General features: G+C 34.3%; 2 protein-coding genes and 1 non-coding gene across 26 annotated transcripts in view; all 3 read left to right on the forward strand.

Moving 5' to 3' along the window:
- Window positions 1-8,784: 8,784 nt before the first annotated feature.
- Window positions 8,785-30,636, forward strand: LOC135146777 (uncharacterized). 23 transcript variants are annotated; one of them, XM_064088940.1, is made up of 11 exons: window positions 8,788-9,001; window positions 10,047-10,408; window positions 11,045-11,503; window positions 12,153-12,557; window positions 15,769-15,981; window positions 16,838-16,906; window positions 19,954-20,111; window positions 20,525-20,666; window positions 23,277-23,523; window positions 24,136-24,306; window positions 30,332-30,636. In XM_064088940.1, the coding sequence occupies exons 9-11, from the start codon at window positions 23,304-23,306 to the stop codon at window positions 30,385-30,387; spliced, it is 447 nt and encodes a 148-aa protein (XP_063945010.1). In that variant the 5' UTR covers window positions 8,788-9,001; window positions 10,047-10,408; window positions 11,045-11,503; window positions 12,153-12,557; window positions 15,769-15,981; window positions 16,838-16,906; window positions 19,954-20,111; window positions 20,525-20,666; window positions 23,277-23,303; the 3' UTR covers window positions 30,388-30,636. The 23 variants fall into 23 exon arrangements, with proteins under 23 accessions (XP_063945019.1, XP_063945020.1, XP_063945010.1 ...); XM_064088935.1 differs by lacking the exon at window positions 19,954-20,111 and having other exon boundaries at window positions 12,153-12,237; window positions 12,387-12,557; XM_064088939.1 differs by lacking the exon at window positions 19,954-20,111 and having other exon boundaries at window positions 12,153-12,237; window positions 12,451-12,557.
- A 36,860-nt stretch (window positions 30,637-67,496) lies between these two features.
- Window positions 67,497-67,603, forward strand: LOC135151843 (small nucleolar RNA R71). Its single transcript, XR_010290754.1, has one exon. It is a non-coding gene; the product is annotated as a small nucleolar RNA R71 (small nucleolar RNA).
- Window positions 67,604-69,750: 2,147 nt separating this feature from the next.
- The window catches only part of LOC108215443 (uncharacterized), a 4,983-nt gene continuing 2,644 nt past the window's right edge, over window positions 69,751-72,089 (forward strand). The window contains exons 1-2 of one of the 2 annotated variants that reach the window (XM_017387948.2): window positions 69,751-70,137; window positions 71,089-71,694. In XM_017387948.2, the coding sequence (XP_017243437.1) occupies window positions 71,113-71,694 (582 nt within the window). In that variant the 5' untranslated portion in view covers window positions 69,751-70,137; window positions 71,089-71,112. The remainder of the gene's footprint in view (window positions 70,138-71,088; window positions 71,695-72,089) is intronic. The other variant, XM_017387949.2, reaches the window with a different exon arrangement.

Below are 72,089 nucleotides of genomic sequence, written 5' to 3' on the forward strand. Positions count from 1 at the left end.
TAGCCTGCAATGCATCACATTCTTTCTTGATTCCTTTCATGTATCGATTGTAGCGAGCATCAGAAAATGAGATACCCAGCCGACGAAGTCTGTCAAAATAAAGTTGCTCAACTTCAGGATAACGAATCGACTCGTCATCAACCTCTTGCTCCGTCAGCATCCAATCTTTGCCCTTTTTGACTCTCCTAGCAGTAAACTTGCGTAAACGATAGTAGAAATCATTCCACTTGATCTCTTGAGCGTGCTCTTGAGCCTGACGACGTTTCCCCTATAAGATCTCCTCTTTCAGGCTCATTGGAGCCCCCTTAATGGTTTACAGAAAATCAATAACTCAGCAATAAAGTAAATCTTTGAGCAATATCCACAGGCTGGCTGATTGAATTATTGCATGATTTGAATGAAGCTTGCAGAAAATCCAGTGTTCAATGAATGCTTCGTTCAAACATTATGCTGCATAAATTGATATAGCATGGTTTGTAAGAAAAAAGCTGATGCGGGGAGCTGATGTGACCATACGTTTTAAATTAATTATTTGCACACCCTTCAAAAAATAGTTCTCAGCATCACATTTCAATAATTACTTAAAAAAATTATATATATATATCAAATTTTGATTTCAAAAATTAATATAACCCTTAATATAAGTTTCAATATTAGCTTAAATATTAAGTTCATAAGAAATATTTATTGAAAAATAAATTTCAAGTTTGGTCGCCCATAATAGGGGCGACCTTGGCTGGGGAGAGATCCCACAACAAAGGTCGCCCGTGGAAGGGCGACCAGTGTCAAGGGTTGGGGTCGCCAGATGCAGGGGCGACCCTTGCCCCTCCACCCCACAGTAGGGCTGCTCATGGGTTGTCCAACCCGTTAAAACCAACCCAACCCAACCTTAAACTAGGCCGACTAACCCGACCCATTCCAAACCGTGGGTTAATTGGGTTGATTTTTGGTTGAGCCGTTTATAATGGGTTGGGTCGAAATATAACTTTTAAGAAACCTTAAACCAACCCAACCCGGTCAAAATACATCTTTAACACTTTGATAAAATATTTTTGGTTCCTCAAGGAACTATATTTACTTATTTGATGATAGAATGTGCAGTGAGTGTAGTGCAATGTGCAGAAACAATTAGAAATAAAGCTTTGTAGTTCAAATCAAACGACTCACATTGCTAGTTCTTATGATTATATATCATGGCAGAAACATTATTTTTAATAGTTATTACTTTATTAAGATTCAGTTGTCCACCTTAGTATGGAAAGAATATCTGCACTCTAAAAGCACATGATATTTTGTATCGGTGCATGTCCTATGTTATTGCTAATTGTACAAAAGAAAATGGTGCAAAACATATTTTGGATTATGCTTATCTTGCAAATTTTTCAACCCGATTAACCCTACCCTAACCAACCCAACCCGTCATACAATTAGTAGGGTTGGGTTTCTAATTATTTTTATGGTTAATGGGTTAAATTTTTGTAACCCGTACTAAATGGGTTGGGTCGCTTGAATGGCTGAAACCGGCCCAACCCAGCCCATGTGCAGCCCTACCCCACAGCACAGGTCGCCCGTACAAGGGGCGACCCCTTCTCCAAATTTTCTTGAGTTTGGGTCGTCCGAGTTCCAATTAATTAGAATGATTAGTTTTGAAAAGTCGAAACGAAACTGTTTGTTTTTGAAAAGAACGCGTTCAAACTACTTAGTTTTGTAAGGGAGCCCACATATGAACCCACACTTTTCTTGTGATTTTTGGAACATGATAACTAGGCGAAGTGTGCTCCTAAACTCTTTAATGGTTTGATGAATAATAGGAGTTTAGCCTTCAATGATTCGGTAAATAGTGGGAGTTAACGGTGTCAATCACTCAATAATATTATAAATAAATTAATATTATATTTAAAAATTATAAATATATGCTAAAATCTAAGTTAAAAAAAGGCTAATTGAAATTAAATTTTATAAAATGGTAATTTTTATTTAAAAATTTACACATAATATCATTATTATATAAATAATATTTAAAATTTAGTTTAGGTTTTAGTTATTATATATATTTCATTATCATGCATAATATATTATTAATATCAAATTTTATTAGTCGCTTATTTATATTATACTATTTTAGCTTAATATTATTTATTTTTTTCTTATTTATTCATTATTTAAACTAAAAATATGTTAATAATATATTAATATTTATCTCCACTTAATATTATTTATTTTTTAAAAATATCGTTATTTTTAAATTTGAATTTTCCATAAATTTTAATTTACTTTATAAGATTATTTAACTTATTTTATTCTTCTTTAAAAATAAATAATAATTCAATACTGAAAAGTGACACGACATCTACACATATAAGCGAAACTGAGTAATGCATAATTATATCGCTTTCTACTTAGATTGACAATTAATTGATTTTTCTAATAGATACGTAAATGTTTAAATACTTTCAGTGTTGGCAATAAATGTATCATCATAAAAAGCCTTTTTCACTAAATCAACATCATGATAATCCTGTAAATATGTAATCATGAACATGATGAACAATAGAAAAATAAAAACCAAACTCTCACAACAAAAGATTAAACAAAACCCAAATAAAAAAAATAGGACATGAATTAAGAGGTAATAAAAAATTAAGAAAAGATTGGGGATTTTCATCCACGAAAGGTGATGGAAGCCCCTTGGATAATAACACATAACAGCAATGACTACATCAAGACATAATTTAAAGATATTTCAGACATAGACAATTATTCAATATTCTCTTAAACATAACTTGTTTTATTCTATAAACAGATTATGTTTATTTTGATATAAATAATTAACTAAAAATTTCATATTACATTTTTAGAAAGCAAACAAAGAACTCAACATAATTATTTTTAATAGTGATAATTGCATATCGCACCCCATTATTTTTGTTCAAGAAATAATTTTATATCATAATTATAAATTATTCAAATCGGAATCCATTATTTCAACCCGCTAAATCAGCTTCATCCCTAGAGTTATATGTGCATAAATGCGTGTCGTTAACATTCAAAATCAAGAACCGGCTTAACAATAAAGCAAAATAAGCGGTCACTTAGCGCACCACACATATAAGAAGCTTATAATTATTAAACACACACATAAATATTAATATTTTCTTCATGAAAATAAATAAATAAATGGATTTAAAAATTTTTGAGCTCTTGTATGTATGAGGGTCCTAAAGCCCTGCTCTCGAATTATAATTAGGGAGGAAAGCAGGTGAAAAAAAAGAGTAAAGTCATATACCTTTCACTTCTGTTTGTGCTCCCGAATTTTTCAAAAGGAGGAAAGCAAGTGAAAATAAATGCAAATATAACATACTTTCACTCCAAAACTTTCACTCCTAAAATGGGATGAAAGTAAAAGCACATTTGCTTTCACTTGCTTTCTCTCATGAAAAAACTTAGGAGCAGGGCCTAAGTGACCGCTTTTTTTGTTTAATTATTGAGCCGATTCTCGATTTTTAATGTTAACGATACGTATTTATGCATATTTAATAGAAGATGTGCAAATTGATCTAGCGGATTGAAGTAAAGAAATACAATTTAAATTATTCATAATCATAATATAAAATTGTTTTTTTAATAAAAGGATATAAAATTGTTTCTGATAAAAATAGTAGGGTGTGAATCCTGTTTTGGTAATTACCGTGTAGGGGGAAATTAAATGTACACAATTGTACAGCCCACTTTTACAACCAACAAATCGTGATCGTTGGTTGGGTGAGATTTTCGATGCTGGGTGCGTACATCAGTGACTTAAAGTCACTGATCAGTGACTTTATATCACTGATGTCCCCTCCATAATTCTTTTTCCTATCATACCCTTACCGCATTAATAACAACAGTGAATTCAAGTTCCTGATGGTGTATACATTAATAACAACAGTGAGTTTAAGTCCCTGATGTGTACAATGTTATTTACATTTTTACTAAATGATCCATACTTACGGATGTTAAGGTCTAAATATATCAGTGATATTATATGAATTTCAGAAGAAAAAAAATAACTCTATTTGTATTGAGATTTTAGCAGTCAAGTAGTGGTTTGTTTGACTTGTACTATTATCGTGTACTTTATCATGTATTGCTCTTTATATTTTTTAAAAAATATTGATCAATGATCTAACCGTACGGATGTGAAGATGTATATATTTTGATGCTAATTAAGAAGAAGTTTCAGGAAAAAATAACTATATTTGGATTGAGATTTTAGCAGTCAACTACTGTTTTGATTTGTACTAGTATCTAGTGTTTTATCATGTATTACTGCTTACATTTTTTTAAAAATATTTCTGGATGATCCAACCGTACGGATGTGGAGATTTATATATTTTGATGATATTAAAAATGTTTCATAAAAAAATAATTTTATTTGGTTGGAGAGTAGCAGTCAACTAGTGGTTTGACTTGTACTAAGATCTAGTGTTTTATCATGTATTACTGCTTACATTTTTAAAAAAATATTTCTGGATAATCCAACCTTACGGATGTGAAGATTTATATATTTTGATGATACTAAAAAAGTTTCAGAAAAAAATAATTTTATTTGGATGGAGAGATTTGTCTCAACTAGTGGTTTGACTGGGAGTAGCATCTAGTGTTTTATCATGTATTACTGCTTACATTTTTTTAAAAATATTTCTGGATGATCCAACCGTACAGATGAGAAGATTTATATATTTTGATGATATTATAAAAGTTTCAGAAAAAAATAATTTTATTTGGATGGAGAGTTTAGCAGTCAATTAGTGGTTTGACTTGTACAAGCATCTAGTGTTTTATCATGTATTACTGCTTACATTTTTTTAAAAATATTTTTGGATGATCCAACCGTACGGATGTAAAGATTTATATATTTTGATGATATAAAAAAAAGTTTCAGAAAAAAATAGTTTTATTTGGATGGAAAGTTTAGCAGTCAACTAGTGGTTTGACTTGTACTTGCATCTAGTGTTTTATCATGTATTACAACTTACATTTCTTTAAAAATATTTCTGGATGATCCAACCGTACAGATGTGAAGATTTATATATTTTGATGATATTAAAAAAGTTTTAGAAAAAATTTTTTTTATGTGGATGGAGAGTTTAGCGGTCAACTAGTGGTTTGACTTGTAGAAGCATCTAGTGTTTTATCATGTATTACTGGTTACATTTTTTTAAAAATATTTTTGGATGATCCAACCGTACGGATGTAAAGATTTATATATTTTGATGATATAAAAAAAAGTTTCAGAAAAAAATAATTTTATTTGAATGAATAGTTTAGCAGTCAACAAGTGGTTTGACTTGTACTAGCATCGAGTGTTTTATCATGTATTACTGCTTACATTTATTAAAAAAAAAATATTTCAGGATGATCCAACTGTACGGATGTGAAGATTTATAGATTTTGATGATATAAAAAAGGTTTCATTTAAATTTTTTTTTTTAGGTGTAGAGTTTAGCAGTCAGCTAGTGATTTGAGTTATACTAGCATCTATTGTTTTATCATGTATTACTGCTTACATTTTTTTAAAAATATTTCTGGATGATTCAACCGTACAGATGTGGAGATTTATATATTTTGATGATATAAAAAACAATTCATAAAACAATAATTTTATTTGGATGGAGAGTTTAGCAGTCAACTAGTGGTTTGAATTGTACTAGCATCTAGTTTTTTATCATGTATTCCAGCTTATATTTTTAAAAAAATATTTCTGGATGATTAAACCGTACGGACGTGAAGATTTATATATTTTGATGATATTAAAAAAGTTTCAGAAAAAAATAATTTTATTTGGATGGAGAGTTTTGTAGTCAACTAGTGGTTTGACTTGTAGAAGCATCTATTGTTTTATCATGTATTACTGCTTACATTTTTTTAAAAATATTTTTGGATGATAAAACCGTACGTATGTGAAGATTTATATATTTTGATGATATTAAAGAAGTTTCAGAAAAAAATAATTTTATTTGGATGGAGAGTTTAGCAGTCAACTAGTGGTTTGACTTGTACTAACATCTAGTGTTTTATCATGTATTACAGCTTATATTTTTTAAAAAATATTTCTGGATAATCCAACCCTACGGATGTGAAGATTTATATATTTTGATGATATTAAAAAAGTTTTAGAAAAAAAAAATTTATTTGGATGGAGAGTTTAGCGGTCAACTAGTGGTTTGACTTGTAGAAGCATCTAGTGTTTTATCATGTATCACTGCTTACATTTTTTTAAAAATATTTTTGGAAGATCAAACCGTACGGTTGCGAAGATTTATATATTTTGATGATATTAAAAAAGTTTCAGAAAAAAATAATTTTATTTGGATGGAGAGTTTAGCAGTCAACTAGTGGTTTGACTTGTACTAGCATCCAGTGTTTTATCATGTATTACAGCGTATATTTTTTTAAAAATATTTCTGGATGATCCAACCGTACGGATGTGAAGATTTATATATTTTGATGATATTATAAAAGTTTCAAAAAAAATAATTTTATTTTAATGGAGAGTTTATCAGTCTACTAGTGGTTTAATTTGTACTAGCATCCAGTGTTTTATCATGTATTATTGCTTACATTTTTTAAAAAATATATCTGGATGATCCAACCGTACGGATGTGAAGATTTATATATTTTGATGATATTAAAAGAGTTTTAGAAAAAAATAATTTTATTTGGATGTAGAGTTTAGCAGTCAATTATTGGTTTGACTTGTACTAGCATTTAGCGTTTTATCATGTATTACTACTTACATTTTTTTAAAATTATTTCTGGATGATCCAACCGTACGGATGTGGAGATTTATATATTTTAATGATATAAAAAAAATTCATAAAAAAATAATTTTATTTGGATGGAGAATTTAGCAATTAACTAGTGGTTTGACTTGTACTTGCATCTAGTGTTTTATCATGTATTACAGCTTAGATTTTTTAAAAACTATTTTTGGATGATCCAACCGTACGAATGTGAAGATTTATATATTTTGATGATATTAAAAAAGGTTCAGGAAAAAATAATTTTATTTGGATGGAGAGTTTAGCTGTCAACTGTCAACTAGTGGTTTGACTTGTGGAAGCATCTAGTGTTTTATCATGTATTACTGCTTACATTTTTTAAAAATATTTTTGGATGATCCAACCGTACGGATGTCAAGATTTATATATTTTGATGATATTAAAAAAATTTCAAAAAAAATTAATTTTATTTGGATGTAGAGTTTAGCAGTCAACTAGTGGTTTGACTTGTACTAGTAAATTGACATTTATCATGTATTTGTGTTTCTATTTTTTTGAAAATATTTCTCGACGATCCAACCGTACGGATGTCAAAGTCTATATATTTTGATGATATTAAAAAAGTTTCAGAAAAAAATAACTATTTTCCGTTTGAAATCTTAACAGTCAACTAGTGGTTTGACTTGTATATGTAAGTAGTATTTTATCATGTATTGTCGTTTCAATTTTTTTGAAAATATATCTCGATGATCCAACCGTACGGATGTCAAAGTTTATATATTTTGATGGTATAAAAAATATTTTAGAAAAAAATAATTTTTTTCCGTTTGATATTCTAACAGTCAACTAGTGGTTTGACTTGTATTTTGATTATTTGTAAGTAAAATTATTTTTCAAAAATATGTCTGGATGATTATAAAAATTATAAATTATATTATTAGTTATAAGTGATGAGTTTTTATGTTAAGCAATATAATCATCTAAATTGAAAAGATAATATGTGTTGTGTTGAACTTGTGCAAAATTCCATCCTTTTCATTTTATTATTGTTCTTAAAAAATCACGAACTTAGTTTTTTTCGTTAATTATAGATATAACGAAGCTCCTATACCTTATGTTAATCAAATGCTAAACAAAAATCAACATTTTTTGGAGTTTTACTTAAAATCATGTCAGTGACTTGAAGTCACTAGTATTGACTTGGAATTTTTTTTTCCCGTGTCGCTTATTTGTTACTTAGGATTCTTTTCAAACCTCTAAATCAATCTCCAAAATTACAACAGTGACTTGAAGTTACTGATTTTCTTTACTTAGAATTTTTTCCAAGATTACGCATTAGTGACTTCAGCTCACTAATGTTCTTTACTTAAATTTTCCAGCCCTCTAGTTTTGGGGAGCTATTTTAACGATTTCATCAGTGACTCAAGGTTACGAATATCCCCAGAATTACATTAGTGACTTCAAGTCACTGATTACGAATATCCCCAGAATTACATTAGTGACTTCAAGTCACTGATGTTTTTGACTTAGAATTTTTTCCAGCCCTCTAGTTTTGGGGAGCTACTGTAACGTTTTCATCAGTGACTTAAGGTCACGGATATCCCCAGAACTATAACAGTGACTTGAAATCACTGATGTTCTTTACTTAAAAAATTTTCCACCGCTATAGTCTTGGGAGCTAATATAACGATTTCATTTCATTAGTGACCTTATTTATGATTTTTTTTACTAGGTAGTTGGGGTGTTGGTACATTGTTGGTTGATGTAAATTAAATGCAACATCACTGATCTCATGTCACTGAAGGTGAGAGGGATAATACCGACATTTTAGATTTTTCGCTCAAAATCAGTGACTTCCGGTCACTGATTAGTGACTTGAAGTCACTAACGTAGCTATTTAATATTTTTTTCATGCGTCCGAAAGATCATGTCACTGATGTACTTTATTTAATGCACACCATTAGTAACTTCAAGTCACTGATGGTGTACACCTACATTTCCTGCAGGATTGTGTACATGTAACCGGCCCCCTACGGTGTAACTATGCACGCACTTCCAAAATCCTATCTACTCATTTGTTTATACTTTATTATAAGTTGATGCATCAAAACAAAATTTGGTCAAATTATTGAAACGACAATTGGGCTTCACTTGATCGCGAAAAGATAGGATGTTCTTCCGCAGTTGTTTTTTTTCGCAGGAACAGTTATACTCATGTCTACCTAGATCGCTCAGTGGTATGTCCAATTATTATCTCTGCTTTGTCTGTATCTATATATTTTCTTAATTCATCATTGTAATAACATGTTTGTATCCATCTATTTTGATTCCACGCCAAATCCACGTCTTATACTTGCCAATTTTCGTACCTGTCTTTATTTGCTCCAGTAGATTTAATTTTATAATATATGCATGTATAGTGTTTGTGTATATGTATGTGAAGGCATATTCTTTGTGTGTGTGGTTGTATGGTTTGTTTTTGTTGGATGTCCCAGAGTTGATTTAATTGTACTACTTGTTCGGTCCCATCCATTTGTTTGAGCACGGAGGTTAAGAAAAGTTGCGAGGAAGTACAAGAAAACTGGGTCTGTAAAGATGATCAGGCATGCAGAGATAACCAACATAGTTTTATGCCGTTTACTTTTGATACATTTGGGTTCCTAGCTTCTGATACTGTTGAGTTTCTTAGGAGAGTTGTGAACAGGAACGTGATGGCTGCAGGTTCGGCTGAATATGTTTTTCGAAGAATTAGATTTTCTATTCAACGAGGACTTGCAGCGCAAGTTGTTACCCGTATACCTTGTACACTTGTATTGTTGTATACATATTTTACTGCTTATAATAAAACATATAATAAATGGGGGGGGGGGGGGGGGGGCAAAAACCCTTTTCTTATGTTCTACTATAATCTATAATATTTGTCATAAACTAATGTATAATTCAACTTTATAGTGAATTCCATTTTTATCTATTCCTAAATAATAACATTAAAAAAACATCAAGCAGGAATAGATAGTATCTGTATATGCGATTTTTTTTATTGTGGCAGTGGACCATAGTAGAAGTTTGCACTGGGTAACCAGTGACCGGTGTAGGGGAAAAGTTGCAAAGCAACAAAACAAGTGTATCTTCTAGTTTAGAATTGTACTTGTGGTTGCTAACTGAAGAACCTGGTCTAAATAAAGTGAGATGTCAGTAGAATCCTAGAAGGGAATGTGAAGAACCGTACTGAATGTCTAATTTTAGTCTTTAGACCTTGGGTCACAGTTTCCATTTTGACAGGTAAAGGCTTGCTAGAAATTTTAGGAAGTTTTCAATCACTTGACGTGCACAATGATTATTTCCGTGTTTACTGGAAGTAAAGATGGATCCTTCTGAGAAGTGATGAGTCAAAACTGAAGTTCCTTTACTGGATGAGATGAAGGATTCTTGAAGAACAAGTAAGAGTGATAATGAAGCCCTTGATGCTGATGATTACATTGAAGCAGAGCTATAAAAAATAAACAATATGACCCTAAAGGAAGCTGATGCAGCTGAAGATGAAGCAAATGAAAATTCTCATGTGGCAGTGCGCAAGGCACAAGGAAAAGCAGCAAGTCACAGTCGAGCCATAGAAGAAGCCCACAACAAGTATCCCAAGACTGGTAAATTATCATTTTGTTATAGGATTTAATAAATTTTTACCATATTTCCTATATTTTATGAAAATGGCTGAAACATTACATGGACTGTAGTTTATTATATTCTTGGAACAAATAATGGAATAAAACTTGTTAAGATAGGAAGTTCTTTGTGGATGTTATATAATGTGTATATAGGTTTACCTGTAGAATTCAAACTGAAAAAGAATGTTATTACCTGTAAGTCACTCCCTCTGTCCCGGTGAAAAGTATACACTTGGAAGTTGGAACAGAGGGCTAGGCACGCATTTTAAGGCTCTTGTAAAAAACAATCCAATAAATTATATTAATTGTTTTTCTTCAGAATAAAACTTTAATGTCTAAACTTTTATTCAGAAACAAAAAATTTAAAAATGAGTTATAAAATTATATTTTATAAAAACCTTAAAATGTGTGCCAAATAGTGGGAAAAAAAAACTGTATAAAAATGAGTGGGACGGAGGGAGTAATAGTTCCATATTAAAGGTAAACATTTTTTTTTGAATATATATGTATACAACATACTATCAAGTGAAATTATTAGTGTTTTCACAAATTGATCTAGAAAATAACTTTTTGGATGATATTTAGAGACGAATATAAGATAATTACTGGGTACAGATGTGCAGATACAAATTTTGCTAGGATGAACCGTTTGATGAAAGGCAACTTTACCTAGCCTCACATGGCCTTTTTCTTGGTAATGGTTAGTAGGTTGTTTAGAAGGATAGTTGCTAGCAGGCTTGTCTCTTCGCTAACCTTCTAAACAACCCTTTAGCAAAGATGGAAATTGAAATACTGGCATATGAATAATGGGTATATATATCTGTGATTCTCCTTTGTTTCTGTGTTAAAAGTTGCTTCCTGCGCTTGCTCTTACTCTCTGCACTGCAACCCTTGATGCTGATGATTACATTGAAGCAGAGCCATAAAAAATAAACAATATGACCCTAAAGGAAGCTGATGCAGCTGAAGATGAAGCAGATGAAAATTCTCATGTGGCAGTGCGCAAGGCACAAGGAAAAGCAGCAAGTCACAGTCAAGCCATAGAAGATGCCCACAAGAAGTATCCCAAGACTGGTAAATCTTCATTTTCTTATAGGATTTAATATTTTTTTTACCATATTTCCTATACTTTCTGAAAATGGCTGAAAGCAAATATGACATGGAATGCATTCTATTATATTCTTGGAACCAATAATGGAATAAAACTTGTTAAGATAGGGAGTTCTCAGTGGATGTTATATAATGTGTATATAGGTTTTCTTTCAGAATTCAAACTGAAAAAGAATGTTATTACCTGTAAGTTACTCCCTCTGTCCCGGTAAAAAGTATACACTTGGAAGTTGGAACAGATGGCTAGGCACGCATTTTAAGGCTCTTGTAAAATACAATCCGATAAATTATTATTATTTTTCCTTCAGAATAAAACTTTAATATCTAAACTTTTATCCAAAAACAAAAAATTTTAAAAATGAGTTATAAAACTATATTTTATAAAAACTTTAAAATGCGTGCCAAATAGTGCCAAAAAAATCTGTATAGAAATGAGTGGGACGGAGGGAGTAATATTTTCATATTAAAGGTAAACATTTTTTTTAAATATATATGTATACAACATACTATCAAGTGAAATTATCAGTGTTTTCACAACTTGATTTAGAAAATAGCTTTTTGGATGATATTTAGAGCATCAGTACTGAAGAACATAAGATAATACTGGGTACAGATGTGCAGATGCAAATTTTGCTAGGATGAACCGTTTGATGAAAGGCAACTTTACCTAGCTGCACATGGCCATTTTCTGGGTTATGGTTAGTAGGTTGTTTAGAAGGATAGTTGCTAGCAGGCTTGTCTCTTTGCTAACCTTCTAAACAACCCTTTAGCAAAGATAGAAATTGAATTACTGGCATATGAATAGTGGGTATATATATGTGATTCTCCTTTGTTTCTGTGTTAAAAGTTGCTTCCTGCGCTTGCTCTTATTCTCTGCACTGCAACCTCTCATTTTACATGAAAAATTGAAGCGGAAACAAAGATATGTAGTCACCAAACTCCAGAGGAAGCTGCTAAGGACGCATTTTAAGGCTTATTGGAGCTATATCCAAGACTTTTAAAAATTGTCCCATGACCGGTAAAACGTTATTTATTTGTTGTGCTTGAGCTTGTTTCTCATGTTTTCTATTGCCTCTGCAAATATTTGACAACTGATGTGATGTGGACTGCAGTTTATTAATGTGGATATATTTTAAATAACTCTAACCCTTAGCGCAAAGGCATATAGATCGTACTACTTTGGTCTTAATATAGACAGAAGTGCAAATAGTCTGCTAGGATAAAATATTATAAATTCGCCAACTTTAGTGCAGAATTAAAAGTAAATGATCTCCGTGTGTTGTGCTGTTGTAAGTTCTCGTTCAACTTGTCCTTATTATCACTACAACAACCTCCTAGTTGCATAACAGATTACATACTTTATAAGATATTGGTTTGGGCGAATCATTAGCCGAAATGAAGTAATATAAAAGAGCATATGCCGGAGGGTAATTAAAGTTTGGATACTTATAAGACGTATTTTAAGCTAGGAAGCACGGACTCGGATACGACGACATAAGACACGGGGGTTCGCCAACTATCAAAGACACCCGGATACGGGACTCGGCACAAAAAATTAATAATAGTAATAAAATAGGATTCATATATGTCAAACTTCATTCATAATATAATATAATGTCTTTACGATAAGTGGTAATCTAATATAAGATTCATTTGATGCATTTTCATTCCTAGAAGAATCTATCTCAGATAATATTCAAGACTTTGTCGTTCCAAGTTTGTTTAATTGGTATCAAACATTTCTAAATATGAACCCTCTCTTTTTGTATAAGTGTAGTCCTAAAGCATTATTTGCGGATAAAAGAAAAGAAAAAGATGTGGAGATGAGAGAAAAGAGAGGCTGTAAAAGAGATATAGAGAACAGAGATGAGAGAGGTGTAATTTTAGGTTAAAAGAAGGTTATTAGGCTTTAGCAAGTTATTGGGCCATTTTTAAGGTGGGTCGTGTCCATGGACGTCACCCCCGTGTCAAAGGGCCGTCCCCCGTATGCGTGTTGACACGCCACATGGGTAGTCGGACCGACCTCAGCCGATTCGCTGAGTAGGACATGCACACCACACCCATTTTGATCAGTATGGGCTTCCTAGGTCTTAAGTATGTGACACATACACATGACATTAATGCTTTGGTATTTATGTCAAATATAATGAATGTATATGATGTGTTGTGATGTCATGTGTGTTGGGGATAAAAATACGAGATTCAACTTCTAATGCAAAACACACACACAAAAATATATGACGCGGAAAATCCACGTCCCAGCTTGTATTATTAATCAAAACTGTAGTCAATAATACAATCCACCAAACTTGGATACTCAAGGCTCACAGTACTCAAGCATCCGCCTTCGAGCAATACCTAAGTCTACATCTTGAACACGCCTATCAAACACAATATGACTATGTATATATAGCCATCTGAAACTTATACAAATTATAATCTAATTCTGAAATACCTAACTCGAGTTAGAATCCAATTCTGAAATCTAACTCAAATTTTCTATGGATCAATGCATTTTGTTGATTTAGAATGTTTTGTAAATATGTTTTGAACTAGAACGGAGGGAAAATAAAGGGAATTTCGAAGTTTGTCTGTAGAAACATTTCTTAGGTTGCACGATATATTCACATCAAATCGTGTTTATAGTAGATACCCTGTAAAGTGATCACCTCCAGGTCATATCTTCCTTATTTTAAATTAGGATAAACCCCTCATGATATCCGTCTGTAATGATACTTCCGCTCAGTTACCCGGACTCTTCGATTTTGGCTTGACCGGACAAGACATGGGTGTGGGTACCGGATCTGAGTCTGGTTTTTCATATTGAAACCGGACACTTCATCTTATAACAATTTAAGTGCAAAATGATGATATAAAATGCCTTATAACAACTTGTTCTAAGATGTAAAATGGATTAAATGAGCTAGTTGTAGTTGTGAATTTTGTAGGTTGCAAATTCCCTTTGTATTTATAAGAGGTGTTTATAAACTTTGAAGATGTACAATTCATGATAATTTTATTGGATGGAAGTGTTACATGAGTAAATCTTTTGGAAATCCCACAAACTATGGATATTGTATGTATTCATTGGCTAAAACACATATTAAATTATTTCAGAGCAATATAATTGTGAATCCGTCTGTAATGATACTTTCGCTCGGTTACCCGGACTCTTCGATTTTGGCTTGACCGGACAAGACATGGGTGTGGGTACCGGATCTGAGTCTGGTTTTTCATATTGAAACCGGACACTTCATCTTATAACAACTTAAGTGCAAAATGATGATATAAAATGCCTTATAACAACTTGTTCGTAAACCATATATGACTCTTTTTTTTTATGTTATCCTTGACTTTATGACACAAATATGATGCATGTAATCACGTGCATACCCTTAATTGGTAGAAGACATTAGTCATACATACCTTCTAAGATGTAAAATGGATTAAATGAGCTACTTAACTTTTGGGCACACATGTTAAAGTGCTTTGACCAAGAAAATGAAATAAATAATTTACGGAGCTACGTGGTCAATGCACTTTAAACTGTGTGCTGAAATTCAACTGCCTCATATAATTAGATCTAATTTGGGATGGAGCTGTGGAGGGAGTATTTTTGTAGGCCCTAATAATATTATTTTAGAGGGGCTTTATTGTATCCATAAATTTAAGGTCTTGTGACATATGAGTGTACATCTTGATGTTTGGATTGAAGTGGAATAATAACATGACATGTTCTATAAAGTTTTACTGAGCATGTTTATATTTGCGTGGTGGGATTCAAGGAAGTTAAGATTTAAATAGGAGTTCGTCAAGCTAAATTATTCGTATAAATATTCTGTTTAAGATTTTCAACGTGAGACTACTTCGAGTTACAACTTACAATCTTTCCCTTTGTAAAGTTTATGATTTTTACTTTGAACTAAAGCAATTGGTAATGGGACTTCCAAAACTTTAGTGGACAATGGGAGAGAATATGCCTATATATATAGATGCACAGTAATGAGAGACCCAGAAACTTTTCTTTTAAATTTGAGATAAACGTGAACCTCCTTATATGGGATCACGACACAGTAGTGTGTAAGCATTTACTTTTGTGGTTTACAAAGCACAACATTGTGCTAAAGTATAAAATATTCCAAAAAAAATTATCTAGCTGACTCGTCTCTTATGGTTGTGTCATGCAAAAAATTTGTCACTACTTTTGTCATGTAACCTTTACCACGCAGGTTGATTAAAAACCTTGAAGAGTGTTCTATCCACCTATCCAAGATGTTGGATCTGCTGATTTTTGGCAACTTTTACAAAATTAATGCAGTATTGTTAAAATTGTGGTGCCAAGCCTCGAACAGTTCTTGGCAGTGTTTTTGACTGGGATGTTGAAATTGTGGCGCCAAGTTTCAAACAAGTCCCACCAACGGTTCAGAAATACAAGTGTCAAGGTTAGATATGCTTATAATTTTCTTAGCTTTGATTTATTCACTTACGATGGGGTTTGTCTGAAATGGAATTAGACATTTTAGTTGTGATAAATTGGGTCAGCTTAGTCCCTCCTGCGTTGTAATAAGCTAAAGTGTAAACAAGGCCTAAGTCATAAATCTCGTTGTTGTGGTATCTAGGTGCTTAACAAAATGACTTTAGGTTGTGTATTATTGAAGGCTATAGACAAGATAAAGACGTCTCGTGGTACTACTTTGAAGTGTTCTTGCGAATTTCTATCTGAAACACGTTTTTTAGACTACCTTATCTTTGTTTCTTAGCAGCCTTTTTTGATTGACATTCTTAGCTTCTGTTTCGAATTGGAGGTCCTCGAAGTATTTGGTTTTATTTATTCAGCCCCCCTTGATACAATGTTAAATCTTCAAATTTCCATTTGTGTTCTGAATCCTAGAAACAATGGTAGTAACTTATGTTTTATTGTGATGATCATGATTAGTGACCAAGTTAAATTTTTTAGGAGAGAACAAACTAGTATTCTGTTTATGCATTTCGTAAAAATAGTACTAAATCTGATTGTGTCAATTGAACTTGTTTTGCCTTCTTGACGATTAAGTAAAACTTTCAAAACTAAAGCCACATCAATATAGTATCAAAATTCAAAAGTATATTGGATATTGGCGGTTTATTTTATCTTTGCTATACAGGTTTTGATATAAGGCTTGAATATTTTAATTAAGGATTGACAATTCCCTTTAATATTAATACCTATATAATTTTATACAATATTAGGGATACATTCTGTAAAACATATTGAAAAAGGAACTGTGCAAGGCCGCTGAACAAAAGTAATGTTTTCAGGGATTTCACTTGGATACATTGTAATTTTATGTTATTCACTCTCAGGCGACAGAGTCAATTCTGAATAAGGTTAGCCATTCTCTAATACTCTTTTGACTCTTTTGAGAAATAATGCTCAATAAAGATTGCTGAAGGCTTATACTCTTTAGCGATATGCTTTTGTTATATAGCTCATATTACATTACTTCTAATCTTTTGTGAAAGGTTATCTGGTAATTCTATGTTTGAGAAGTTGATTAGACTAAAGCTATATCGTCAATTAATATAGTCTGCTACCTACATGTCAGTCAAATTATGTAATTGTTGGTGTGCCCAAGGCAATGTGTTCTCTTAATTAATATTACTAATATAATGTTAGAGAAAAAGTCAATTTAACTACATTTTTCTCAATATTACTAAGAAAATGTATGGGACTAACCTGTTGTGAGCTATAATATATAATTGTACATTGTGTCATGAGAAATTTTCGTGAGAATGGCGTAATGACTCTCTGACATTAAAATCATTATCTCTCTGGAGGATATGGATGTTGTTATTTGATTTCATCAATTTTACTTTAACCGGGTTGATGACAAAGTTGGTTGAGGGAAATTTTATAATTTGGAAAAGGAGAAGTAAGGTCGCTGAAGAAGGATAAGTTGGGAAAGAGGAAGATCGGGATTGGGCGGCGGCGGGGGTTGGTGGCGATGGTAGGGTAGGTGGTGGGTGGGAGGGCGGGCTGGTATGTGGTGTAAAATAAGGGGTAAAAATAATATTTCTAATTTAGTGGTTATATTCAAATAATTTGTGATTGTTTCCAGTTTTTATTTTAACATTTGTTTCTAATGAAGCATATCTCTATCTATCATGCTTATTAAGTCGACAAGTCGACATTGGGCGCCCGGATACCTTGGAATCGACTAGTCGACAAGTCGTCCGACTAGTCGAAACAAGTCGTCAAGTCGTGATATACATAAATATATATATATAAATATATATATATTTACTATATATATATATATATATAGTAAAGATTATAATATATATAATTTTTAATATAAATATTATGAAAAAAAATAATTAATAAAATAATTTTAGTTAAAAAAACAGGATTGATAAAATCAATATCAAAATATTTTAAGTAAAATAAAATTATAATGGTATTTTTAAATATAAAAGATGGAAAAAATAATTCTAAATATGATTTAAAATTAATTAATATTTAAAAATAATTATTAAAACGTTTTTAATTAAATAAAACTGAATAAAATAAATAATTATCAAAATTTTTAAGTAAAATAAAAGTAGAATCTAATTTCTAAAAATAAAAGTAAATAATTAAAATAAAACTGGATAAAAAGTAAATATTAAAATGTTTTCAATAAAAGTTTTCAAATAAAACTAGAATTTAGAATTGAGTTTTAAAAACAAAACATAAAACAATCAAAGCAGTAGTACACTAATGCCCACCCACGTGCGCACAACCCAGCCCAAAACCCCCGGTATATACACACACAACGAGTGTGTATATACATATGAGTCGTGAAATAAAGATGAAAAGGAGAGGAAGAAGAGAGAAAGAGAGGAGAGGAGAGATGAAGGAGTAGAGAAAGAGAGAGAGAGAGAGGAGAGATGAAGGAAACTGACGAGAGAACTGGAATCCAGTGTAAGTATTGCTTAAAAACCCTATTTGGGTCGGGTAAAATCCTATTGGGCCGGGTCATCACTAGGTCGGGTCGGGTTTTACCCGTAGACGACTTTTTTACCTAGTCGCTGCTCGAGTAATCAGATCCACCGACTTTCCGAATAGTTGGCAACCATTCGGCGACTAGTCGTCGACTCAATAAGCATGCTATCTATACTATACTATAAAAGTGAAACATTAGAAATTTTGTCGGACACGAAAAGTTTTGCTTTGGTTTTCAATATTCGGTACATGAACACGAAAATACAAGTTGAATTTAGTGTCGGGGTTGGGTTTTTATTTTATATACACGAAATTACACGATATAAATATATTTTTAAGAAAATAAGTACATGTTCATGTAAAAATATATATATTTATATATATAACATATATACATGTACGAATTTGTATACAAATATAGAAATTTAATATATATTTCATTATAATACATAAAAAATGTATTTTTAAAATATATTTTAATTAATTTTTTTATTATATTTATATTAAATGTACGCAAAAAGTACATGACACGATTCAAAACGGGTATGGTTTGAGATTAGGTACACGAATTCGAATATAGGTTTCACCTTTAAGTACACGAATCGTGAAAGTACACTACACAACACGATTGACAAGTCTAATTTATACTCCCTTGGTGGCACTAATCTTGTTCATCAATCGAATTCCATGTTTTATTCAATCATCTTAAATACACTAATAGTTACCAAAAAAATATATTGTTTTTAATTAACTTGAGATAATTATATTGTAATAAGCGTGAGGAGAATAATTTGGTTGTTTAGTTAGTACCATGAGAAGGATAATTTGGTTGTTTAATGAGGAGGATGGGCCTAGATGGGTTGGGTTGAGAGTTTGGCCTAGTAGGCGTGGCCTGGGCAGGGCCTAGTTTTGGCTCTTAGAGCTGTCTGGAGCCTGTCCGGAGTCTTGGCAAGGCTCTAGTGAGCCCAGGATAGAGTGAGTGGGGCAAGTCCTAGGTGGGTGATAACATATAGTGCGGTGGGTGATGTTTCCGGTGGTCTCTCTTAGTTTATTTTTTAATGGTTTGTATTTGAGCAATTGTGTGTGTATGTATACATATATATATATGTATATATTTGTTATATTTTTTGTGAAATATAATTACAAATCTTAATTAGTAGATTGAAAACAAAATTATTCAACTTTTTTATTCTAGAACTTGTTGAAAATTATGCAATATTCCAGCATGATTCTACAACAGAATAATAATCATCCAGAATTTTTTTTATTTTAGAACTTGTTTTGGAAGTTAACTTTTTTGTTCATATTTTAAGTGTTGAATTATTTATATTATATATATATATATATATATATATATGTCTTGGTATTCTATATTAAAATCACATTTTATATGTATTCTATAATAGAATATATAATAAAAATAATGATTTATAATGACATATATAATAAGATTAGGGTTTCGGAGCCTCCATCTTGCCATTGTATGCACAGGACTAGTCGCTTACAAAAGTGAGGCGGAGGAAAGAGAGAAAGCAACGACCAAGCATTTCGGATTCATAGGAACTTTTTTTTATGTTCTTTATCGCCGATCGTCACTTGTATCAACCGGTAAGACTCCGAGCATTTAATCAATTGTTTTCAGATAGATCTTCGGTTAGGATTTCAGAATTTCGGGTTTAACATATGTTTCCTGTTTATGTGACCGAAAGCAAACACTAATTTCCGAGATTTAGGGTATTACAGAGCCATCAAATCTTTGCTTTCATGATAATCTTTTATGAATTTTTTTTGATATTTTAATTCCCCGATTGGTTTGTTTCCCCTTTTGGTTGAGAATCACTCACTTCCTTCTCCATAGTAATAAATGTTTTTCTTGTTTAAAGAGCTTCCATATCTTGTTAATTAGCATTTAATATATAGTTGTTAATCAACATATAATATATAGTTCAAGATCCCTGCCCCTTTATAGCAGAATTGGAGTTTCACGAGAATTTGATGCTCAATTTTTATCTTTGTAATAGTTGGATAAGTGACCAGAGAAAGATCACCAAAGTGAGATCGGAGAGAGGGAGAGAAAAAGACGAACAAGCGTTCTTGAGCGGGATACGTTGTGATTCGAGCTTTTTTCAGTTTCTGTGTCACTGTTCTTCACTTCATTAGCTGGTAAGACTCCGAGCATTTAATTAATAGTATTTACATAAATCTTTGGTTAAGGTTTCAGAAATTTGGTTTTAACATATGTTTTTTATATGTGATCAAAAGCCAACACTAATTGGGGAGCTTTAGGCATTCTAGAGCCATCAAATTAAATCTTTGCTTTCATTTCATGATTATCCCTTATAATTTGTTTTTTTTATATATATTTTTATTCGTTGGTTTGTTTCTCCCCTTGGTTGAGAATCACTAAGTTCCGTATTTTTATTAATAAATTAGTTTTTGTCTTTAAGAGATTTCATATCTACTTAATCAACGTCTAGTATGTGGTTCAACATCCCTCCCGCTTGTAGCAAAAATGGAGTCTGATGTGAATTTTAAATTTTAGTTTTTTTGTCTTTTTAATAGTTGTATGATCGTTCATATTCTCAATCATGTAAACATGTAATTGTTCATGTTTTTTTTAATATTTGTGCATAAAGTACATTTCGTTATTCTTCTCTTGGTTAAACATCATTGGGACCCAATCGGGAGAAAAAAAACCCACGACCCATATAAAAGAGACAAACCTAGCTAACTGAGCTACTCCTCGGAAACATCTTTGAGTGCATCTTTTGACGAATATATTGAAATTACGGGTCAATCTATTCGCATGTCCATGATTTATCTGCATAGGAACTTTTCTATGTGAGTTGGACCAGGTCACTTAATTTATTTTTCTTTTTTTTGAATTCTAGTGGTTGATAAGTATCTAATCAATAATTAAAAAGTACTAGGTAGTATTTGCTTGGTACTCTTAAATCCAACAAATTTTAAAGAATTGTGTGATATGATAGATTGTTGAGGAATTTAATTGGTTTTTATGTATATAACATAACATGTTGAAATCTTGAAATCCCACTAGGGCTTCCATGGATTTAGGTAATGGTTTTAACATTTTTATGTATGTACATATTTATGTCATGTTACTTATTTACATTGTTACATTATTTTTGTATATAGTATATATTTATTTTGTGCCCGGGATAGCTTGAGCATGCTTCTTGACTGATCTCAAAGGATGACTAGCATAGCGTTTGGGTAACTCAATCCAAATTCATGCACCTACCAGTACCTACACAATCTCACGTTCGCATTTATCACTTTAGCCCAAGGTGGGTTATATATATCACTTGCGTCATATATGTTATCTTTTCATGCTCAACATGTGCAATTATACATCTATTTTAATTTCACATTTTTTTAGAATTTTATATCTTTTTCTTGTCGAGTAAAATTTCATATCTTTATTTATGTATACATATATAAACATATTGTGGTGTAGTAATATATTATGAAGAATAACATAACAAAATCATATTAATATCGTTACTTATCTTCATGTGGTTGATTTTAAGAAGTGAAAATAGTTTGCTATTTTATTTTATTGTGATATCTTTTTCAAACACCTCTTCATGTGTTTTAATCGGATATTTAAATATTGTCAGGCCCGTTAAAGTTTTTGAATTTAATAAGCTTGGACCGGCCCAAATACCGATCGATTGTCCCACCATGACTTTTGATGTTTCTATTTTAATAGTATTGTATTGTGTTGATATTACTTTTATTGTATAATATATCATTTGGTTTTGCATAATGATAAAAGGTATCATATCAAATCTAATTTTAAAATTAATACATGGAAGCCTATTAGTTATATTTGATTAGGGTCTGAAATTCATTTGAGACGCCCTGATACCAAGTTAGGGCTGAGCTTGGTTTGGCCGGTTTTGAAGGGCCGAACCAAAACAAAGTTTTCCGTTTCTATTGTAACAGCTTAAGGGCCAAATCTTGTTTAAGTTAAATGGTCATAGAAATAAGATATACAAATATTATATAACATAAATAATTACCTCTTCTAAAGCTTTTAGATTTTTTTACTTTTGATAATTAGATAGTAGTTGCAGAAGTTGCCAAACCATCTGTGACCTGTGTATGTCTCTAGCAGCACACGTAATCTTCAACACAAGTGATCAAAGCAGCCACTGTTTGTCTTTGGATATCAGATGTCTTTATTGTGGTTGTGAATCACAATAGATGTTTACCATCTGGTAAAGCGATGTAAGAGCAAAGTTTTGAAACAACTGAACCATCGTTCTATTAAAAAGATCACTTATCACTTATCTTTAACTAGCCCTCCTAAAGCCCAGATAGATCTTTGTTGATTATTTTCATTATTGTTTAGCAGTTGCAATCTTAACATAGATATTCATTAGTTAATAGTATCTGAATATGTGATGTTCGTTGTGGTAATGGATTACATTAGATGTTTTGCATAGGGTAAATGTTGTAAGAGAAATGTTGCAAAGCAACTAAACGAACGTGTATTCGAATTTTGAATTGGCTTTAAACCATATTTCACCCTATATGTGGTTTATTGAGAAGGTAACTTTTTGTTCCTTACTGAATAATATGGTCCAAGTGAAGTGGGATATGGGTAAAACATTAGGTGAAGAGATGTAACATACAGTATTGAATAATTAATTTAAGTATTAGGCCTTAGGTGACCAGATAAATCTTTTTAGAGGAAAGGGATTGCTACTGGATTGCAGCAAGTTCACAGTTACTTGATTTTGACAGATTATTTTTCCATCATCACCAGAAATTATGAATCAAAATGAAGTTCTCGCTGCTGAGGACAACATCGAAGCAGTTTTGGAGAATGTGAGGAATATGACCTCACAGGAGGCTGATGCAGCTGTGCACAAAGCACTTGAAAAGTGCTGTGTGGCAGTGCGGGCGGCGCAGGACGCAAGTAGCATGGAAAAAATGGCTGTAAGGCATTACCAAGCCTTGATGGAGTCTCTCAGAAACAATACAATGACTGGTAAAATGTCATTTAATTATACTTCTTATGCTAATTTATCATGTTTTCTCTTGGTCCTGAAAATGGCTTGACAAATGTTACATGACTGCAGTTTATTAACTTTATGGAACCGATAACAGAATAAACCTTGTTAAGAAAGAGACCTCAAACTGGATGTTATGTAGTGTATCACTTTCTTGATGTTTATGTAGGTTTCCAAGTTTTTGAACAGAAAATTAAAATGCACTAAATATGAATTCTTAATTGTTTAAATATTTGTATATAAGGTAATCATTTTTTATTTTATATGTGTGCAAAATGTTAACTTTTGATAATTAAATATCAAGTTAAAGATGCAGATTGCTAGAAAGAACCTTTTCTCTTAAGGCAACTCTAGTACAGAGTCAGACATGGCCTTTTTTCTGGGATATAGTTAATTTTTGTTTAGAGCATAGTTACTAGCAGGGTCCTGGAATGAGAACAACCCTTTAGCAACGAGATAATATTATTATTGACATATTTCTACTGGGGTATATGAATGATTTTCCTTTATTATCTTGTTGAAAGTTGCTTCCTGCACTTCTTCTTGCTTTGAACATTATAACCTTTCTCATTTTACACGAAAAATTGAAGCAGAGTCAGAGAACATGTACAGTAATCAAACTTTGTTGGAAGCTGCTGACGAAGCAACTGCAAAGTGTAATGCTGCAGCGCAGGTGCTACAAGCTTCATTAACTGTGGCAGTCAATGCAAAAAGGCTTGTTGAAGCCATAGATAAGGCTCGTGAAAAACGTCCGATGACTGGTAAATCATCATTCCATTGTTATACTTAGGCTTGTTTCCTCATTTTTTCTGTTACCTATGAAAGTTATTGGCAATAAAAAGTTATCTTTTAAAAGGTTTTTTATATGATTTTGAAAAAATACTATAAAAATTTCATTGCTTAATATTCAAATACTAAGTTAAAATATCCACAATTTCACAACTTCTTATACAAATCAACTTTGTTGCTATATTCTATTTAAATAGGACCTCTTATTTATGTGGATAAAAGTGCAAATACACAGTCTGCTATGAAGAACCTGTTATAATTAGGCAACTTTAGTGGTGACTGAAAGCTTAGCAATTTCACTGTGTTGTGCTTTGGAAAATTGCTCCCTCCACTCGCCCTTACTCTCACCTCAATAACCTTCCTCATTTTACATGATAAATTGCAAATTTTATGCAAGTTACATCAAGTTTCGGCCGATTATAAGCTGACATGCAGCAAGATAAAAGAGCTTGTCCCTTACTGGATAAGGTAGGACGCACAAAAGATGTCTCGAGTATGCAATCGATACAGTTGACATCAATGCATTGGTAAAGTCAAACTACAATGTGTATGTATCCCGTGTCATGATGCCATGTGTCATTTGGAACATCTTCTGTGAGTCCCCTATCACGAGATTCTATGTGTAGCATACAGGTTTTATATATCTTAGCAGAGGAAGACTGGTTTACGGAGACATAATATTTTCACTTTATTTTGATACGAATTTCCCCTGATGTACTATTGGAAACTTTAACAAAATCCATATGTAAAGGTAATCTTATCGCCCAACGATGCCAACTGTTGGGTTTGTGGAGTCAGATTCGGAATAGGACTTGGTTAGAAATATTTGGACTCCTATTAGAGTTAGATTTTTCAAAGTTAGACTCCTATTTTGGTTAGGCCAATTTCTTCTCTTATAAATACTCCCATGTAATTGTAAAATCACAACACAACAAATTGTGAGAGATCAATAAAATTAGTGTGGCTTGTGGAGTAGGATTTTCCGAACCACGTAAAATCTTTGTCTTGTGTGATTGTCGTTTATTTTTCTTGTTCTTGTTTATTCGCTTTTGGGTTTTGCTTTCGTTGTTGTATACTCAACAACTGGTATCAAGAGCCGAGGTTTTTCAGGCGAGTGGGAGCGATGGCAGAAGATGGGAAAATAAAGATCGACAAATTTGATGGAAGAGATTTTGGGTTTTGGAAGATGCAAATAGAAGATTATCTATATCAGAAAAAGCTACATGAACCGCTAGAAGAGAAGAAGCCAGCTTCAATGGATGAGACAGCATGGAAGTTATTGGACAGGCAGGCTCTGGGTGTTGTCCGATTAACTTTGGCGAAGAACGTTGCTTACAATATCGTCAAGGAAACGACAACTCATGGATTGATCAAAGCGTTATCAAACATGTACGAGAAGCCATCTGCGTCAAATAAAGTATATCTGATTCGCTTGCTATTTGCCACGAAATTGAATGAAGGTGATTGTGTTGCTGATCATGTTAACGAATTTAATTCCATCCTATCAAGACTAACATCTGTGGATATTAAATTCAATGATGAAGTACAAGCCTTATTGTTGGTATCCTCTTTACCGGATAGTTGGTCAGGATTTGTCACTGCAATTTCTAATTCATCAGGGAGTGGTAAGATGACTTTTGATGGAGTTCGAGATTCGATTCTTGGAGAAGATATTCGTAGGAGAAACTCAGGAGAGTCGTCAAGTTCCTTGTTGAGTGCTGAGGGTAGAGGCAGAAAGACCGAAAGGGGACAGAATCAGGGGCGTCACAGATCGAAGTCACAAAAGAGAGGACAATCCAAAGATCGCAAGGATATTGTTTGTTGGAATTGTCAAAAGAAAGGTCACTTCAGAAATCAGTGTACGGCTCCCGCAGCTCCTAAAGGTAAGAAGAAAGAGGATGATTCGGCTAATATAGTTGAAGAAGTGGTGAATGATGATGCGTTAATTTGCTGTGTTGAATGTTCTGTTGAATCATGGGTTATGGATTCTGGTGCATCATTCCATGCTACCCCTTGCAAGGATTTGATGTTAAATTTCAGAGCTGAAAATTTTGGTAAAGTTCGTCTGGCTGATGATGAGACTTTGGATATTGTGGGCATGGGAGATATTAATCTCAAAACCTCTTTGGGATCTGATTGGACGTTGAAAGATGTAAGGTACATTCCTGGACTGAAGAAGATGTTGATATCTGTGGGTCAGTTAGACAAGGAAGGGTATCGAGTTACTTTCGGAGACGGACAATGGAAGGTTATAAAGGGGAATCTTGTTGTTGCTAGCGGAGAGAAAAAGGGGACGTTGTATATTGTTGAACAATCTAGCTGTGAAGTAAATTCAGTTGCAGTTGAGATTGGTTCTTCGAGTTTGTGGCACCAAAGGCTTGGACATATGAGTGAAAAGGGTATGAAGTTGTTAGCTTCCACGGGGAAGATTCCAGAGCTGAAGAATGTGGAAGTTGGTTTCTGCGAGCCATGTGTTCTTGGAAAACAGAAACTGGTTACTTTTGCAAAATCAGGGAGGACACCCAAGGCGGAGAAGTTAGAGCTGATTCATACGGATGTATATGGTCCAACAACAGTTGCGTCACTAGGAGGATCTCGCTACTATGTCACTTTCATTGATGATTCCACTAGAAAGGTGTGGGTTTATTTTCTGAAAAATAAATCGGATGTGTTTGTTACTTTTAAGAAGTGGAAGACTGAAGTTGAAAATCAGACTGGTTTGAAGATTAAGAGTTTGATTTCAGATAATGGTGGTGAGTATAGTAGTGATGAGTTTAAAAGCTATTGCGCAGAATATGAGATTAGAATGATTAAAACTATTCCAGAGACACCACAACAGAATGGAGTTGCGGAGCGCATGAATAGAACCTTGAATGAGAGGGCCAAGAGTATGAGATTACATGCAGGGTTGCCAAAGATGTTTTGGGCAGATGCAGTTAGCACAGCAGCGTATCTCATAAATAGGGGACCTTCAGTTCCTTTGGGGTTCAAGATTCCAGAATAAGAGTGGCAAGGAAAGGAAGTAAGTTTTTCACACTTGCGAGTTTTTGGGTGTGTTTCTTATGTGCGTATCAAAGATTCTGACAGGGACAAGCTTGATCCGAAAGCAAAGAAGTGTATCTTCATTGGTTATGGCTCAGATGATATGGGTTATCGTTTCTGGGATGAACAAATGAAGAAGGTTGTTAGAAGTAGAGATGTTACTTTTAATGAGAATGCAGTATATAAGGATAAGCTTGAAGTCGATTCTGAATTTACAAAGGAACAACCTGAAAAAGAGAAGGCGGTGCTTGATGATATTACAGAAGAAGATCTTGCAAGAAATAGTGGGAGTTCTGATAATGTTCCAGTTACTCCAGAGGCTGAGGTAAGAAAATCTAGCAGAACTGTGAGGCCACCACAAAGATTTTCACCTTCAGCATATTATATGTTATTGACCGAGGATGGAGAGCCTCAGTGTTATTCAGAGGCAGTTCAGGTGGATGATTCAGTTAAGTGGAAATCAGCCATGGAAGAAGAGATGAATTCTCTTGAGAAAAATGATACTTGGTCTTTAACAGAATTACCAGCAGGGAAGAAGGCTTTACAAAATAAGTGGGTGTTCAGGATCAAAGATGAACCTGATGGCAGCAAGAGGTACAAAGCAAGATTAGTAGTCAAGGGGTATCAACAGAAAAAGGGTATTGACTATACTGATATATTTTCTCCGGTTGTTAAGATGACTACTATCAGAATTGTGTAGTATTGTGGCTGCTGAGGAATTACATCTAGAGCAACTGGATGTTAAAACCGCGTTCTTACATGGTGATCTTGATGAAGACATCTACATGGTACAGCCAGAGGGTTTTCAGATAGCTGGAAAAGAAAACCTTGTTTGCAAGCTTATAAAAAGCTTGTATGGTTTGAAGCAAGCACCACGACAATGGTACTTGAAGTTTGACAGCTTTATGATGAGGAATGGGTACACAAGGAGTGCAATGGATCATTGTTGTTACTTTAAACGGTTTGACTCATCATATATCATATTGTTGTTGTATGTTGATGACATGTTAATAGCAGGATCAAACATGAGGGAAATCAACAAGTTAAAAGAGACAGATGTCTGAAGAGTTTGAGATGAAAGATATGGGTGCAGCAAAACAGATACTTGGTATGAGCATCATGAGGGATAGATCTGAAGGTACCATAAAATTATCCCAGGAGAAGTACATCGGGAAATTGTTGGAGAAATTCAGTATCCAGGATGCGAAGACCAGAAGTACACCGTTGGCAGCTCACTTTAATCTTACAAAGAAGCAGTCACCTAAAACGGATGAAGACAAGGAATATATGGCTAAAGTTCCATATGCATCTGCAGTTGGTAGTTTAATGTATGCTATGGTGTGTACAAGGCCAGACATTGCTCATGCAGTGGGAGTTGTTAGCAGGTTCATGTCTAATCCAGGGAAAGAGCATTGGGAAGCAGTCAAGTGGTTGTTGCGCTACTTGAAAGGTACATCCAAGATTGCATTACGTTACAACAAGAAAGATGATATCTTGGAAGGATTCTCTGATGCAAATTTGGGTGGATGTTTGGATTCAAGAAAAAGTACTACGGGATATATTTTCACTTTGGGTGGCACCGCAGTTAGTTGGATGTCTCGACTTCAAAAGAGTGTTGCTCTTTCAACCACAGAAGCAGAATATATGGCTATCTCTGAAGCTAGCAAGGAGATGATTTGGTTGAAGAATTCTCTTGAGGAGTTGGGCAGGAAACAGGCGGACAGTGCTTTATATAGCGATAGTCAGAGTGCTATTCATCTTGCGAAGAATCCTGTGTTTCATGCTAGGACGAAGCATATTCAGCTGAGATATCACTTTACGAGAGAGTTGATTAGCAATGGTACTTTGTCCTTGAAGAAAATCCTTGGTTCAAAGAATCCTGCAGATATGTTGACTACGGTGGTTACCAGTGAAAAGTTGAAGCTTTGCATAGCTTCAACTGGCCTTCAGAATTGATTGATGAGAAGGCGCCGCACTAGTTGAGTTATTGATTGAAGTAGTGGATTTTACTAGATTTACAAGTGAAGTGAAGTGAAGATGAGGTCAGACTCCAAGTGGGAGATTGTTGGGTTTGTGGAGTCAGATTCGGAATAGGACTTGGTTAGAAATATTTGGACTCCTATTAGAGTTAGATATTTCAAAGTTAGACTCCTATTTTGGTTAGGCCAATTTCTTCTCTTATAAATACTCCCATGTAATTGTAAAATCACAACACAACAAATTGTGAGAGATCAATAAAATTAGTGTGGCTTGTGGAGTAGGATTTTCCGAACCACGTAAAATCTTTGTCTTGTGTGATTGTCGTTTATTTTTCTTGTTCTTGTTTATTCGCTTTTGGGTTTTGCTTTCGTTGTTGTATACTCAACACCAACATCAAATGATAACTCGATTTGTATAGAGGCTGTTAACTATTAGAAGTCCTATCAATTTCTTCAGATCTCTAATTTGAAGTACATTAGTTATAATGCTCTAGCTCAACATTTTATTCTTATGTAGTATCTCTCCTAAAACTTGCATATCTAGCTTCAATATTCAAAAGTCAGAATTTTTTTTGGACTGTGGCTGCAGACTTGCTGTCATATACTCCCTCCGTCCCCCTAGGTACTTTATGTTCACTATTTGCACGTATTTTGAGGCTCCTATAAAGTATAGTGCCATAACATTTTTTCTAAATTTTTTTTTTTTGAATAAAAGTTTAAACATCAAACTTTTATTGAGGGGGAAAAAAAGTTAAAAATATATAATGGAACTATATTTTAAATGAGTCTTAAAAAATGTGCTAAAAAGTTATGTAAAGAATTGACGGGGACAGAGGGAGTATATATATATAGATGCCCTAGAAGTTCCTCAAAATCTAGTTTAATGAAAGCATTTCTTGAATGAAAACTAATTAAAATTTGTACTTGTCGTTAATCCTTATTGTCATTCCCACTAATTGGATTCTAAACCATGCAGACTGTGAGAGCGGAGGTGCTTCATCATCATATGGAGGTGCTTCATCATCAAATTGACGGCATAGACTTTGCAATGCATCTGCTTTTGTTCTCATTATCATAAGCATGCCTGTGGCTGTGCCATGTTCTTAAAATATTTGAATCAGTGGCCTTACATTTGAAGAATATATTTCAGTTTTCTGACTTTTGTGCGTGAAAGAACTGTTATGTACATTTTGTCTGGATGAATGGGTCAGGTCTATGTTTATTTGTGTATTCAACATGCAATAGCTCAGTGTGAGTTTTAGTAAATTTGTTTAAAATTAATGTGGCTGCTCGCGAGCTCGCCGGGCTTGAACTCGTTTAACTGGGCTCGGCTCGACTCGACTCATTAAACGAGCCGAATTCGAGCAAAGGTTCCGGCAATAAACGAGCCGAGTTCATGTAGAGTTTTAGGCTCGATTTAGTGTAAAATTATACGAGCTGACTCGCTCGATTTGTTAAAACCGGCTCGTTTAGCTAAACAAGCCGGCTCGACTCGACTCATGAAATTAAACGAGTCAAGTTCGGGCAGAAATTTAGGCTCGATTAGTTAAACAAGCCGGCTCGGCTCGATTAAACTTGGCTCGAAACTCGGTCGGCTCGGCTCGAATTACAACCCACTTCAACATGCAATAGCTCAGTGTGAGTTTTAGTAAATTTGTTTAAAATTAATGTTTGCTTTTATATTTGTGCAGCATGCTAGTATGTTCAACATCATTTCTTCTCGTCTTGCAAGTCCTAAAATAAGCAAAAATAAGTTCAAATAAATTTCTAATTTCTTTGTTTAGTAACAACGGGCATGACCATAACTAGTCACACACATAATAGTATCATCGAACATAATAGTATCACCGAGGCAAATTATGCCCTCATATATGCTATTATTTAGGTAGAGAAAACCGTAGACAAACATTTCCTAATTCATCTGTCAGTTTTAAATCTCAAATAGAAACGTGATCTTATTCTGTCATATTGGGTCTGACCTCAAATAATTCTTGCACACTTTCATGGTGTCAAAAGCATGACACGCAATTTTTGCTCTAAGAAGTGAGAAGAGCCAGATAATCATTTTGATATCAACTCATATTGAGGATAACAGATTTATTGTTCGTATCATCATCATACAGAGGATAACTTCTCGGTTTCGGATATATAAAAGATATCGGAGTGACACTCCAAAACCCTTATCAATATATTGAATCTGTGTTAACCTACTAATAAAACTTTACTTTATTCATTAATAATATAAAATACTAATGATATATTACTATCCTCAAATTTTAACTAATAATATTAGAACACCTGGTGTTGGCTAAGAGATCCGTAAGGGATTGTGCTCCAATAATACTCATTATAATAATTGATTATATTTTAAAATTAGTATGTTCTTATTATTTAAGTTGAGTTTAATAAAATATATTATTTAAATACAATAGAGGATAATATGACATTTGGCTACACCATTTTATTATATTACTCATTTAACTTTTGTTAATAAATAAGTGATAATGAAATTTTAATACTGACAAATTATGACTTTCATTACCATCCTACCGAAGAATGTTAAGAAGATCTTTATTGCTAAATTAATGAATGAAGAGTATTTTCAATCCCATGAAATTTTTATTTTAAAATAAAAATATTAGATTATATGTATGATTTCACCACTTCAATAATACAAAATACTGTAATTGTAATCAGGGTCATGTTCCCTACCAACCGGTTGCCGGAATGGGGTTATCTAACAACTGTATGGGGGCCGTTAGATCTATATTTTAAAAACTCAGATTTAATCTTTTTTTTTAAGTATCCGCTATAAATATTCGTCGAACGGGCGTTTCCCTTTCCGCGGATATTATCCGCGGATCGGGAGTTCGCCCTTCCACAGATACATTAATATAAGTTTAATATAAATTTCTTTTTGATCACTTTTTCATAAGTTTAATATAAAGAAAATTATAATTAAACTCTTAATGAGAAGTTAAAAAATATTTATTTTTTTCAAATTACCAAAACAATCCCCACCTGCGTTGCTGTCTTTGGGTAGTTGTATACCACCTCTTACTTGTACTTGGAAAAATAGCTCCGGTTCAAAATATTTTGAAATCGAATTGACAAAACTTGCATTCTGAAATATTTGATATTAGTTTGCAATTTTCACGATTCGGGTCTGACCTGTTTCATTTCTTTTCTTTTTCTCAATTTTCATCGACATCTCTTAAAATATATTTTTACACACACACACACACACATATATATATATATATATATATATATATTATAAAATTTAATATAAAAAAATATAATCAACCAATTAACATATTTTAATCAAATTTCAACTCATTAATATTAAATATTAATAAAATAATATTAAAATTCAAATTATAAATAATAAATTCAAATATATATATATATATATATATATATATATATATATATATATATATATATATAGAAATATGATCAAATAAAAAAAAATTAAGTTACAAACTTACAAACTTTTTTTTTGAATTTTTTTTATTCTCCCAACCTGTTCATCCTTAGTTATAAAAAGTTTCTATGTTGAAAATTATTGAAAAAACATCATAATTTTAAAAATAAGGCATATATAAATCGTGCATTCAACACATTGTAACTGGGGTTCAACATTGGGTGTAAAACATTAATTTTCATTATGTTGAATATATTTATAGACATGCTTAAACTATACCACTGGGGTTTGGGTAGGATCTAGAAAGATAAATATTGGTTATATAATACGTTTAACTTAGTTATTACATTGAAAAACTAGTTTATGTACTTCTCCAACACAATTTTAATCGATGTTCAACAAAATATTTCAAAAAAAATGTTGAACTCAAGTTATATATGTGTTGGACAAAAAAAGTTTGTAAATTTGTTTTAGAACTCTCATATATATATATATATATATATATATATATATATATATATATATATATATATATAGTGTGTGCCCATGGATCCATTCTAAACACAAAATATGTTTGCGTCTTGTATGGTTGTTATATATGCAAGGGGGTCCATGCCATCATTATTAACAAGCAAGAGCCAACCAAAATGAGTCAAATTCATGATTTTTAGTGCTTAGCATGTGGCCATGAGCACACACTAGAAAAACTGTAAATAATAAAGGGTTTGTCGAATGTAGAGGTATAAACAAACCAAATTGTTCCTGAGCTACTCGAGCTCAGCTTGTAAAATATTCGAATTTGATTCGGTAGTAATCGAGTCGAGCTCGAGTTATTTGGATGTTTTACCGAGCCGAACTTGAATTACAAATTACTTGGCTCATAAGGTTCGCGAGCCTTATCGAGCCTCTACTATTTTTAATTATAATTATATTTAATATTTTATTTATAATTTATATATTTAATCGAATCGAACTCGAGTCAAACTGATCATATTTCGAATTTTTGATAATATTTGGTGACTCGATTCGAGCATTCGAGCCGATTCGAGCCTATCGAACTTTTTACTAACTGAGTTTCGAACTTGAAATTAAAGACTCAATCGAACTCGAGCTCGAGTCTCGAACTTTTCAATCGAGCTTGAGCCGAGTTTGACAATGTTCGACTCGGCCCAGCTCGATTACATCCCTAGTCTACTGTGTCCATGTACATATGCTAAGTACTAAATTTCATATATTTAGAGCATTTTTTTTGTTGCGTTTGTGTATATGCAGGGTGTTGCGTAAAATACTAATGTGCAAGTGTACACAATCGCAAACAAGTAATATAGTAATAAATACCAGATATCGTTCCTCAAGGACTATTTAAACGTATCAATCACAAATAAAATCTAACAGTCTAGCTATCGAACACACAATAAATTGGTGATGGTTTTTATACTAAAACTAAATCTAACCAACTAAAATTATACTAAAGAGCTTAAAGAGTTTCAAATATGAGAAGATAAGTCAGGATAATTACTTCCCCCTAACACAAGAATATCGGTAAAAGAGTCGCGAAATATTGCAGCAAATCACAATTTACTAGCTAAAATTCAATGGTCACAGGTTTCTCTCGAAATCACTATGATATAATTCCTACAAATAAACTAACATATGTCTATGCCAATTTAATATTCGGAATCCAATTAAGCATCAATTCACAAAGCTATGAATGGTCACAATATATGTCTATACCGCAACTATATTATAATCAAAAGATATAATCATGCACCATTCAAGTTTTGTGTCAATTAATCATAACCCTCTCAGTATTATGATTAACTCGATAACCCACTAGAGTTGATCAGGCAATAGCAAGTATTAACATGAAAAACACTTGAATGAGTAAACCACAAATTTGCATACAATATTCTTAACAAAACCCCAAAATCCTCATGCTAGGGTTCCATAAAAATCCCAACTTTATACAATTAGTTCATACTCAAAATCTCAAAATTAACCAAGAATAAGAAAAACATGTTCATGATTGTTAGGTCCCGATACGATTGTAGAAGGGGGGGGGGGGGGTTGAATACAATCGTCACAAAATTCGCGCGGAATAAATCTGATTTAAATATAACTGGATAATCAGATTTTAATTAATTAAATAAACAAGGTTCAAGTTGTTAGGTCCAAAGTATCGTAGAAGGGGGGGTTGAATACGATACTCACTACAATTTAAAATTCTTTCGAATCTTGCGGATAAATAAATTGCAGTCTTGTAATGGGTTTCGTGTTCCGGATATTTATAGGATTGATTTCTGAGGATATGAAAATATTAAACCAACACACAATATTTTCCAAGGTATATCTGTATATTGATAAATACCTCGAAGGTGCTATAAATCCAAACCCGAAGGTTCGGCTACAATGGCCACTACTCTCAATATTACAAACTCTAACCACTACTGATATTTCTATTACAAAGCTAGGCTAGGGTGTGTGTATAGTGGGAGTAGCCGTGCAGAGCACTTGGCCATTTCATCCCCAAGGATGATGTAAATTGTGAGAACCACAATCACATATTTATAGGCTTTCATAAACTAACCATGGTTAACGAGTTCGTCCTGGACGACTTGAGTTCGTCCTGGACGGATTCGATTTAACTGCGGTTAAATTGAATCGTCCAAATAAAAACTAACTCCAAAGTTGCGCCACTGAATCTTTGAAGGTCAAACTTGGCGCCAGTCAAAGTTCGTTCCACTCCAGTGCATCCCATTGTATGTGACTTAGATGAATTCTAAGTTGTAAAAGTTGCGCCAAGGGAAGTTGGTTTGAGGCGCAACATTTGACCAAGTCAAATGTTGCGCTTCAACAATGTTGCGCTTCATTGCTCCTCTGTTTGGTACTTAGAGTATTTTCAGGTTGGAGCAAGGTGTACCACTGAAGGAATGGCTTGGAGGCGCAAACTTTGACTTGGTCAAAGTTTGCTCTCCAAGTGAAGTTGCTCCCATGGTGTTGTATGTATGTGACTTAGAAAATATTCTAAGTTACAAGGAGTTTATGCCAAGAGTTGTTAGTAGAGGAGCAACATTTGACCGGTCAAATGTTGCGCCCGGGTCAAACCTTGCGCCTTGGTCAAATGTTGCGCCATAGAGTGTGCAAGAGGTATATGGTGACTTAGAGAAATTCTAAGGCAAATATGAACTTGCTCCACCATTGTAATGCTTCCCCTGTTATCTCTCATCTCTTGGGGACGAACTTTGACTTTGGTCAAAGGTTGCGCCTCAAGAGTGCTATGTCTTCACTGTGATGTACTTAGAGAATTTTCTAAGTGAGGAAGAGCTGTTGACTTCGGTCAAATGTTGTTCCTCACATAGTAAGAGCTTTCCTTGTTATCACTCCTTTGACTGAGATTGACTTGAGTTTGCTCCATCCATATATTTATATTATATTCATAATATTATATAAATATATGTATAAATAAAGATATATATATAAATGTATATAAATAATATTTATATAAACATATAGTAATATATATATATACATATATTTAAATATATTCTCATATATTTAAATATATATAATATACATAAAATTATATGTAAATATAAATATAAATATATATAGGGATATATATAATTATCTATAGATATAAATATACACATATTTATGCACATAATATAATATATATACACTTAAATATATAAATGTTTATGTAAAATATAAATACATATACTATATACATATATATTTATTTAAATATATATACATATAAATATACATATACATATGTTTAAAAACATATATACATATATATTATATATATTATATTTAATTAAATATACATATATACATATATAATTATATTTGTACATATACAAATATATAAGTGCACACATATATAAAATGTCACTTCCTGATATGGCTTTCTGTGGAAGCTTTGACATATGGCATTTGAGCAGTAAGCTTTGGCATAGCTGGCATTTGGCTTGACTTGGCTTTGGAACAAATGACTTGATATGACTGGATCAATTCTTCGATCGATAAATACTTTGCAAAGCTCCGTACGTGCTGACGCTTAGTGCACTGGTCTGGTTCACAAGCGACTAACACTGAAGTCAAACATTGTACCTTCTTTGTCAGCAAACATTGATCAGTCGGTTCCGGGTTAGTTTATGCTTCAGTTTGTTGATTATAAATAACCAACCAAGATATATAAAAATATCTTGCTTCAGGGGTTGCACTGAAATCTTTCGAGTACTTGGACAACATCTTCATTGCTTCCACAATCTTGAATACTTCAATCTTTATTCTTCACTGAGGCATGAACATATTAATGAACTTCTTCCAGTGAACTTATTCCTTCAAGACTGTAGATGGCTTCTTCAACCTTTGTCTTCGTATCTTCCAATTCCGGTGCAGGCGTAGTGTTATTTACTTGTCCTGTTCTATTGTTGAGTTATCATCCCTATGTAACAGATAGGGTTGTCTTTACATTTAGACTTACAATCTCCCCCTATTTGTTTGTTAATCATAACAAGCAAATCCTCTGGAGGATAACTCAACTAACACTAGAAAAAGTAAAGTCCTGGACTAGTAAATAATGCTACAAAGTTTCTGGATCATATAATACATTTCCAGATTTCATGAATAGAAATAACAGATGTGCATATCACCTTCATTTCTCTGGTTTTTGCTTACCTGCCAGATAATCCTCATAGTCTGTCTTGAAGAGAATTCAAAACATTCCATTATGCAAAGAATAATCAGCAGCTTTATTGAATTCTCCAGTGGTAATGAATAAGTTCCTGTCTACCACTTACTGAAGAATAGATGTATCACCTTATACTTCTCCTCCCGTTACCTTGATCAGGTTCCCCTTAGTGATAAGTAGTTGTCTCCCCTTAGATGAAAGATCAATCCTCCTCCTTAGTTGAAAGAAGAATCTCCCCCTCAGTAGTACACAACTAAAGAGTAGTTTAATCCCCCTTAGTTGTAGACAATAGAAGAAAGCTAACTTACTTTTTCTTCCCCCTTTCATATATTCTCCCCCTAAATATATTCTCCCCCTTAGTTGTGGAATCCTCCAAGGATATGTGGTATCAAATAGGTCAAGGAACGTGTACAATACTTCCTGTACCAAAAGATAATCTCCCCATAGAGAACTAAACAACGCTAAAGCTGGGGTCGAAGAAAGAGTTCAGAAGAAGGGTTTACTTTGATTGGGTTGGTCCCTATGCTGAAAGAATAGGTTCCAAACGGAAAAGTAATGAGTAAAAACTAACATTCTAGTAACAACATCCACTTTGTCTTTAGGTATAAATTTGGTAATTAGTGGGTGTCTCACTAAAATGTTCTGCAGGTGTATCACTCAACACTCAATTTTCTCTCGGTTTTTGGGTAAGGGTGTCACTCACGAGTTCTGTAAGTGTATCCCTCCACACAAATACTGAGCTTCCAAAATGCTGAGTACCTGCAAGAAAATCACCTTAGCCACCCTTAAAGGGGGTCACCGGTGGTGCAATGGGAGTTCGTAATTCCCAGTCCCTGTAGACTCATCAGATAAATCCGAATCATGGTCCACAAGTTGCCAACCACTAAGTGGCTTATCCAATTAAGGATCCAGAGTTGTTTGCTCTGAGAGGTTAGACAAAGGCTTAATTATGGCAAAGGCCTAAGTCCTCCTCAATGTCTGTGAAGACACTTGATTCAAGAGAATCATCAACCATAAGTTCACACCGTGAAATGGAATGAACCGTAGTTGCTTCCGTCAATTCTTTCAACAACTTGTGAGTTTATGATACCAATTATTATTATAAGTACCTCACAAGTGTTCCACTCCTCTCAATTTCCTATGTGTTTGCACTCACTCATGCTCACATATTTCTCAATCTAATATGTCACTGGTTCTTCTCAGAATCTCACCAAGTGTTTAACTCTCAGTGTTTGGCTCACAGTGTTTCTCTCAGCACTCAAAGTATGGTCTTCTGTACCTGCATGAGAAAATCACCATAGCCCCTTCAAGAGAGGTCACTGGCGGTGCAATGGGGTTTCGTAAATCCCCGATCCTCAACCGACTCATCAATAAATTGACTCATAGTCAGAGAGTTGCCGATCTCCTATAAATAGGAAATCCATTCCGATTGGATCCAGATCTGTTCTTATCTGGGGAGGGAGACGAGAATCCTGAAGATTTGGCAATTGAGATCCTCGTTTCCTCCTTACACCTGTAAAGGCATCAACCATCTTATCTACCGTAAAATGGTAAATGAAGAAGTTGCTTCTGGAACAAAACCTTTAACCTTACTGTGCACTCTCTTGTATTGTGTCTTTAAGATTTTCTATTTAGGCTCTTTATCAGAGTGGATACTGATGATGTGCTTGACTCAATACAAGATGCTCTGGCTGACGAGCGAATTTCAATGGACTCATCCTGTTGAGAGAATGATTCCAGAGACTGTTTTATTGCCTTTTCAGCTCTATATTCTTTTGAGAGAATACAGATGAGCAACAGTTACCTCAATTTTGAAAGCACCTTTTCTCCTTGAGAGGTAGAGCTGTGGGTACACTATCCCTCACATCCTTATTTGCTGTAACGAGTACAGTTTCTCCCTTATTGACCTCTAGTCTAATAAGTTCCTTATCACTCCAGGGGGGAAAGTTGGGATGTGTTCTGAATTTGGTTTTATAGTCTGGGATAAAGATTGTTGGTTTTCAACCTTATGACTATTTAGGAAAGCCGAAAGGCTGATTAAGTTCCGAAGAACAGAAAGAGATATAAATGCATTTTTGAAAATCTATGATTTTGAATGAAAGCAATTGCATTTAATCTTTTGAGAAAAATGAATCAGCTGTGACTGTAAAATGATTTACATAAAGAATGACAATCACAACTGATGAAAGAATCAAAGTTTTCCATTAAAAACTGGTTTGAGTACGAGAGTCTGAATCTATGCATAAAAGTTTTAAATGAACTTGTCTTTGAAAAAGACACAGACTCTTGTTTCTCACTACAATTTAAAAAGGAAACAAGAAAATTTATGCGCTACAGTGTATAAAGCACTCATCACAATAATTAGTGAAAAGGCATCATACTAGCACATCGTCAAAACAGACGCTGTAAGTGACAAAGATCACCAAGTACACAAATACAAGATAATCAATGTCTCATCCTATGACGCTACATATATAGATGCAAAATATTCTAAGAAATATTTATGAAATAAAGTAGTGGATACCAATTGTTGAAATCAATTGATAAGAAAATTTCTTTGAAGAAACTCACCACTCCGGAACATAAATATGAGACAGAATAAAGATTATGTTGTCTCCCTTGTACTCAGAATATTAAACACCTAAAATATATTAGCACTAGTGGTTTTAAGAAATATGCAACAATATTTCACCAGTGCCAATACATCACAATCAATTCACAAATAAAACATCAATAAAGCATCAAGAAAAGATACCAATCAAATATTTCAAAAATGTGAATTAATCATGCATCTATTATTCTATCAAAGTCAATCATGAAACAAATAAGCATATAATTTTCATGGATCACAATTTAACTAAGAAAAAATAATAATTACCTACGCAATATCATATAATTATCAGATCAGCATATAACAACTAAAATCATGACAATCATACAAAGATATTCGCAAGCCCGAGGAAAAGTTGAAGAAAAGTTCACGAGTCTTATACAGATAATCATTAAACACAAGTGAACTCACACAACTCCTCGCGGAAAATATTGACAATTAATATTAGTGATCTACATATAAGCATGCAAAAATATCACTAACACTAAAAGTATCACAACTATATGCAGTTAGACATGTAATAAAATATCAATTAATAAATCATCAAATATCTAACACAAATAGTTATGCTTCAAGTATATACACTAATATAAATGGATTCAGCCTAGTGAGAATCTAAGTAACTCCACAAATACTAGTATATCATGACTAAATTCTAACTAGATTCTAACCACATACCAATTACTGATACAAGTCACAAGTCTAGAAACAAATAAGTCATGCTTCAGATTTTATACCTATAAAAATGAATTCAACCTAGAAAATAATCCTAAGTATGTTCACAAATACAGATATATCACGACTAGATTATGACAAAGTTTCTCTACTAGATACCAATTGATAAAGAAGTATAGTTCAAGAAAAATAACATAATTAAGTCATGCTTCATGTCATCTCTAATCATTTAAATCATGAACAAATAATTCACTTAATTGTCATGCAACGCAATTTAAATAATTTGAAATAACAAATACTCATGCTAAAACATATAATCACCATCTAAACATGCAAAGCAATAAACATGGCAATCACATATAATAGCAAAAAGCACGAGGTACTGGATTTTAAATAAATTCACAATTCATATGTATAGACAATTTAATACTCATGAATTCATTCAAGAAATACGATAGACATGCTCATGAAAGAAGTAGTACCTTATAGAAAATATAGTATGTGATCCACTTGCAGTTGAGTAAAGTGATGAGTTGAATGCCTCTGAGACTTGACATTTCAGTTGATGTACCTTTCTTGTACTGATCAAGTTCAGTGGTTGTTGGCTTAAGTCTTGGCAGGTCTAGAATCTTCCAAAATGCGCATATTCAAAAGATCCTTGACTTCCTCTTATTGCCATCATTCTTTAGGCTAACTAGTAGACCATAAAGAATTGCAACTTTCCAACAAATTACTCATCATATCACTAATCTGCATTCACTTAGCAATTATCTTGCACAAGTGATGTTAGTCCACATATAATATAATCATGGTATCACAGCACAGATAGTTGTATTGTGTGTGCCTTGTATCATGAGAGGTAATAATTTGGATACCAAATATGATTCTAGCAAACAGATATTAAAATAATATGCTAGTCAGAAGTCATACCATGTCTGTGACGATCATCAGGTGTTGGATAACAACTCATAGAGAGCTGGTGAAGAATGAGAATACAAATTCCGTTGGATCTGCAACTGCAAAGTCCTTGAAATGTTGCATGAAGCTTCATCTTCTAGCTCACTGTAATATCCTGAACCCGAGTCTCGTCAATGGTGCTTTAGTTCAATCATGAAGGTCGTTGAGTTCCCTAAGATGTAGAGTTCTGAACTTGAAGATTCTGTTTCCATAATCTTCATAACCTTCTCCTTTGTAATAACTCTAAGCAACCAAATTGGCTTGTCCCTCGTAACAGAGCCAAAAACATCCAGTTGGAATCTAAATACCCGACAAATACTAAGTACTGAATTGTTATTAGGTCAGGGTATCAGACTCCGCATAATCTGCTTTCAAACTGACTGAGATCATCTTGCTGTGCAATCACTCAATCTGGATCCCATTAAGAGCTTTTGAATCTTCCCCAAGTTTCACTTCAGATTGAAACCCAAAGAAATAACATCCTTTCACCATAGCTCTCCTAGTCTTCACTTCACCATTAGGAACATTTAAGAACTAGAACCCGAGAATGATATTGATTTCAAACCCTTTGTCTAAGCAGATACGTTCTTGATATGTCCTGTTCATCTTCAATTTGGTGTTGAGTTTGACTAGTGGATCCACCAAATGCTCCCCCTAAGCTGTTGTTGGGATCTCCTTAATAATCCTTATCCTTGCAAAGAGATTCTGCTTGGATCTGAATCATTATTAAACCAATACTATCACCTTTAACAGCTTGGAGCAAAGTGTTGTTCAACGTCCCATCCAGACTTACAATCACCTTCTGTTGATCAATCATAATCACCCTGTAGACTATAGACTCCATTGAGTAGCTAAGGAAAATATTCTTTGATTTTCAAATGCAAGACTTTCAAAGAGGCATTTTCCTCCAAACACATACCAAGAGTTAGTGTTTGCTTCTGATTGGCCACTGGAAAGAATGGTGTCTTTCTGGATTTATCAATGATCAGGGTTCATCTTGATCAACCTTCATTTGTGACATCTTGTCCTTCGAACACATATGAACAACACAAAAGACTCTAGAGTAGTCAACGATCATCACAAAAAGATATCTGGCTTTGTTGTAGATATAACATTAACTGATCCGTAGAAATCCATATGTATCATCTGAAGCGGCTCAGAAATGTTGATCATATCTTTGCTTCTTTGTGATGCTCCTTCGACTTCCCTATTGACATACCTCATAAGCTTCATCCATATAGAATCCCAGATGAGGTAGTCCTCTCACCAAATCTCTTCTTACTAATAAAAAGAGCTCCTTGTTTTGACATACAAGTTTGAGAGCTTCAAGTGCCATAGCTAATACTCATCCGATGAAGCTTCACTATCAAAACAGTTCACTCCATCTTCAGTTGAAGTTACATATTAGCTACGAGCAAATTCAAATCCTTCCTGATTTGAGATAAAACACTATTCCATGAACTGACATACTGTCCTTTGTCAGAGAACAGTCTGATACTAGGAATTTGTGTGCTTTGACTCTTTCAAGAAAGATATGCTTCCATGATGACATTCCAGGAAAACAGGCATGTCCCGCAAGAGAATCTTTGTTGTCATCTTTCAAAGATTATTGACGGAACTGCTCATACGATCACATTTGCTAACAGGGTACTTTTGGTGAATCATATGATTTCAGCTACTCAGCAAACAGAGTGCACCAAAAATCATATGGATCATATGTAACCTGCAATCACAAATGGAAAGAGTTCTATGGTCCCCAATCATAACTGGGTCCGGATGGATTAGAGATTTTTCTTTAACAATGGTAACAACAAAAGCAACCTTAACATGCTAATTCTTATCTAGACATTGCCCTAATGTGATTCTCAAACATACTTTTCTAAAATCAATGCAAGTACAAATACATTCATGACATGAAAATAAGCAGACATGATGTTGAATACACATGGCAAACAATCAAAGATAAGACAAGAGCAAGACAGGCAGTTATGCAATTCAGAAGATTCAGTGCTCTCTACTTAAACCAATTAACACAAGTGCAATAGGTAGCAAGTAGAATTACAGATATTCAATAATCTCCTAAAAGCATAATGATCATAGACAAATTAATAATCACATTATCAATTCATACTAGTCCCACTCTATTGTTATATGGCATTATACTATCTCTATTACTTAAGTTAGTTTTAGATCTAACATGAAGTTCTAAAAGTTCTACTAACACAAGGTAGATATTCCATCATAGAACAAATAAATTCCTTAACAAACAATTCAGATAAAATAAGCAAATCTAGTTGTACTAGGGATTCTGAAAGTAAGTGTTTTAACAAAGTTATATATGCTAGGATCATAACCCCTAAAACTAAGAGTCGTGTTCCAAAGGAAAGCTTCTAATCTCACCATTGCAAATAATCAAATCCTAAATATTCGTACACATGTTAAGAATCTGCTAAAGACACATGCACAAGATTATCATCAATCCTAGTTACCAGAATAGTCATCTAGCATACTAGTTTATCATTATCTATTTTGATGCTATCATGCTTGTGCTTGTGTGTTAAACAATTCTACTCAGAGATTTATAACACGCTTTGAATATAAAGAAATATGTAATGCATAGTTAGAAAGAATTCGTACCTGAGATGTGCGAGTTGAGTCATCTTCAGAGAATGCTAGGATAGCCAGATAACCATAATCATCCTTCTCATCAGCAACTGATCCAGCTCACACCTTTCCTTAAGTAGCATAAGAACTTGTTGTGATGCTTCGTTCAAAACATCCACTTGAATTTCAGACAAGCCCTATCATCCTTGTTTGTCGAGGCTTCAATATGTATAGCAACCTTCTTTTGCTAAAGATACCAAAAATATTGTGTGCGCTGACCAACTCAGTTTTCAAACAGCCTGTTGAATTGAACCCTGAAGAGTCTCCACTTAAAACCAATAGATTCCATCTGAATCTGACATGACTAAACCTCTCAGACAGTGTTATGTTAATCCTTGAAGTTCTGTCCTCACATTCTTCAAAAGTGTTATCTTTCGTCGACTTGAGCTTCCTCAAATTCAGCAGTTACAAACTCTTCTGTTCAATCCTAAGGTTCTGACATAAATGCACGAAACTGATTTGGTGCGGTAGTAACTCGATAATTATATCCATAAACCTCCACAGTTCTCTGTCTTTGGTTCAGTTGATTCTGGATGGATTTAGCATTAATACAATTCACTGTGTAATTGTATATCCATGAATCACTGAGTTAGATTGAAATCCCTTGAAGATTCGTCCGTAAAAACTTCTCTTCTCCTACTACCAGTGGTGCCATTCAAAGTTGACATTCCGAGCCCTGGAAAGATGCTTCATTGTAGATGTAGCAAATTCCCATCCTGATCTGGTGATCTGATAATCAAGTCGGAGTAATTACTCAGATCAAGGCCTGAAGTACCTTCTTCAAAATCCACTGTAAGTAGTACCAAATTAGTCTTCAATGGAATCTTCTTCGAATCACAATCATCTTTGTCGAACATAGAAAACTGCTTCTAATAATCCTTTGAGTAATCAATTGGATTGGGTCATCAATGTACTTCCATTACCGGTTCTGAGAATCTGGTATTTGAAACCCCGGTGTTTGTCTTGTAATCTGTCAGCCTGATCTGTCTCAACTAAATGTCAATCTGATTTGTCTTGGAGTAGAATAATTAAAAAGGTTACGGGACACTTGATTATTTAAACTAAGTTTAAATTATAAAGAAAATAAATTTAAAAATAAGCTTTAAAAGATAAAAGAAAATAAAGTATAAAATAAACTTAGTCAAATCTATAAAATAAATTTAATTATATTTAAAAAATAAATTCAAATAAATTCATAATAAACTGAATAAGTTTAGAATAAATTTATTTCAAATTCATTTAGTAAATATATTAAAATTTATTAGATAAATTTAATTTTTGAAAATATTCAAGTGTCTCGTCTCCAATTAAATCATAGCTTCCAGAACAAACTAAATTGAACCCTTGAACTTGAACTTATATCCATAATCAGTTAAATCCTCTTAAATTTATATTTTATATTTTAACTTAAATTTAAATCATAAACTATACAAATTTAAATAATAAATTTATAAAAATTTATGATAAACTTGATAAAGTTCAAGAGTAAACTTTACAAGTCTAAAATAAATTTAAGCAAATTTATTAAATGAATTTAGTAAAGTTTATAAAGTAAATTTAATAAAGTTTATAAGATAAATTTAATTAATTCATAATAAACTCAATTAATAAGTTTAAAATAAATTAATTCAAATTTATAAAATAAACTTATTAAAATTTAAAGTATAAATTTATAAGTCCCGGTCCAAAGTTCAGTATCCGACGGATAATCCTTGCTTAGGCCTACGGACAAATTCAGCAACACAAACCGGAAGAACATTTCCCCTAATCAAATATCAAAAGCTAGGTTCTTGATTTTCCGTACGATAAGGATCCTGATTTGTATATCAATCAACCTCGCTCTGATACCAATTGTTAGGTCCAAAGTATCGTAGAAGGGGGGGTTGAATACGATACTCACTACAATTTAAAATTCTTTCGAATCTTGCGGATAAATAAATTGCAGTCCTGTAATGGGTTTCGTGTTCCGGATATTTATAGGATTGATTTCTGAGGATATGAAAATATTAAACCAACACACAATATTTTCCAAGGTATATCTGTATATTGATAAATACCTCGAAGGTGCTATAAATCCAAACCCGAAGGTTCGGCTACAATGGCCACTACTCTCAATATTACAAACTCTAACCACTACTGATATTTCTATTACAAAGCTAGGCTAGGGTGTGTGTATAGTGGGAGTAGCCGTGCAGAGCACTTGGCCATTTCATCCCCAAGGATGATGTAAATTGTGAGAACCACAATCACATATTTATAGGCTTTCATAAACTAACCATGGTTAACGAGTTCGTCCTGGACGACTTGAGTTCGTCCTGGACGGATTCGATTTAACTGCGGTTAAATTGAATCGTCCAAATAAAAACTAACTCCAAAGTTGCGCCACTGAATCTTTGAAGGTCAAACTTGGCGCCAGTCAAAGTTCGTTCCACTCCAGTGCATCCCATTGTATGTGACTTAGATGAATTCTAAGTTGTAAAAGTTGCGCCAAGGGAAGTTGGTTTGAGGCGCAACATTTGACCAAGTCAAATGTTGCGCTTCAACAATGTTGCGCTTCATTGCTCCTCTGTTTGGTACTTAGAGTATTTTCAGGTTGGAGCAAGGTGTACCACTGAAGGAATGGCTTGGAGGCGCAAACTTTGACTTGGTCAAAGTTTGCTCTCCAAGTGAAGTTGCTCCCATGGTGTTGTATGTATGTGACTTAGAAAATATTCTAAGTTACAAGGAGTTTATGCCAAGAGTTGTTAGTAGAGGAGCAACATTTGACCGGTCAAATGTTGCGCCCGGGTCAAACCTTGCGCCTTGGTCAAATGTTGCGCCATAGAGTGTGCAAGAGGTATATGGTGACTTAGAGAAATTCTAAGGCAAATATGAACTTGCTCCACCATTGTAATGCTTCCCCTGTTATCTCTCATCTCTTGGGGACGAACTTTGACTTTGGTCAAAGGTTGCGCCTCAAGAGTGCTATGTCTTCACTGTGATGTACTTAGAGAATTTTCTAAGTGAGGAAGAGCTGTTGACTTCGGTCAAATGTTGTTCCTCACATAGTAAGAGCTTTCCTTGTTATCACTCCTTTGACTGAGATTGACTTGAGTTTGCTCCATCCATATATTTATATTATATTCATAATATTATATAAATATATGTATAAATAAAGATATATATATAAATGTATATAAATAATATTTATATAAACATATAGTAATATATATATATACATATATTTAAATATATTCTCATATATTTAAATATATATAATATACATAAAATTATATGTAAATATAAATATAAATATATATAGGGATATATATATAATTATCTATAGATATAAATATACACATATTTATGCACATAATATAATATATATATACACTTAAATATATAAATGTTTATGTAAAATATAAATACATATACTATATACATATATATTTATTTAAATATATATACATATAAATATACATATACATATGTTTAAAAACATATATACATATATATTATATATATTATATTTAATTAAATATACATATATACATATATAATTATATTTGTACATATACAAATATATAAGTGCACACATATATAAAATGTCACTTCCTGATATGGCTTTCTGTGGAAGCTTTGACATATGGCATTTGAGCAGTAAGCTTTGGCATAGCTGGCATTTGGCTTGACTTGGCTTTGGAACAAATGACTTGATATGACTGGATCAATTCTTCGATCGATAAATACTTTGCAAAGCTCCGTACGTGCTGACGCTTAGTGCACTGGTCTGGTTCACAAGCGACTAACACTGAAGTCAAACATTGTACCTTCTTTGTCAGCAAACATTGATCAGTCGGTTCCGGGTTAGTTTATGCTTCAGTTTGTTGATTATAAATAACCAACCAAGATATATAAAAAATATCTTGCTTCAGGGGTTGCACTGAAATCTTTCGAGTACTTGGACAACATCTTCATTGCTTCCACAATCTTGAATACTTCAATCTTTATTCTTCACTGAGGCATGAACATATTAATGAACTTCTTCCAGTGAACTTATTCCTTCAAGACTGTAGATGGCTTCTTCAACCTTTGTCTTCGTATCTTCCAATTCCGGTGCAGGCGTAGTGTTATTTACTTGTCCTGTTCTATTGTTGAGTTATCATCCCTATGTAACAGATAGGGTTGTCTTTACATTTAGACTTACACAAGTAAAAAGTAATTTAAACTTGAAAGTTGTTATTAAATTAATTAGGGTTCAGTTTTAATGTCCACTAAATATTTTAGAATAAATTTGACAGGAAGTATTCTAATTTAGGGATTAAAACAATCGAGTGATCAAAGCACAGAAAACTGTGGATATAACAAGCAAGTTACGAACAACTTGAAAGCTTAACAATGCTTTGAATTACAAAGGGATGAACACTTAGAAATGAAGAATGAATGCCATATATATAGGCAAAGCATTGTACATGAAAGACAATTAAAAGACAAGACAAATACAAGCTTGGAAAGACAAATACAAAGAAGGTATGACAATCTAGGCTTGGGCAAGACAACACAAGGCAAGGTAAGACAATTTTAGATTGTCTACCAAGCTTTAAACTCGCCAGAAAGACAATTGGAGGGAAGGTATGACAATTCCAGGGAAGGTATGACAATTACATAAGCCAGCAAGACAAACTAGGACAGAAAGACAATCCATCCAAGGGCAAGACAATCCTGTCACAAGGTAAGACAATCTGATTGTCTTACAAACATTGTCTTGGCCACACATGAAGGAAACGGCAAGACAATTAAATTGTCTTGCTGACCACCCTTGATTCAGTCAGACAATTTCCAAGGGATTGTCTGGGCAGTGGAGTGTAGCTTCGGTAGGACAATTCATTTGAATTGTCTTGCTGCTTCATTCAACATTCGGCAGTACGCTAGTTTATAAACTTTCGTCATTTAGCCAACCCTTAGAACTGCTTTTAATCCCGCACAACTTATAATCTTTAATTAATAAATATTTAATTTAATCCAGAAATTATATAAATAAATATCTAATATTATTAGACATTTATAAATATAATTTTCTGATTAATTAAAATATTTATTAATATAAATAAATCTTTACGGTCCAAGCTGCGGTCTCTAGAGGGCCAGGAACCGGACTCCTTTTGCCTTGCAAATAATATTTTAATTCCATCCGGGGTTCCAGCTTTAAGATTATATCACTTTCCATAGCGTTGGTGATAATTCTTTTTCCTCATAGTCAGACAAGTCTAAGATTCGGTCTCCTGTGGGTCTGGAACCGGATCCCTTTTGCTTTGAAAAATATTAATCAATTCCAACCGGGTTTCCAGCATTAAGAATATATCACACTCCATTGCGTTGGTGATAATTCTTTTTCCCATAGCTAGACAGGTCTGAGCGGCGGTCTCCTTGTCCTTCCTTTTGGCCTTCTTTCTTTTGCTTTCTTTTTGTAAATTAATTCTAAATCAATTAACTTATTAATAAACTTAATTATCAAATTAATTCTAATTGAATTAATTTAACAACTAAATAAATTAATAGAGATTAATTATTTAACAAAGAATTAATTAAAAACTCTATATTCCAGAAAGCAAATGTCTTGAGCCTTCATCTTGATCATCACACGGCTTGAACGACCACCTTCCTTTGATGTTAAATATTCAATATAAATAGCTGGCATACAAATGTACTGTCTGGTTCATCTTTGCCTAACTAAATTGAATATTCTCCATCAATCAAACATTTGAGCTGTGGTCGGGTCTTCGAATCTTTGTCTTCTAGTTCTTCTTCATTTCAGTACACATATGGAATCTCTGATGAAATAAATACTTGAATCTTCATACCTTCCGAACTCCTTGAACTGCTACACAGTTTATTTGACACTGAGGCTTGATCATATGGAATGAACTCTTCCAGTGGCTTGTAGCAGATATCTTGGAATTCTTCTGACATTCTGATTCTTGTATCTACTAGACTTTCTTGAACTGATTCCAACTAAACTATCTACTATCTACTGACATAACTTATCAGAGACGATTCCAGGTTGAGTTACAAGTTGAGTGGTTATCAGACACTAGTTGAGTTATCACTGGTTGTACAAAATAGGATTAGACATATACCTTTGAATAAGGCCTTTCAATCTCCCCCTATTTGTTTGTTGAACATTAACACACAAATTCTGATGAGGATAACTCAACTAACAACAACTAACAACTTTCTATGACTCAATAAACATTAATACCAACTCAACCTATTAGGAAACAATCCCAGTTGATAAGAGAAACATAAAACATTAAAATATACATAGTAGATGGTTTCTGGTAATACATATAACATTGTACCAGTCTCCATTTTTCTTCAGACAGCTACTTCTTCTGGAATACCTTTCAATCTCTTAAGACCTTTCAATCTCCCCAGAGGCCTTGCAATCTCCTTCCAAGATATAACATGTAATTCTCCCTTAATCTTCTCCCTCATATGTTCATAATATTCTCCCCCTTAGATGATAGATTAGAACATTGATATTCTCCTTCCATGGGTTCTGGCAATATTATTCTTCCCCTATGTGACTCTGCACTCCCCCTAAGTGAGGCATAGAACATTCTTCCCCTTAGAGCATGGATCATAGAATATTCTCTCAGAACATTCTCCCCTTTAACATCATTGAACATTCTCCCCCTTAGTTGAGGAATCCTCAATTGTTATCAATAATGATACCAACTGATTAGATAAAACATTGAATGACAGAATCCAGTATGAAGAAGATAGGGCTTCGTAGAAGGTGCATCCAGTAGAAAAGTAACCATAGTAAGCATCCACATAGATAAAACATTATGGATACCAATTTTGAACAATAAGGTTTAAATTTGGTAAACAGTGGGTGTCTCACAAAAACATTCTGCAGGTGTATCACTCGACACTCAAAATATCTCTCAGTTTATTGGTAAAGGTGTCACTCACAAGTTCTGTAAGTGTTTCACTCCACACAAATCCTGAGCTTCCATAGATGGTGTGATGTACCTGCAATTAAGATCACCTTAGCCTCCTCATGGAAGGTCATTGGTGGTGCAATGGGAGTTCGTAATTCCCGGTCCTCGTAGACTCGTCGGATAAATCAAAGTCATAGTCCACAAGTTGCCAACTACTTTCAGAAAGTAGTAAATCCTTTAAAGGATCCATAGTTTGATTCTGGGAGGGTAGACATTAGGCCTTTCAATGGCATGAAACCTATGTTTCCCTCAGATACCTGTTAAGGCACTTGATCCTTAGAAGAATCTACCAGAGTAGATTGCCTTTCACCTACAAGGGTGAAAGATCCCGTTGGGGATCCGGAAATGTTCCTTCCGGGAGGGTAGACAAGGACGTTTTAGATGGCAACGTGTCCAAGTTTCCCTCGGATGCCTATGAAGGCACTTGGTTCAATAAAGAACCAGCAATTCCAATGTCTATCCCTGATATGGACGACAAAGTTATTGCAACCGTCAATTACTTAAATATTTACCAACCACAGAAATATTCACAATATTAGTATTCACAACATAGATACCAATAAGAAATACTTTACAAGCATGCAACAAAATTAAAATGGAATTAAACATAAAAACTATTTACAAGAGCTCATGTCATGTTTAACATTCCAAGTCCACAAACCAATCTTGAGAAAGTGGATTTATCAAGTGGTTTAGTGAAGATGTCAGCAATCTGATTAGCTGATGGTACAAAAAGTAGCACCACAGTTCCATTCATGACATGTTCTCTAATAAAATGATACCTTATGTCAATGTGCTTGGTTCTAGAATGTTGTACAGGATTGTTGGAAATGGCTATCGCACTTGTATTATCACAAAATATAGGAATTTTGTTTAATACAAGTCCATAGTCATTAAGCTGATTCCTAATCCACAAGATTTGAGCACAACAGCTACCTCCCGCAATATATTCTGCTTCGACCGTCGAGGTAGATACTGAGTGTTGTTTCTTACTGTGCCAGGAAACCAACCGTCATCCTAGAAACTGACAGCTTCCAGAAGTGCTTTTCCTATCAATCCTGCATCCTGCATAATCAGAATCTGTATAGCCTGTTAGGTCAAAACCAGTGTTCTTAAGGTACCAGATACCTAAATTTGGTATGCCCTTAAGATATCTACAAATCTTTTAACAGTTATAAGATGTGACTTTTTAGCATCACTCTGGAACCTTGCACATAAACATGTTGCAAACATTATATCAGGTCTACTAGCAGTGAGATAAAGTAATGAGCCAATCATACCCCTAATGCTTGAAATATCAACTTTCTTACCAGATATGTCCTGTTCAAGCTTAGTGGCAGTGGTCATGGGTGTCTTTGCCAGTGAAGAGTCTTCTAGATTGTATTTCTTCAGAAGATCTCTGACATATTTTTATTGGCAAATGAAGATCCCATCATCTTTATGACTTACTTGAAGACCAAGAAAGAATGACAGTTCACCCATCATACTCATCTCATAGTTACTCTGCATTAACTTAGCAAATCTCTTGCACAAGTTATCGTTAGTAGAACATAATATAATATTATCAACATATACTTGAACAAATATCATATTATTATCATGCAATTTGTGAAAGAGAGTTTTGTCTATGACACCACTAAGGAAATTGTTTCCAATTAAAAACTCAGAGAGTGTGTCATACCAGGTTCTTGGCGACTGCTTGAGGCCATAAATAGCTTTAAACAAGAAGTACGCAAAATCAACAAATTCTAGATTTTAAAAGCCAGGGGCTGTTCTAGATATACTTCTTCTTCAAGCTTTCCATTCAGAAATGCACTTTTCACATCCATATGATAGAATTTAAAGTTGGAATGTGCAACAAATGCAAGAAAAAATTCTGATCGCCTCAAGACGTGCAACTGGAGCGTAGGTTTCATCATAATCAATTCCCTCTTCTTGGGAGTAACCTTTAGCAACCAATCTGGCTTTGTTCCGTACAACAATGCCATCACCATCAAGCTTCATCTGGTAGACCCATCTAATTCCAATAACAGACTTTATCTTTGGTCTTGGAACCATGGCCCAGACTTCTTGTCTCTCGAAATGATTGAGCTCTTCTTGCATGGAAAGAACCCATTCCGGATCGGCTAGTGCATCTTCAATTTTCTTCGGTTTTTCCTGATATAGAAAACCCAAATATAGACATTCATTCTGAGTTGCACTCCTAGTCTAAACACCAACATCTGGATCACCAATGATTAGTTCAAAGGGATGATCTCTACTCCAGATCATCTCCCTTGGAAGATATAATCTTGATGATTCGCCAGAATTATCATTGTGATGCTGTGTTTGACCAGTTGATCCACCATCTCCCCCTGAGTTGCTGCCAGGTTGACTAGATGATCCACCACTAGCATTAGTAGAGTCCACAGTGTTTCCATTGTTTTCTCCACCAATACCTGGATCAATATTAGCATTGTTAGTCTCATTACTAGTTGCAGCATCAGGTTATTCATCGTCATCATCCGAGTCTGAGTCAGGATATTTATCAAACTTTAGTGACTTAGATGGATCTTCAAATTGGATACTTGGGAGTTTAGTGTCATCAAAAGTAACGTTGACACTTTCCTTGACTTGTAATTGATCAATGATAAACACCTTATATGCTTGATGAGAATAACCAACAAATAATTGCTTAAAGTGCTTTGGGTTCAAACTTGCCACGATGTTCATTGCCATCCTTAAGCACATCTCAAATACATGAAAGTACTTGACCGTTGGTTTCTTTTCGTTCATACGCTCATAAGGAGTTTTCATATTTTCCTTGTTGATCAGAGTTCGATTCTGGGTGTAACAAGAAGTATTTACAGCTTCAGCTCAAAAGTAGATGGGCAACCTTGATTCGCATAGCATAGTTCTTGCAGCTTCAATCAAGGTACGATTCTTCCTTTCTACTACTTCATTCTGTTGTGGAATTCTTGGCGCTGAGTATTGTCTTGTTATGCCATTGTCGGAGCAAAATCTGTTGAGAGTTTTATTCTTAAACTCTATTCTATTATCGGACCTTATTGCTCTGACACGAAGTTTATCATTCGAATCCAACTCGATCTCCTTGATAAGATCAATTACCAATTGAGGAGTTTCATCCTTAGAATGTAAGAATAAAACCCATGTGAACTTAGAGAAGTCATCAACAATCACCAAGGCATATCTCTTTCTTGATAAAGACATCACATTGACTGGACCAAATAAATCCACATGTAATAGTTGAAGTGGTTCAGTAATGTTACTGGTGTCTGTGCCTTTGTATGATGCTATCTTAGCCTTCCCATTCTGACATGCCTCACAAAGTCCTTGTAGAGTGAATTCCAAAGGAGGCAGTCCTCTCACCAAATCCCTCTTGACCAAAGAGTTTACAATTTGAAAATTAAGGTGAGACAACTTCTTATGCCATAGCCAACTATCTTCAGGTGAAGCCTTTGAATAGAAACAATTATCTTCATCATTGGCACCTGAATTGAGATCAGCTAAGTATAAGTTAGCTTTTCTTACTCCACATAGAGCAAGACGGTCATCTTTAGTGTGAGATATCAAATACTTCTCCTTGACAAAGTTTACTTGGAATCCCTTGTCACAGAAGATTATGCTTGAGTCCTTCAACAAAAGAAACATTTTCAATGATAACATTTCCAGCAAATAAATTGCCATATCTCGTAGTACAACCTTTGCTGTTATCTCCAAAGGTGACAATCGGGCCAGCTCTCTCAATAACATTTGATAGCAGGGCTCTATCACCGGTCATATGTCTAGAAGATCCACTATCGAGAATCCATACAACCTTTTCAACCTTGTTTGGCTCCCTGCACATATCAAACGAATTAAACCTTCTTCGGAACCCAAACTTGGTTGGGCCCGGCATACTTAAAGAATTGACCTTTGTCAGCTTTGACAATAGATCCTGTTCGAATAACATCAGCATCCACCTTGACTGTATTTACTTTCCTACAAACAGCCTTAAACACTTTAGGTTTAGGCTTGGGAACATAAGTATCCTTCTTGATAGGAGAAGGACCGACAGTCTTGGTTTTTGCAAACTTACTATTCATGTGCTTTCTAGGTGTTGTGTTTTCTTTGTTAGCATGCATACTTTTAAAATAAGCAGACATTACATTAAACGCACACAACATGCAATTATCAACACCACAAGGTTTATGGCACATATCAACTAAAGGAACAGTAGGCATGTTATTCAGAACAACAGGGGGTTTAATAGTTTCTACATTAACATTTTCAGAAGTTCTAATGTTATTAGTAGAAGAGCATGTATTGTTATCATTCCTGCATTTAACAAACTTATTAGGCTTGTTAAAATTATTCTTTAAGCCATTGGCACCTATGCCAGCTTTGGGCGAACTGAATGTGCCCTTAACTTGCATTGGCTCTACAGATGCCAAAATCTCCTTCTCATTCTCAATATCCTCTAAATTCATTTCATATTGAATAATCACGGGCATATCAAGTAATGGTTCTGCGACAGGGGTTTTGAATAAAGGTTTGGGAGCATCCTTTAAAACATGTGGGATACCCCTGTCTTCAGCACTCTTAACAAAAGGAGTTATATTACTAGCCTTACCTACCGACTTGTTGTCATCGAAACCTATACCAACTTTCCTTTTAATCACTTATTGGTCCACTAGGTTCTTAACAATATTAGTCGACTCCTTATAAGCAAGGCACCTAACCTTCTCTTCAGCTAACTGCTCATTCAACTTTTTCTCCCTAAATTCTAACACTTCGACTTTATTAGTCTGAGTCAATAACTGACTAGTTAGTTGTTCAATTTTAGGGCTGAGCACTAGTTTTTCTTTTAACTTTAACTCATGAACCTCCAGCTTTAAAGCTTTGTGTTCTAGAGTTAAAGCTTTCAGCTTATTAAGAGCATCATCACGTTCAAGTCCTAATTGCATAAAAAGTTTAGGGCAAGTAGGATCTACCGGAAATCCGCCAGTGCGATGTGGAGGTGTAGAAGGTTTCATGAAAGCCATTAGAGCAACATTCCCCTGCTCTTCCTCCTCATCACTATCTGTGTCATCCCAGCTTTTTCCATTTGCCACATAGGACTTCCCTTGGCTGCTTTGGCCTTGATGCTTCTTTAGCAGAGCCTCATACTTCTGCTTTAGCTCGTCATAAGATTCTTTCTTCTTTACCAGCTGATTGGGCTTCTTGCACTCCGATGCAAAGTGACCAGGCTCATCACAGTTGAAACATTTAAACTTGCTTCGATCAACCATCCCAGTCTTGTAAGCCCCTTTTGATGTTGTGGACGAAGATCCCCCTTTCTAAAATTTACTACCAGAAGATTTAAACTTGTAGGAGGGATTCTTCATAAATCTCATGTTACCAAACTTCCTGGCAAACATAGCAAGAGATTCGTCCTCCAGCTGATCTAACTCTTCCATCGAGTAAAATTCATCATCTCCCGTACTTACTGAAGTATGTCCCATTTCCGGCACAACATACTCCTGGGAGCTTCTTGAAGGTACAACAACCTTCCTTTCTTTCACAAGAGGTGATTGTATTATGAGGGCAGTAGAATTGCTAACAGACGTAGACGTGTTGAGTGTCTTTCCCCATCCGTATCTCTGTTTAGTTTGAGCCTGTTCCAATTCATAGGTTTTCAAAACCCCATACAGCTGTTCCAATGAGATCTCTGTCAAATCTCTGCTTTCTCTGATGGCGGTTATCCTATGCTCCAGATGGTCAGGGAGTGTCAGTAAAAACTTCAGGTTCATCTCTTTGTTGTCGTAGTATTTCCCGTTCAGATTCAGATTGTTTATCAAATTGTTGAATCTGATGAATACTTCAGAAATTCCTTCTCCGGGATTAGAACCAAATTGCTCGTATTGAGCCACAAGAATTTCCTTCTTGTTTTCCCGTACTTCCTCAGATCCTTCATTGATAATTTGCAGAGTGTCCCATATCTGCTTAGCACTTGTACAATTGACAACATTATTGTACATTATTGGATCCAATGATTCGATCAGAATGAGCTGTAGAGTTACATCCAGATTTATCAGCTCATTATCCTCATCCGAGAACTCAGTAGGTGTTTTCAGATAGGTTCTGTGAGGAATAGTAACTCCATCTTCAATATGTTCCAGGATAATATTCATTGGGGGCGAAAGACCCTTCGTCAAAATATTTATGTATTTTTTATTCGGCGCCCGGAGGAACAAAAGCATGTGTCTCGTCCAGAGACCAAAATTAGCCTTGTCAAAAGGTGGAATTTTAATGCTGCTAATTTTTGCGGTAGACATGGTAGAAGATTTAAATGTTTGAGTGTTTGGGAAAATATTTGGATTTTGAAAGAAAAATATTTTTCAATCAAAAATAATTTTTGGAATAAAATTATTTCGAATTAAAAAATATTTAGAAAAATATTTGAAAGAAAAATAATTTTCGATCAGAAATAATTTTTGGAATAAAATTATTTCGAATTAAAAATTATTTGGAAAAAGATTTGAAAGAAAAATAATTTTCGATCAGAAATAATTTTTGGAATAAAATTATTTCGAATTAAAAATTATTTAGAAAAAGATTTGAAATAAAAATAATTTTCGATCAGAAATAATTTTTGGAATAAAATTATTTTGAATAAAAAATTATTTGAGAAAAGATTGGATTTTTGAAGGAAAAATAATTTTCGGTCAGAAATAATTTTTGGAATAAAATTATTTCGAATAAAAAATTATTTGGAATTTTTAGAAATTTTCAGAGTGAGTGTAGGATCTGATAAGGTAGATTATATCAACCGCTCTGATGCCAATTGTTTGGTCCCGATACGATTGTAGAAGGGGGGGTTGAATACAATCGTCACAAAATTCGTGCGGAATAAATCTGATTTAAATATAACTGGATAATCAGATTTTAATTAATTAATTAAAAAGTAATTTAAACTTGAAATTTGTTATTAAATTAATAAGGGTTCAGTTTTAATGTCCACTAAATATTTTAGAATAAATTTGACAGGAAGTATTCTAATTTAGGGATTAAAACAATCGAGTGATCAAAGCACAGAAAACTGTGGATATAACAAGCAAGTTACGAAAGCTTAACAATGCTTTGAATTACAAAGGGATGAACACTTAGAAATGAAGAATGAATGGCATATATATAGGCAAAGCATTGTACATGAAAGACAATTAAAAGACAAGACAAATACAAGCTTGGAAAGACAAATACAAAGAAGGTATGACAATCTAGGCTTGGGCAAGACAACACAAGGCAAGGTAAGACAATTTTAGATTGTCTACCAAGCTTTAAACTCGCCAGAAAGACAATTGAAGGGAAGGTATGACAATTCCAGGGAAGGTATGACAATTACATAATCCAGCAAGACAAACTAGGACAGAAAGACAATCCATCCAAGGGCAAGACAATCCTGTCACAAGGTAAGACAATCTGATTGTCTTACAAACATTGTCTTGGCCACACATGAAGGAAACGGCAAGACAATTAAATTGTCTTGCTGACCACCCTTGATTCAGTCAGACAATTTCCAAGGGATTGTCTGGGCAGTGGTGTGTAGCTTCGGTAGGACAATTCATTTGAATTGTCTTGCTGCTTCATTTAACATTCGGCAGTACGCTAGTTTATAAACTTTCGTCCTTTAGCCAGCCCTTAGAACTGCTTTTAATCCCGCACAGCTTATAATTTTTAATTAATAAATATTTATTTAATCCAGAAATTATATAAATAAATATCTAATATTATTAGACATTTATAAATATAATTTTCCAATTAATTAAAATATTTATTAATATAAATAAATCTTTACGGTCCAAGCTGCGGTCTCTAGAGGGCCAGGAACCGGACTCCTTTTGCCTTGCAAATAATATTTTAATTCCATCCGGGGTTCCAGCTTTAAGATTATATCACTTTCCATAGCGTTGGTGATAATTTTTTTTCCTCATAGTCAGACGAGTCTAAGATTCGGTCTCCTGTGGGTCTGGAACCGGATCCCTTTTGCTTTGAAAAATATAAATCAATTCCAACCGGGTTTCCAGCATTAAGAATATATCACACTCCATTGCGTTGGTGATAATTCTTTTTCCCATAGCTAGACAGGTCTGAGCGGCGGTCTCCTTGTCCTTCCTTTTGGCCTTCTTTCTTTTGCTTTCTTTTTGTAAATTAATTCTAAATCAATTAACTTATTAATAAACTTAATTATCAAATTAATTCTAATTGAATTTATTTAACAACTAAATAAATTAATAGAGATTAATTATTTAACAAAGAATTAATTAAAAACTCTATATTCCAGAAAGCAAATGTCTTGAGCCTTCGTCTTGATCATCACACGGCTTGAACGACCACCTTCCTTTGATGTTAAATATTCAATATAAATAGCTGGCATACAAATGTACTGTCTGGTTCATCTTTGCCTCACTAAATTGAATATTCTCCATCAATCAAACATTTGAGCTGTGGTCGGGTCTTCGAATCTTTGTCTTCTAGTTCTTCTTCATTTCAGTACACATATGGAATCTCTGATGAAATAAATACTTGAATCTTCATACCTTCCGAACTCCTTGAACTGCTACACAGTTTATTTGACACTGAGGCTTGATCATATGGAATGAACTTCTTCCAGTGGCTTGTAGCAGATATCTTGGAATTCTTCTGACATTCTGATTCTTGTATCTACTAGACTTTCTTGAACTGATTCCAACTAAACTATCTACTATCTACTGACATAACTTATCAGAGACGATTCCAGGTTGAGTTACAAGTTGAGTGGTTATCAGACACTAGTTGAGTTATCACTGGTTATACAAAATAGGATTAGACATATACCTTTGAATAAGGCCTTTCAATGATAACAAGAGTTAAGGAGAGAATTCTAAACAAAGAGATGAAGAAACAAATCCACTGAATGTCTTCAATGGCTGAAATCTCTTCCGTCTCGCTTCTTCTTTCTCTCTATGCTTGTGCCTCCCTTCTCTATCTCGTACCCTGTCTCTCTCGTCTCAATACCAAACCCTAATATCTATATTAAAAGTATTTTTAATGAATTAATGAAAATACAAGGAGATTTCCGAATCAGAATAGAATTCCAAAAGAGGAAATTCGCAGTTGACTTTTTGACTCTGATTCTGGGCTGATTAGACTGGGATAAAAAAGCAAGTCCACCTCTGAATTAAAGGCCTTGTTCTAAGCTTCGCGTGGGCTCTTGAATCACCTGATTTGGACTTCTAGAACTCCAGATATGGCCCAAACAGTGAATGCTGCGCAGCTAGCCTTAAAATCCGAATTTTATTCGCATTAAACTCCAATTCTTGCTATTTAAACTCCAATCCATATTTGATTAGAATTCCCTGCATCCTACAATAAAACATTAAAATTTAATAAATAAAAATCCAATTATGTACAAAATAACTAAAATACAGGGACAATATTAAGATAAAATGCACGCTTATCACATCCCCACACTTAGCATTTTGCACGTCCTCAGGCAAAGAAAAAACAAAAAAAACTATGCCTAAACTAACTAGTACCACTTCCGTAGGTGATCACGATTGCATTTGGCATATGCAACAAGCCCTTTAAACCCCTAGACAGCTGTAGTGGACGACTAAGGTCTCGTGAGGGTTTATAGTGAATATACCCACAAAATCCATTTTTTTTGTGTGCCAAGTCCCAAATATGCAAAATACATGAATGCAAACTAAATGAATATCACAATTCCAATCATGCAAGTATCAACCTTGTTAACATATAATCCTCAAAAAATGCAACAGTCAAGGTATTCATCTATCTCACATATTAGTCATGCTACTCTTTCATTGTAAGTGCGGAGTGCATCGTGTGTGTTCAAAATGCTCTCTAGTGAAACAAAATAGAGACCAACAAACTTCAACAGAGTCTTAACCATGAGTCGTTAATCAGAATAATGCTTAAACACTCTGTTACATTAGAGTCAACTCTCGCTTAGGGTCACCAAGGAACTTCCATGCCTCTCCTATTTTTTTTTTCACTGCCTATTATTTGGTGTGTATGTGCTCGGTCTAAGGTCGGGACGCTTCTCAGGGTAAATGAGTTACGACCACCATAAGACTTCACCAACCAAATTGTTCACACATGGGATTTAGGTGGCTTATTTGACCGTGCAATGGTTGAGATCCCTAAAGATTTATGCACTAATACCCATTTAACGAGTGTTGGGTCAGCAATCCCAAACCATAAAGGCTTTAGGTTACTAGGCACAAGGTCCCCTCAGACTTAATTACTCGAGTATTAATGAGCTCAACCTAGTCAATTATACCACCATTTTTTTTTGTGAACTTTATTGATACTACAATCTTTTTTCAATTTTTTCTTCTTTTTCTTTTTCTATTTTTTCTGTATATTTTTTTTTTGAAAGGCATGTATATCCCAAAGTTCCCCTTTACTTAAGAATTATAGGCTCTAAGCTCAAAAGGGAATAATCAAAATTCTACGCCCGGCTCATAGCTAACACTCAAGAAATAAGCTGGTCTAAAATCTTGTCTCTAGAGCATTATATAGTGTAATTAAAATTCCGCACAAACAACTTCTAAGCATGCACAACATCACATATAATCAAGATTACTAACCACGACATTATGCACAATAAATCATCATAGGATGTCAACATGGTATAACAAACATTCAGGAATTTATGAAAATGCACCTAAAATTAAAAAAAATAAAAATATTGCTCTATATAAAAAAAAATATGCATCTATATGTTGTACAATTAATGCAACTAATATGAGACAAGGCAAAACAATTTTTATAAAATAATTCTAATAAAAAAACAAAATCTTTTTTCTTTTTTTTTTTATGCTGAAAACCCCTCCCCACACTTAAGTGGTTCATTGTCCTCAATGAATAAAATATACTACAACATATAATATAATATAATTATAATAATTATCACTAAAAATATTCTATAAAAAAGATTAAGAAGAAGACTCCCCTGAAAAGTTGTTTCAGAATATTATAATTGCCATCCACTTGTTAACCCAACTGAAATGGTGGTTCAGTGGCTGGGAAGGTGACATAAAAGCTTGAGTCCCCTTCAGCTGTAGTGTTCGACTCCTAGCTCCTACAATTTCCTTTTGCTGGTGGACAATTGCAAGAGCTTGAGTACTGCTGTTAAGTGGCGCGAGATCTTCCTAAGAGATGGGCCGAAAATGGATGGACTGATTTAGTGGGCCCATACTATAGTCTGGATTGCAGACAAAGTTGTTGATCCAAAGAGGGAGCATATCATCCAAAGAAACTCACACGCGAACTTGGAAGGTCAACTGCAGTGGGCTGGTGCAAGCAAGAGATGGACCGGACTTGGATTAGATGGGCCGCGCAGCTCAAGTGGAGCAGAGTAACAAAACCCCCGTTTACATGTACTGCGCTTGTATTTGTTTCTAAAAAAAATTTCTTTTGTTTTTTTTTCCAAAAACAATTCTTTCAAAATTTAAATAAAACACCAAGTGTCTTAAATAAATTATTCTCTCAGCTACAAATTACCTGAAACACTTCATAAAAATTCATCAAGGCATCTTGTGGGAGTAAAAAAAATAAAAATAAAAATTATAAAATCCTAAAAAAATTACAAAAATATATTATAAAATACAATGAACTTACAGAGACCTTGGGTTGCCTCCCAAGAAGCGCTTTTCTTTAACGTCTTTGGCTAGACGTAACTTCTTTTCAAGGCTCCATCAAATGAATAGCGGTCTTGTCACGAGCAACTCGACCTCCCCAGTAATGTTTCAACCTCTGCCCGTTCACTTTAAATTCACCTCCTTGATTATCGCGTAATTCCACAGCTCCATAAGGATACACTTTGATGATAGTGAAGGGTCCAGACCACCTAGATTTCAACTTACCGGGAAATAATTTTAGCCTCGAGTTAAATAATAAGACTTGTTGCCCCACTTCAAACACTCGAGATTGAATGCCCTTATCATGCAATTTCTTTGTCTTTTCCTTGTAGAGCTTAGCATTCTCATAAGAAAAAAATCTGAGCTCCTCTAACTCATCAAGCTGTAACATTCTCTTTTCACCGGCCAGTTGCATGTCAAAATTTAAATTTTTCAGAGCCCAATAAGCTTTATGTTCAAGCTCAACCGATAAATGACACGCTTTCCCAAAAACTAAGCGGTACGGAGACATACCCAACGGAGTTTTATAAGCAGTGCGATAAGCCCAAAGAGCTTCATCCAATCTTGTAGACCAGTCCTTACGGTTCGGATTCACAACCTTCTGAAGAATACCCTTGATTTCTCTATTAGACAACTCAGCTTGCCCATTAGTTTGAGGATGATAGGTTGTGGCAACTTTGTGTCTCACATTATACTTAGCCAATGTATTAGACAACAATTTATTCACAAAGTGCGTACCTTCATCACTGATAATAGCTCGTGGAGTACCAAACCGAGTGAAGATATGTTTGTCCAAGAACTTGACGACAACCTTGGCATCATTAGTGGGATAGGCAGCAGCTTCCACCCACTTAGAGACATAATCAACAGCCACTAAGATGTATTCATTTTTATAAGAAGGAGGAAACGGCCCCATGAAATCAATTCCCCACACATCAAACAACTCTACCTCAAGAATATTTGTCAAAGGCATCTCATTCCTTCTTGATATATTTCCAACTCTTTGACAACGATCACATCTAACAACATAGGCATGAGCATCCTTAAACAAAGAAGGCCAAAAGAAACCAGATTGCAATACCTTTGCAGCTGTGCGTTGTCCACCAAAATGTCCACCAGAAGGAGATGAATGACAGTGGAAAAGAATATCTTCTACCTCATAGTCAGGAACACACCTTCTTATCATCTGATCAGCACCTTGTTTGAACAAATAAGGCTCATCCCAAAAATAAGATTTCATGTCATGCAAGAATTTCTTCCTTTGTTGGCTAGATAGATTTGGTGGCATCAATCCAGTAGCTAAATAATTAGCAAAATCAGCATACCATGGTGTAAAATCAGAGAGTTGTACCTTAAACATTTGCTCATCCGGAAATGTCTCTTTGATAGGAATCATCGATGAAGATTCATCAATGTACTCCATTCTCGATAAATGGTCAGCTACTTGATTTTCCACACCTTTTCTATCTTGTATCTCGATATCAAACTCTTGAAGTAGAAGCACCCACCGAATCAACCGAGGCTTTGCATCTTTCTTTGCAATTAAATACTTAATTGCCGAATGGTCAGTAAAGACAATAACTTTCGTGCCCACCAGATAAGAACGAAATTTGTCAAAGGCAAATACTACAGCAAGAAGCTCCTTTTCAGTCACCGTGTAATTCAATTGAGCTCCAGTCAAAGTACGACTTGCATAGTATATAGGATGAAATACCTTGTTCTTTCTTTGACCCATGACTACTCCCACGGCATAATCACTAGCATCACACATTAATTCAAATGGCAAGCTCCAATCTGGTGCAATGATAACAGGTGCAGAAATCAACCTTCGCTTTAACTCCTCGAAAGCCTTTAAACATTCTTCGTCAAACAGAAAAGGAGTATCATTCTCCAATAGCTTACAAAGAGGCTTAGAAATTTTGGAGAATTCTTTAATGAATCGTCTGTAGAAACCTGCATGTCCAAGAAAACTTCGAATACCCTTTACAGAGGAAGGAGGAGGTAACTTCTCGATGACTTCAATCTTCGCCTTATCAACTTCAATTCCCTTCTTTGAAACTGTGTGCCCCAATACGATTCCTTCCTTCACCATGAAGTGACATTTTTCCCAATTGAGTACAAGATTGGTGTATTCACATCGCTCCAAAACCTTCCCCAAGTTATAAAGACAATCATCAAAAGAATCCCCAAATACTGAGAAATCATCCATGAATACCTCTAGAAAGTCACCAACCATGTCTGAAAAGATAGCCATCATACATCTTTGAAAAGTTGGAGGGGCATTACATAGCCCGAATGACACCCTTCTGAAGGCAAAAGTACCATAAGGACAAGTGAAAGTAGTCTTGTGTTGATCTTCGGGAGCAACTGTTATCTGATTATAGCCAGAGTACCCATCAAGAAAACAATAATACTCTCGTCCAGCTAGTCTATCTAACATCTGATCAACAAAGGGCAATGGAAAGTGATCCTTTCTGGTGGCTTTGTTCAGCTTCCGATAATCAATGCAAATTCTCCAACCGGTGACTGTTCTCGTAGGGATCAACTCGTTATTTTCATTTTTTATCACCGTGATTCCACCCTTCTTAGGCACACACTGAACTGGACTCACCCATGCACTATCCGAGATCGGATAAATAATTCCAGCATCTAACCACTTAATTACCTCTTTCTTCACCACTTCTTTCATAATAGGATTCAATCTGCGCTGGCCTTCAATTGAACCTTTGGCACCATCTTCCAATAAGATTTTATGCATGCAAATAGAAGGGCTAATACCTTTGATATCTGCAATACTCCACCCAATAGCTTTCTTGTGATTCTTTAGAAGCTCTACCAATTTCTCTTCTTGAGTAACAGATAATTCAGCAGAGATAATAACAGGAAAAGTGGAAGAAGGTCCCAAATAAGCATATTTCAAATGAGAAGGAAGAGCTTTTAGTTCTAACTCTGGTGGTTCATCAATTGATGGCTTAGGAGTCTTGAACTCCCTTGATGACAGATCCAATGACTCAAAGCGTCCCCTAGTTCTTGTAACTTGTGAATTAGCTTCCAACCAAGCTAAGAGTTCAACATTGTCATCTTCTTCTTGAGAAACATTCAATATTAATTGCTCCAGAGGATCATGAGAAGAATTAGATACTAATTTATCAGAAATTAGCTCATCAAATATGGTGATAGCTGAGCAATCTTCAACATCATCAGAATATTTCATTGCTTTAAAGACATTGAAAGTCACCTTTTCATCTTGAACCCTCATAGTTAGCTCTCCGTTTTGCACATCGATGAGAGTTCTTCCTGTAGCAAGAAATGGTCTTCCCAAGATTATGGGAACTTCTCGATCAGCTTCATAGTCCAACACGATGAAATCAGCAGGAAATATGAACTTGTCTACCTTGACCAGAACATCTTCAATCTTTCCCTCTGGATGAGCAAGAGATCTGTCAGCTAGTTGAAGAGTGACAGTAGTAGGCCGAACTTCTCCAATCCCCAATTTTCTGAACACCGACATAGGCATCAAGTTAATGCTAGCCCCCAAATCACATAATGCCATCCCACAATAAGAGTCACCAATAGTGCAAGGAATAGTGAAACTCCCTGGATCCTTCATCTTTGTAGGCAATTTATGTTGCAAGAATGAGCTACACTCCTTAGTTAGAGCTACAGTTTCAAACTCCCCCAACCTTCTCTTCTTTGTAAGAATGTCCTTCATGAATTTCACGTAAATAGGCATCTGCTCAAGAGCCTCTACAAGTGGAATATTGATGTGAAGCTGCTTCAAAACATCAAGAAATTTCTTGAACTGAACATCCTGTTTTTGCTTTTGAAACCATTGAGGAAATGGAGGTTGTGGCTGAATGTGTGATTTTTCAACATATTTTCAAGTGAATTAGACTGAGGTGCTTGTTGAGAGAATCCGGGTGGATAATTGGACTTTACATTGCCATTTGAAGTTCCAGAATTTGCCCCTTGATTGCTCCAAGAAAAATTAGGATGTTGCCTCCATGACTGATTGTAAGTATTCGAGTAAGGGCCACCCTTATTTTGATTTCCCATGTAAAAGACAGATTCTGGATTTGAAGGACAACTATCGTAAGTATGAGCCTCACCGCAAAATACACAAGAAACATTCTTGGTTTGATTAATCTGTGAACTGAGGGATTGCTCCTTAGATTGATTACTGCCCATGCTCAGGTTCTTGAGCATATGCTCCATAGATGCTAGTTGAGCCTTCATCGAAGTTATAGAGTCCACATCATAGATTCCAGCTACCTTTTTACCTGTTTGAGCTCTAGAAGATGGCCACTGATAGTTGTTGGTAGCAATTGTCTCAAGAATTTCATAAGCCTGATTATAGGACTTAGAGAGAAGAGACCCATTTGCTGATGCATCCACCACCATCTTTGTTTGAGCATTGAGACCATTATAAAAAGTCTCCATCTGAATGCAATGAAGAATACCATGATGAGGACATTTTCTGAGTAATTCTTTAAATCTCTCCCATGCATCATACAAAGATTCATCATCCTGCTGTTGAAAAGAATTGATCTCATTCCGGAGCTTTGCATTCATATTGGGAGGAAAATACTTGCTCAAGAACTTTTCTGTCAAATCATTCCATGTTGTGACTGATCCTGCCGGTAAAGAATTTAGCCAGGTTCTAGCTCTGTCTCGCACAGAATAAGGAAATAATTTCAAGCGCAAAGCATCTTCAGGTACTCCTTGAAATTTGAAAGAATCACTGATCTCCATGAATAAACGAAGATGAAGGTGAGGATCCTCGGTAGGCATCCCACTGAATTGACCAATAGTCTGAAGCATTTGGAACATGACCGGCTTCAACTCAAATTGTGTTGCTTGAATATTGGGTCTTATGATCCCCGAATTTAATTCTTCGAAACGGGGTGCCGCATATTGCCGAATAGCATGATCTTTATCATCCACGATAAATGCACCCGCTGGAATGTCTCCATTATTAACATTGTCACCCATAGCTACTTTTGTTTGTTTGATCTTGCGTTGTGCTTTCCTTCTTCTATTGAATGTTCGCTCGATTTCAGGATCAAAGTCAAATACCACTGGGTGTCTTTCGCTCATGCACAAAGAGACCTGATGAACACAAAAAAAATTACTCCCGTTAGAACAGAAGTAACAAAAACCAAACTGTAAGAATATCAAATTCGTAATTAATAACTAAAATAGTCCCCGGCAGCGGCGCCAAAAACTTGTTGCGTAAAATACTAATGTGCAAGTGTACACAATCACAAACAAGTAATATAGTAATAAATACCAGATATCGTTCCTCAAGGACTATTTAAACGTATCAATCACAAATAAAATCTAACAGTCTAGCTATCGAACACACAATAAATTGGTGATGGTTTTTATACTAAAACTAAATTTAACCAACTAAAATTATACTAAAGAGCTTAAAGAGTTTCAAATATGAGAAGATAAGTCAGGATAATTACTTCCCCCTAACACAAGAATATCGGTAAAAGAGTCGCGAAATATTGCAGCAAATCACAATTTACTAGCTAGAATTCAATGGTCACAGGTTTCTCTCGAAATCACTATGATATAATTCCTACAAATAAACTAACATATGTCTATGCCAATTTAATATTCGGAATCCAATTAAGCATCAATTCACAAAGCTATGAATGGTCACAATATATGTCTATACCGCAACTATATTATAATCAAAAGATATAATCATGCACCATTCAAGTTTTGTGTCAATTAATCATAACCCTCTCAGTATTATGATTAACTCGATAACCCACTAGAGTTGATCAGGCAATAGCAAGTATTAACATGAAAAACACTTGAATGAGTAAACCACAAATTTGCATACAATATTCTTAACAAAACACCAAAATCCTCATGCTAGGGTTCCATAAAAATCCCAACTTTATACAATTAGTTCATACTCAAAATCTCAAAATTAACCAAGAATAAGAAAAACATGTTCATGATAACAAGAGTTAAGGAGAGAATTCTAAACAAAGAGATGAAGAAACAAATCCACTGAATGTCTTCAATGGCTGAAATCTCTTCCGTCTCGCTTCTTCTTTCTCTCTATGCTTGTGCCTCCCTTCTCTATCTCGTACCCTGTCTCTCTCGTCTCAATACCAAACCCTAATATCTATATTAAAAGTATTTTTAATGAATTAATGAAAATACAAGGAGATTTCCGAATCAGAATAGAATTCCAAAAGAGGAAATTCGCAGTTGACTTTTTGACTCTGATTCTGGGCTGATTAGACTGGGATAAAAAAGCAAGTCCACCTCTGAATTAAAGGCCTTGTTCTAAGCTTCGCGTGGGCTCTTGAATCACCTGATTTGGACTTCTAGAACTCCAGATATGGCCCAAACAGTGAATGCTGCGCAGCTAGCATTAAAATCCGAATTTTATTCGCATTAAACTCCAATTCTTGCTATTTAAACTCCAATCCATATTTGATTAGAATTCCCTGCATCCTACAATAAAACATTAAAATTTAATAAATAAAAATCCAATTAAGTACAAAATATCTAAAATACAGGGACAATATTAAGATAAAATGCACGCTTATCACAGGGACACTATTATCAAGAGTAACAATGTGTTAAAATGAGTCAAAATTATAATTTTTAGTGCTTCGAACGTGTCTTGGACCGAAAAATCGAACAATAAAACGGAGCAGTAAGCGAGAAGTAACAACACTTGACGTTGAAAAAAGGGTGGTCTAGTTTGGCCTCAAGTCATATTCATCGTCATCATTTCTTTCTTCCGCTCTCATAAATAGATCTTGCACTTGTAAATTATACGTATAAATCAATCCTTATCTTCACGAATCTAATTTCTCAATCCCCTCCAAATTAATACTATGATATTTTCCTCATAAATAAAAAGAAACAATACCTATTTGTAAGCTGCATACAAATACTTTTTTTATTTTTTGTCACTTTTTTATTTTTAAAACGCGAATACTCGTTGACTACCTGATGAACACAACAAACCCATTTTGATTCTGAAGAGAAGGGCAGTAAAGTAAGCTTGGGATTGGTAGATTTGTGTGGTTCAGATTGTGTGTTCACTATGATGGTCTCAGGTAAGCCTCTAGATTCTGCTCTGTTTTTTCACCATCATAATTTTATGTATGTATATGTGTGTGTATATGCTTGATGTTATTAGTGAAGTAGAAGAGATTTTGTAAGTGGGTTTGTTCTGTATTAATGTTCTGTTGATTGGGTTAAGTTTGATTGAAGTGTATCGCAGAGTTCTGTTTTTTTTTTTTTTTTGAATTATTTAATTTTGAATTTGTTTTGCTTCTTGATTGGGTTTTTAGTTAGTGTTGTTAAAGGGGTTGGTTCCAAATTTGAGCGTGAAATCAGGAATGATTGTTGTTGGTTTTAGTTGTTAGTGAAAATTCGTAACTGATTTCTGTTGTTTTTGGTTTGAAGTAATTACAGCTTGTGTTAAATTACTCGACTAATTTGCCTGTTTGTTTTTAGCTTCTCAAGTTTTGTGATTTATGGTGGTCATTTGTACACTGTGACATTCCCGACCTACATCGAAACATGTGGGGTAGTTAGCTGAGAATATAATTGTCTACTAAATGCACAAGCAGATCATGATCTTTTGGGGTTGTGGTGGCCTATGGGGATTATGCAAGTTGGTTGCATTTGAGCTGTTGAACCTTGAGCTTATATTAAATTGGATTCAGAAGAGATCCTGATGTTCGATTTGAACTCAGGATATGACCTGGGTTCTTGTCACATGCACATTGTACTATTTTCTTCAATTATCTCAAATTGTGCACCATATTCCGTGAGTTGATTATTGATTGATATGGTTTAAGGCACGTACATATTACATGATTATTGCTGTGAATTTAGGAAGTTTTCTTTATTCAAATGTGTAAAGTTTCCCTGCTAAACCTAACATGCCATTCACATCAATAAATTGGTATCACTTGTTAATATGTTTAAGTGCATGCTTGTTGTGATTTTTTATAGAACACAGTTTGTTTGGTTGGGACCTTACTTTTGGATCTACATAGGTTGCATATCTTAAATGCTGCATTATGCTGAAGATAAATACCAGAACCATAATGAAGATGAGGAACAAATTCCGGAAACCAACTACTTTACGTTGCAATGCAGGAAGCAGATGCACATTATCGGTAATCTTATGGACCTTGGTTGGATTCCTTATTATGTTTCATCTTCGGTACATGGTTCAGCACAGGGCTGTTCAAGGTGGTGAAGACATTCATTTGCATACAAGTTACCACCCAGTATTCCGGGAACTCGAAAATGTCGAAGAGGAGTCTATCAAAGTGCCACCTCCTAGAAAAAGATCCCCACGGGCTGAGAAACGGAAGCCTAGGCGGCCAACAACCCTCATTGATGAGTTTCTTGATGAGTCTTCCCAGATTAGGCACATATTCTTTCCGTATTTGAGAACTGCTATAGACCCAAGGAAGGATGCTGGCAACGATAGCTTCTACTATTATCCTGGAAGAATCTGGTTAGACACTGATGGGAATCCTATTCAAGCTCATGGAGGCGGCATTCTGTATGATGAGATGACTGGGACATATTATTGGTATGGAGAATATAAAGACGGCCCTACTTACCATGCTCATAAGAGGGGAGCTGCACGGGTATACATTTTACTCTTCCTAGTTCCTTATCCTAATTAATCATACTTTAAATGTGTAAAAAAAATATTTTCTTGCGTAAATCTTTGTTTTACTGCTTACAAAAAGATTATTTTTAAAAATACTTGTAATCAAACAAAGCCCTCGGCCTCTCTCTCTCTCTCTGTCTCACTGGGCTCTTCCTCACCTGTAACGGGCTGTAAGTGTGTGCATGTGTGTGATGGTGCTCCTTGCCTATAAATGAGTAAGTGTGTGTGTGTGTGACACATATTAGTCCAAAGTAGAACTGAACAAGATATCTCACGCTGCTTGTTTTTTTGGGAAGTAACAAGGTAGCTATGAATTTCTAAGTTCTTTAATTATCAGTCTAGGTCTTATAGCACCTGCATCACTGATAT

This window comes from Daucus carota, chromosome 3 (genome assembly GCF_001625215.2).
Source record: "Daucus carota subsp. sativus chromosome 3, DH1 v3.0, whole genome shotgun sequence".
NCBI classification, from domain to species: Eukaryota; Viridiplantae; Streptophyta; class Magnoliopsida; order Apiales; family Apiaceae; genus Daucus; species Daucus carota.

What these genes read in the sequence shown, in the direction of transcription:
- LOC135146777 (XM_064088949.1), top strand. Translation starts at nt 23,304, where the DNA reads ATGAATCAAAATGAAGTTCTCGCTGCTGAGGACAACATCGAAGCAGTT. An exon ending in CAGAAACAATACAATGACTG is followed by an intron (nt 23,524 to 24,135) that starts GTAAAATGTCAT and finishes GAAAAATTGAAG; the next exon opens with CAGAGTCAGAGAACATGTAC. An exon ending in TGAAAAACGTCCGATGACTG is followed by an intron (nt 24,307 to 30,331) that starts GTAAATCATCAT and finishes TAAACCATGCAG; the next exon opens with ACTGTGAGAGCGGAGGTGCT.